This window comes from Lactuca serriola, chromosome 9 (genome assembly GCF_051521515.1).
Source record: "Lactuca serriola cultivar US96UC23 chromosome 9, Lser_US96UC23_V15, whole genome shotgun sequence".
Classification (NCBI taxonomy): Eukaryota; Viridiplantae; Streptophyta; class Magnoliopsida; order Asterales; family Asteraceae; genus Lactuca; species Lactuca serriola.
The window spans coordinates 8,175,848-8,243,696 of record NC_136416.1 but is presented as its reverse complement, the minus strand read 5'-3'; the positions used below and the strand labels follow the sequence as shown (position 1 = coordinate 8,243,696).

Sequence of the window (67,849 nt, the reverse complement as noted above, 5' to 3'; positions counted from 1 at the left end):
TAGGTAAGTATAATTGTCAGAAAGTTTGATTGAACGATTGTAAAATTCATAACGGCACGAGGCTGGTCGGTTGTTTATAACTGTAACGACCCAATTTTCACGTCCAAAAATTTCGTTTTTAAATCATTACTTAGAAAACATTAATAATTAAAACATTGTTTAATTAAACCATTTCACATCGAAAACCAAATTTGAAATCCACAACATTTGAACAACCAAAATATCAGAGTATCAATCCCAGAATAAACTCATAACTGCGGAAACAAGAGTGTGTGTGATAGGCTGCTACCGCCCCGGCTCCTTCCCCTTTGAAGCAGAGGTACCTGAAAACCAAAACTGAAAACCGTAAGCACGAAGCTTAGTGAGTTCCCCCACTGTACCACATACCATAAAATCACATAACATACATATATTGTCAGGCATATCTGGGTGCCCAACCTACCCCTTCGGTCCCCTCGACCGGACGTTGCCTACCATACCTGGGTGCTGGCCTCCCCTTCGGTCCTCTCGACCGGATACTGCCTAGCATATCTGGGTGCTGGCCTCCCCTTCGGTCCTCTCGACCGGATACTGCCTAACATATCTGGGTGCTGGCCTCCCCTTCGGTCCTCTCGACCGGATACTGCCTAACATATCTGGGTGCTGGCCTCCCCTTTGGTCCTCTCGACCGGATACTGGGGAACTATTTCTCCCCTCTACTACTACCACATAACATGTATCACAATATCAGAATCTATCTAACATGGCTGAGTATGACTACCCCTTCGGCCCTACCGACCGGGAACCTCGGGGACTATCTCCCCTACTGTCACTAGCACATAGCATCATATCATACTAGCACATAAACATAACACATGTAGTAGTAATCCATAGATGAATATCACAGAGACAATCATCTACATACAACTCCTACTGGTGGGCCGACATTGTGGCCGTAGACCCACCGCTACGGGAAGGTAACTCACCTCGAAGTAGCTGCTGATCTGATCGGGAACTGACTGTCTACTGCTGCTCCGGAAATCCTCCGGCTGTAATTCCCACAACATACTCAATCAAACACTGTTAATTGCCCTTTGGGTAAAATGACCATATTACCCCTAATCATGCCCTAAGTCAAAGTCAGAGTCAACTTTCAGTTGACCCGACTCGCCGAGTTGGCTCGCCAACTCGCCGAGTCCCTGTCCAATCGACTGACCTGGATCTCGTCTCTACTCGTCGAGTTAGGCGTTGACTCGACGAGTTCTCCTTCCAAACTGATGTTCAAGTCCTTCATCCTACTCGCCGAGTTGTATGAACAACTCGTCGAGTTCATCTTCATCCGATGAACACTTATGCTGAGACTCGCCAAGTTGTATGAACAACTCGCCGAGTCTGTTCTTGATCTAAGAAGATTGCCTTGAACTCGTCGAGTCAGGGCAATGACTCGCCGAGTTCCTTCATGGATGAGTCTGACTTCCAACTCACTGAGTCACACCCCGTGACTCACTACTCTACTCGACACAACGAAAAGGGGACAACTCGGAGACTCGCGAGCAGACTCGCCGAGTCAGATGAACGACTCGCCGAGTCGCTACCATGCAGTCTCTATATGGTCGATTTTGCTTGAATCCAGCTTATGCTATCCACAGATCTGCGTTCCTAGAGCATGAATAACACGTAAAGTTTCCAACTTTACGTGTAGATACTCACTAATGAGGGTTTTAGGGCTCAAAATGCACCAAAAAGGGTAGATCTAGGGTGTACATGCAACATGGGTCCATAAAGGCAGTAGATCCAAGCTCCTGGAGCTCGATCTCACCTAGATCTAGAAGTTACCCAGCTTATTACGAGTCCACAAGCATACATAAGCTTGGGAATGGATCAAAAAGGGCTTTAATGGAGCCATAAGTATGAAAACATGGGGGAAACGAGCCATACCTTAGTGAACACTCTGAGATTGCTCAAAGGTGCTTGACCTCCTCTTCTTCTTCTTGATCTCCTCTCCTTCTCACTCCAAAGCTTCAAAAGAACACACCAAAGGCTTCAATTCCACAAGAAACAAGGCTTGAACGAGGTATAGGGCTCTGAGGGTGAATGGGGGCTGGCTTGGGGCGAAAATAAGTGCTTAAATAGGGTGCAAACCCCTGAAACTTAGGGTTTCATCCAACAACAGTGACTTGCCGAGTCCAGGATATGGACTCGCCGAGTCACCTACTTAAACATGTCCCGGGTCCCGTCTCTACTCGGCGAGTCGGACCTATGAGTCGCCGAGTCCAAGGCTAAAAATGGAAAACACTCAAATAAGATTAACGTACCAGGAACCAGGTGCTACAAATCTCCCCCACTTATTTTAGACTTCGTCCCCGATGTCTACCGCTTGATCCTGAAACAGCTCGGGGTAATGCTCCATCATTTCTTCTTCCGGCTCCCAAGTCCATTCCGAACCCTTGCGGTGCTGCCATTGCACCTTTACTAGCTCCACTCTCTCGTTCCTCAAATCCTTCGACTTCCTGTCGAGGATTGCGACTGGGCGCTCAATGTAATTCAGGCTGTCATTAACCTGTATATCCTCTAATGGGGCTACTGCTGAATCGTCCACTAGGCACTTTCGCAGCTGAGAAACATGGAATGTGCTGTGGATCTGGCTGAGCTCGACTGGCAGATCCAGCCTATACGCCACCTTGCCCACCCGGGCTACAACTCTGAACGGTCCGATGAATCTCGGGCCCAACTTGCCCCGCTTCTTGAATCGAATGACGCATTTCCAAGGCGACACCTTCAGGAGAACCATATCCCCGACTTGGAACTCCAAGTTGGATCGACGCTTGTTAGCGTAACTTTTCTGCCGACTCTGCGCGGTCTGAAGCCTGCTCCGAACCTGCTGAATCCTCTCGGTAGTCTGGAGCACTACTTCGGTGTTCCCCATGACCCTCTGACCAACTTCACCCCAGCATATCGGGGTCCTACACCTCCGACCGTACAACAACTCGAATGGAGGACGGTCAATACTCGCGTGGTAGCTGTTGTTGTATGAGAACTCAGCCAAGGGAAGATAGGTATCCCAGCTACCACCGAAATCGAGCACGCATGCCCGCAACATATCCTCCAAAGTCTGGATGGTCCGCTCGCTCTGACCATCTGTCTGCGGGTGAAAAGTGGTGCTAAAATGCAGATGAGTGCCCAACTCCTCATGAAACCTCTTCCAAAACCTGGAAGTAAAACACACATCCCTGTCCGAGATAACCGATATTGGCACCCCGTGCCGCGCCACAATCTCCCTAATATAGATGTCGGCCAATTTCTCGGCCGATATGCTCTCCTGAATCGGAATAAAATGAGCACTCTTGGTCAACCGATCCATGATGACCCAAATCGAATCTACTCCACGCGCGGTCCTGGGAAGCTTCGTGATAAAATCCATCGTGATATCTTCCCATTTCCACAACGGGATGTCCAACGGCTGCATCTTGCCATGCGGTCTCTGATGTTCGGCCTTGACCTTCCTGCAGGTCAAGCACCGCTCGACGTACCAAGCCACATCCCGCTTCATGCAGGGCCACCAATAATCTAGACGAAGATCCCTATACATCTTCGTCGCCCCTGGATGAATAGAGAATCGGGATTTATGCGCCTCCTCCATCAAGATCTGACGCACACCTCCGTGATATGGCACCCACACCCTACGGTATAGTGTCAATAGTCCTCGGCTATCATAATCGAAGGAGGAAACCTGACCCACCACACGCTCGCTCTTCCGATGCTCCTCCTTGATAGCCTCCTGTTGAGCTTCTCGAATTTGCTCCAACAGGGGAGTCACTACGGTCATCCTCATGCAAATATCCCTGATCGGCGCCGCCTTGCGGCTAAGCGCATCGGCCACCACGTTGGCCTTCCCCGGGTGGTAGAGGATCTCGCAATCATAATCCTTTACCACGTCCAACCACCGACGCTGCCTCATGTTCAGATTTGGCTGATCCATGAGGTACCTCAAACTCTTGTGTTCTGTGTAAATGGTACATCGAACCCCGTAGAGGTAATGCCGCCAAATCTTGAGGGCAAAAACCACCGCCCCCAACTCCAAATCATGCGTCGGGTAGTTCCCTTCATGAGGCTTGAGCTACCTCGAAGCGTAGGCAATGACATGCCCCCTCTGCATCAGTACCGCGCCCAACCCTGAAATAGAAGCGTCACACTAAACCACAAAATCCTCTACGCCCTCTGGCAGGGCTAAGATTGACGCCTCGCACAATCTCTGTCTCAGCGTCTCAAACGCAGCCTGCTGCTCGGGTCCCCACCGAAAGACTAAGGCTTTCTTCGTCAGCCGCGTCAGGGGTACGACTATCTTGGAGAAATCCTGAATGAATCTACGATAGTAGCCTGCTAATCCCAGGAAGCTCTGAATCTCGGATGGAGACTTAGGAACCTCCCATCTCATCACGGCCTCCACCTTGGCCGGGTCTACTGAAATCCCGTTCTGGTTGACGAGATGTCCAAGGAACTGCACCTCGCGCAACCAAAATTCACATTTGGAGAACTTGGCGTACAAGCTCTCCCTCCTCAGGGTCTCCAAAACCTCTCTCAGATGCTCCTCGTGCTCTTCCTGTGTCTTGGAATAAACCAAGATGTCGTCAATGAAAACTATCACAGACCGATCCAGCATCGGCCTGCATACGCGGTTCATGAGGTCCATGAACGCGGCATGAGCATTGGTGAGCCCAAACGGCATCACCACAAACTCATAATGGCCATAACGCGTCTGAAACGCTGTCTTATGTATGTCCTCCTCTCTAACCCTCATCTGGTGATAGCCTGAAAGAAAATCGATCTTGGAGAACCAAGATGCTCCCTGCAACTGATCAAAGAGATCATCAATCCTCGGGAGTGGGTAACGGTTCTTCACCGTTACCTTGTTCAGCTCCCGATAATCTATACACATCCGATGCGACCCGTCCTTCTTCTTCACAAACAGAATCGGGGCTCCCCAGGGTGAACTGCTCGGTCTAATGAATCCCTTGTCTAGCAGCTCCTGCAGCTGCGTAGACAACTCCTGCATCTCAGTAGGAGCCAACCGATACGGTGCCTTGGCTATCGGAGCTGCACCAGGAACGAGGTCAATCTTGAACTCCACCTGTCGCTCCGGAGGTATCCCAGGAAGCTCCTCTGGGAAGACATCTGCGAAATCTCGCACCACCGGAACCTCGCTCACTGTCGCCTTACCCGCCTCCCGGGTATCCATCATGTACGCGATGTATCCTGCGCATCCCTGTTGAAGGTAGCGTCTAGCCCTCGCTGCTGAATATACTGCAGGTCCACACTGCAGCCTCTCGCCATGAATCACTAACTCTCCCCCACCTGGGGTCCTGACTCGCACTAGCTGTTGTGCGCAATCTATCATCGCCCCATTAGGGCTCAACCAATCCATGCCTATAATCACCTTGTTCCCACGCAACGGAATGGGAACCAGATCTACCAAATAGCGCTCCTCGAATAACCTCAGAACACAATCTCTGAATACTGATGACGCCCGCACCGATCGATCGTCGGCAATCTCCACCTCCAAAGGGCAATCCAGCATGCCCGAAGACTCAGGAAACTTCTTACTAAGCGCAAGGGAAACAAATGATCGGGTAGCACCCGAGTCGAACAACACCTTAACTGGGATACCGTTCACATGGAACGATCCTAACACATATATACATATATCGAGCACATATCAATATCATAACATCATATAAATAAATGAGAGGGAAAGAATCATACCCGTCACCACATCGGGTGCTGCGCGTGCATCCTCGGCGGTCAGCTGAAATGCCCGGCTCCTCACCACTGGAGCCTCTGCCTTGCCCTGCCGGCCATCTGTGATCCGCAGGGTCGCTGGAGCTGGCGCCTTCACCGGCGCTGTAACTGTCAACTGGGGGCAATTGGCCTTCTTGTGGCCCCTCTGGTTGCAATGGAAACACAGCAACTCAAACGTCTGAATAACTGCTGCCGGAGCAGTGCAATCCCTGCTATAGTGCCCAGACTTGCCGCACTTATAGCAACCTGATGATCCCAACCTGCACGCCCCCTCGTGCGACTTGCCGCATTTCCTGCAGCGACTCCGTCCCTGTTGGCCCTTTGGCCCCAAATCTGATCCCTTGGGCTTCTTCCCCGAAGCCCCTCCTGACTGTCCCTCCTCTGCCTTCCATTTTCGGATGTGCTCCAAATCTATCTCCCTCTCCCTCGCCCTGGAAATCATAGAGTCCAAGGTGGGGCAAGCTGAAAAACTAACGTGCTCCTGGATATCAGCCCGGAGCATGTCATGATAGCGGGTCCTCCTCATGTCCTCATCGAACGCATACTGGGGCACCAACAGTGCCCTCTCCCGGAACTTGGCGGTGATCTCCACCACAATCTTCGTCGTCTGTCTCATGTCCAAAAACTCCCTGGCCAGCTGCTGAAGCTCGACAGCCGGCGCAAACTCTGCCCTGAACCTGGTCACAAAGTCCGAACAGGTCATAGCCTCGATAGCTGAGGCTCCCAACGAGTCACCCACTGACTCCCACCAATCTCGAGCTCGGTCTCGTAAACACCCTGCTACATACCTCACCTTCGACCCCTCGGGGCAGAAGCTAGTCAACTGTGCAGACTCGATGTCCGCAATCCATCACCTGGCAGCAATGGGGTCTTTCACCCCGTGGAAATCCGACGCACCACTGCCCCTGAAGTCCTTAAAGGATAACGTGCGAGATCCCGACTGGCCAGATGCCATGTCACACCTGAACGCCCTAAGGCGATCCTCCATCAACTCGATGATCCCTTCCTTGATCGACCCGAAGATAATGGGGGTCGACTCAAGGATACCCCTGGTGATCTCTGACGTGATGAACTCGCGTAGTCCCTCATCTGTTGGATTAGTGTCTAAGTCCATAACTATTTTGGTATGTACTTGACCTGATGGTGCATGGTCCTTTTGGGTTGCCTTCACCAAAGCAACTTGATAGGATGAATTATGGAGAGAAAGGATTAAATATGATTTATTAATATATTATGAGAATAATATATTAAAGGAGAAATCATATTGTTTAATTAATATTAGTCAATAATTAATTGGTAATTAGTTTTGTGACTAAAAGAGATTAATTAAACTTAAGGGACTGGAATTGTAATTATAAGATAATTGCAATTTGGGCCATAGATTGCCTTGTATTAAGGGGTGGACGAATTCTATGGGGAAACCCATAAGGAAATCGTCCAATGCCCTAATTAAAGGAGTCCATGGGTTGCTTAGGGCTTAAGCATCCAAATTAGGGTTTCCTTGTTAGATAACCCTAATTGCCTAATTATATATAAGACCCTTATGACCCAAAAACGTGGTGAAGCTTTCTTCTAGGGTTAGAACACATTTTGGGCAGCCTCCATCCTCTCTCCTCTTCATCCTCTTGCTTATGGTGTTTGTGAACCATTAGAGGAGTGACATTTGTGACTCTAAGCTTTCTAAAGTCAATACAAGGAGATTTGGGATTGTTATTGCTACATAATAATCAAGGTAACATCTTAAACCTATTCTCATGTTAATATGATTACTTGATTGCTAGAATTAGGGTTTATAGTCTTGGATAACTTGCATGTACAATAGAGAAACCTAGATCCAAGCATTAGGGTTTGTATGAGCACATAGGATGTTCTTAGGACCAAAACCATCAGTGGTATCAGAGCCTAGATTGGTTTCTATTGTATTGATGCCTTGTATGTTGAAAAAATTTGATTTTTGTGGTTCTGCATGATGGACTCGGCGAGTCCCACTGTGGACTCGGCGAGTTGCCCCTACTCGGCGAGTCCATGGGGGTACTCGGCGAGTTCGAGCGTCAGATGGAGCTATTTTCGGGATTTCTTGTTGTTTGTCTTTGAGATACTTGCCTTTATCATATTAGATCAATATAAATCCGATTTTATGATATATATGAGTATTTTCTTAATCTAATTGAAGATATTTATCAATTAATAAAATATTTGTTTCCTTATGTGATAATTGATTAATTATTTTGATAAATTGGTAAATTATTTTGCAAGAAATCATTAAATAAATCAAATATGGATAATTATATGAGTAAATGTTAATTTAGATTATTTGTTATTTGATCCTTGTGTTATAGTTATTGAGAAGTACAAGTGAATGGTGTTGATCTCTTCAAAAAACCCGATGTTTTCCGATAATATAATATAATATAATTGTTTCGAATTGTTATGCCATCACAACGAATGATTATGATTTTCCTTGATTACTCGGATAGTATTGGATTTATTTATGTGAGTCGTTATAACCATGCATGATAATGACTAGTTCGTCTGTCTTGACATTCTAATGAACGCCAAAATTGATCTTAAGATTTTGTCACCCTAGACTGGCCGAGTCTAACTGTAGCGAGCAACTACGGTGTGGGGGAGTCACCCCCGTATAGATCTATACACAAATTCTCGCTCTCCCTCCAGGAGACTTTGATTATAACTACAGACTACAAACGACCCATAAAGGTGTCGCCCGTTATACTCGCTGAATCCAAAATGAATTTGATTACCATTGATTAATAACCTGTATTTGTTTACTTGAATTGAAGGTAAGCCTAACAAACGAGGAGAAGAGGATTACAAGGTCCTGCTAATTCCGTGTATTATTTAAGGCTGTTGGGTATACGAAGGACAAGTTGGCCCATTCCGCATTTGATTTATTTGGACCTTACTAGCAATGCTAATGGGCCACTGAGGCCCAATAGCACGTGAAGCCATTGATGGTCCCTTAAGCATGTAATTGGGTCACAGGAGGCCCAATAAACATTTATTATTATCGTTGGGCCCAAAAGTTATGTTAATGGGTCACGAAGGCCCAATAAGCATGATTAGAAACTTTCAAGCCCAAAGATTTGAATATTTACTTGTTTTAGGTAAGTACAATTGTCGGAAAGTTTGATTGAACGATTGTAAAATTCATAACGGCACGAGGCTGGTCGGTTGTTTATAACTGTAACGACCCAATTTTCACGTCCAAAAATTTCGTTTTTAAATCATTACTTAGAAAACATTAATAATTAAAACATTGTTTAATTAAACCATTTCACATCGAAAACCAAATATGAAATCCACAACATTTGAACAACCAAAATATCAGATTATCAATCCCAGAATAAACTCATAACTGCGGAAACAAGAGTGTGTGTGACAGGCCGCTACCGCGCCGACTCCTTCCCCTTTGAAGCAAAGGTACCTGAAAACCAAAACTGAAAACCGTAAGCACGAAGCTTAGTGAGTTCCCCCACTGTACCACATACCATAAAATCACATAACATACATATATTGTCAGGCATATCTGGGTGCCCGACCTACCCCTTCGGTCCTCTCGACCAGACGTTGCCTACCATACCTGGGTGCTGGCCTCCCCTTCGGTCCTCTCGACCGGATACTGCCTAGCATATCTGGGTGTTGGCCTCCCCTTCGGTCCTCTCGACCGGATACTGCCTAACATATCTGGGTGCTGGCCTCCCCTTTGGTCCTCTCGACCGGATACTGGGGAACTATTTCTCCCCTCTACTACTACCACATAACATGTATCACAATATCAGAATCTATCTAACATGGCTGAGTATGACTACCCCTTCGGCCCTACCGACCGGGAACCTCGGGGACTATCTCCCATACTGTCACTAGCACATAGCATCATATCATACTAGCACATAAACATAACACATGTAGTAGTAATCCATAGATGAATATCACAGAGACAATCATCTACATACAACTCCTACTGGTGGGCCGACATTGTGGCCGTAGACCCACCGCTACGGGAAGGTAACTCACCTCGAAGTAGCTGCTGATCTGATCGGGAACTGACTGTCTACTGCTGCTCCGGAAATCCTCCGGCTGTAATTCCCACAACATACTCAATCAAACACTGCTAACTGCCCTTTGGGTAAAATGACCATATTACCCCTAATCATGCCCTAAGTCAAAGTCAGAGTCAACTTTCAGTTGACCCGACTCGCCGAGTTGGCTCGCCAACTCGCCGAGTCCCTGTCCAATCGACTGACCTGGATCCCGTCTCTACTCGTCGAGTTAGGCGTTGACTCGACGAGTTCTCCTTCCAAACTGATGTTCAAGTCCTTCATCCTACTCGCCGAGTTGTATGAACAACTCGCCGAGTTCATCTTCATCCGATGAACACTTATGCTGAGACTCGCCGAGTTGTATGAACAACTCGCCGAGTCTGTTCTTGATCTAAGAAGATTGCCTTGAACTCGTCGAGTCAGGGCAATGACTCGCCGAGTTCCTTCATGGATGAGTCCGGCTTCCAACTCACTGAGTCACACCCCGTGACTCACTACTCTACTCGACACAACGAAAAGGGGACAACTCGGAGACTCGCGAGCAGACTCGCCGAGTCAGATGAACGACTCACCGAGTCGCTACCATGCAGTCTCTATATGGTCGATTTTGCTTGAATCCAGCTTATGCTATCCACAGATCTGCGTTCCTAGAGCATGAATAACACGTAAAGTTTCCAACTTTACGTGTAGATACTCACTAATGAGGGTTTTAGGGCTCAAAATGCACCAAAAAGGGTAGATCTAGGGTGTACATGCAACATGGGTCCATAAAGGCAGTAGATCCAAGCTCCTGGAGCTCGATCTCACCTAGATCTAGAAGTTACCCAGCTTATTATGAGTCCACAAAATGGATCAAAAAGGGCTTTAATGGAGCCATAAGTATGAAAACATGGGGGAAACGAGCCATACCTTAGTGAACACTCTGAGATTGCTCAAAGGTGCTTGACCTCCTCTTCTTCTTCTTGATCTCCTCTCCTTCTCACTCCAAAGCTTCAAAAGAACACACCAAAGGCTTCAATTCCACAAGAAGCAAGGCTTGAACGAGGTATAGGGCTCTGAGGGTGAATGGGGCTGGCTTGGGGCGGAAATGAGTGCTTAAATAGGGCGCAAACCCCTGAAACTTAGGGTTTCATCCAACAACGGTGACTCACTGAGTCGCCTACTTAAACGTGTCCCGAGTCCCGTCTCTACTCGGCGAGTCGGACCTATGACTCGCCGAGTCCAAGGCTAAAAAAGGAAAACACTCAAATAAGATTAACGTACCAGGAACCAGGTGATACAATAACGACATTTGAAAATATATGTATATTCATCTTTCTATTTTCATAAGTTGTAATTTGGTATTTTTGACCCAAATATCTTAATAATAAAATAATTGACTCAATATATTGGTTTGACCTTTTCAACCCTTCTTTAATAAAAATGACAATTTTAGTCCCTTATTTTAAAAACGACATTTTAGGCCCTTAAACCATTTTCTTGACATTTTTGACCCATAGACTTGGTTAAGTAATGTTTTATCTCAAAATTTACTCTTTGGCAATTTCATCCCCTTTAGTAATGTTTAAGTAATGTTTCAGTAATGTTTTTTTTGACACATTTTTGACCCATAGACTTGTTTAAGTAATGTTTTTTGACACATTTTTGACCCATAGACTTGTTTAAGTAATGTTTCAGTTAAAGTCCAAACTTTTTGCAACTTTTACAATTTTGACCCAAATTTCAAAAACTTTACATTTTTTTATCCTTTTTGGAAAAAAATCATTTTTAATCCCTGTAACAGTTTTGTTTACCCTTTTTACCCCCTGTTTTGAGAAATCTACCATTTCAATCCCTTGAAAACCATATTTTTGCACTTTTTGGGCCTATCGGCCGAAAAGCCTAAAAATTGGCCCATTAAACTACAAATTACATTTCTAGTCCTTTAAAGAGTATAATATTCATAAAAACATTTATTTTTATTGTTTTGACTCTTTTGGTCCTTAAGAAAACCATGAATGACAACTTTCAACCCAACTTTTGTTTATTTGACAAATATATCCCAAAAATGAGTTTTATGTTGTAATATGTTTATTATCACCTTAGAGGGTAATTTTTATTGACTTGTTTAGTGTAATATATCTTAGATCATGTTTATCTTCCTCCTTGAGCCATAGATCTTGAGATTTCTTTCAGTTTTGTTACATATTTACTACATAAACACATGAAATCACACATAACATACACATACACATAGATCTACACATTTTACTTGTATTCTCCCCCATAAAACTTGTGAAAACCAAAAAGAGAGGGGTATGAACTCACCTTTTCTTGTTGATCACGGTTTTGAAGAAGAAATGGAAGAAAGTGAGGTGATTTTCGGCCCTAGCAACACCTTGATGATGATCTCGAGTTTAAGGTGATTCTAAGAGTATGATTACCACAATTGTTTAAGAGAAGGGGTCTAGTCATGAGAAAAGAGTTATAAAATCCTTGGATATGTATAACTTACCAAGAAGTGATGATATTCTCTTGAAATCCTCTTGATGCACAAGCAAAATTTCGAGATTTTCGGAGTGGGAAGGAGGAGAATTTTAGAGAGTTTGGAAGAGTTTTGATGTTGTGTGTGTGTGTGTGTGGTTTGGCTCTCGGCCGTTCATAAGAAGAGAGGGGGGGGGGGGGGAAGACGAGAGAGAGGTGAAAGGATGGATTGCATGGAGATTTGTGATGGTGCATGGAAGTTCATAATGTAATAAGGAGGTGGCTAACCCTCCTTATTTCATTAATTTCTATTTTTTTTGTTTTCCTCTTCGGCCGAGAAAGAGAGAAGAGAGAAGAGGGTTTGGGCTTTTTGTGCTTAAGTCTCATAATGTGAAGCCCAAGCTAATGGTTTTCGGCCCAATGGGCCCTTAAGTGGTTTTACGGCCCAATTTGTATAAAAGAATGATTTTTATGGCCCCTTTAGGGCTAATTAGATTTGTTATGGCCTAATAAGGGTATTTTATTTCATTCTAGGCCCATTATGGCCCAAAATGTTAAAATAAATGAAAGTGGGTCCAATTAGAGCCTATTGAAGAGTTCTAAGCCCAAAATAGTCAAAATTGGAAGCATATTGGCCCATTAAGGAAATCCTAGTCCAAATGGACTTAAACCGAGATTTTTAGGGTTTCCAACTTTTGTTGACTATTTGAATGTTTGTATAGGTATTTGATGGAATTTTGTTGTCATTGAACAAACACCATACATGTTTTCAAGTTTTAGCTACAATGTCATTCTTTGTTAAGTGTTTACAACGTATCAGAATTCCTAGTTGTGACAGTAAAACCCTAAAATTAGGGTTTCTAAACAGCTCATGTACGCTAAGCGTACTCCACGTACGCCCAACATACGTGGATGAGCTCCGTGACCAACCTGCATGAGTACACCCAACGTACAAGGAGTACGCCTAACGTACTCCAACTTCCCTGAAGTTGACAATTCTGCCCCTAAGGGACCAAATCCACAAAACCCTACACTCCTAAATGTCTAAACTAAAAAGTCCAAAGAATCAAGTGTTACACAAGAATCACCAAATTTAGGACCAAAAATGCCCTAAATGAAGAAATAGCTAGATCTACAAGATAGGATGATCAAGCAAGGAGCTTTTTACCTTTTGGAGGTAGCTAACAAGTGAAGAATCCTAGATCCAAGCTTCTTCCCAAGCTCCAAGTCCTTGCACCAACTTCTTCTTCTTCAAGAACACCACCAAAGCACACAAATGGGCTCAAAATGCACTCTTCTCTCTTAGGGTTTGCTAGAGGTCGTATTTTCTATGACAGAGGCTGGTGAGGGTATGAGAAATGAGAGATAATGATGCTTATATATGGGTAAAACCCTAAAACTAAGGGTTTGAAGGTTAACCACGTACACACTGCGTATGCGGTGTACGCCCAACATACTAGGGTCCGCCCTAGTATGCCTAGCGTACACAATGTAAGCTTAGCGTACTAATCCTTTGCCAAAATTACCAAAATGCCAATATGGGCCATTTTGCACTCTTTCTTAAACTCAAGGACTAAACAACAATATTTATTCATACATAGGGTTAAAATTGAAAATACCTCAACACCGGAATGTTACATAAATTAACAACCAATTTAACACACAACATACACCCAACATATTTTTACTCATTTTCTTATAATTTAACAAAACATGAGCAACATGGGAAATCTCAACAAAATAGGAAAAACATGAACATAAATAGGAGAATACAAACCTAAATCGGATGAAGGGTGGTCGGAGGAAGACGTTGGAGGAAGGTGGTCGAAGGTTGTGTCGTCAGATCAATAACATGGACGAGCTGCCTTAAAGGCGTATCAGATTAGGGAAAAGGAAAAACCGGAATTGTGAGTTTTTGGTATGTGTTCCTATACGTAAATTTGGAGGGATAGTTTTTTAAAGCTGTGTAAAATTTGAGTAGTCTTTTTTGTGCAATGACATAGTCCGAGGGGTCAACATGTCATTTCAAATTACTCCCGAACGACGTCGTGCCTCTATTCTAGTTTGACACTTCGCAAATTTTGGGAGGCTAACAAGTTACACTTCACAGCACAGAAGCGCATCGAAACGAGAAGGCGATAATGATAACCATCTCTCTCTTCTCTCGTTGCTCTGCTCCTCCAACGGTAGTTGTTTCTCCGGGATCTCATCGCTCCGGCAGCGTGTTCCGGCCGGAATACGGTCTACGTCTTCGAAAATCTCAATTTGGCATTAAAACCCTACGCCTTCACAGCAGCAATTCCTCCAACGGACAATCAAAGGAGGAGGAGTACAAGTCGAGCTCGAGCAGGTTCCTGGATGAGGAAGGCGTGGTGGAAGACATGGACGGATACCTCAACTACCTTTCACTCGAGTACGATTCAGTTTGGGATACCAAACCTTCCTGGTAAATTTTAATCCAGTTTTCCCTTTTATCTTCTTGATTCCTGTATTTGTTGCGGTTGCTAAGCTAGAGCCTAAATCCATTCAGATAGATAATTGTTGCGCATTTAGAAGCTGATTGATAGAAACGAATGCGTTAGTCCGTATCTCTTTTTTTCCCCAATGCACTGTGGTTCTGAATTGAGCTTTAGCTGTTTTTATATGTTACACTTTTAAGAATTTCTTAGGATTTGACATGTACAATTTTGTGAGGAAGTGTATGATGTGAAAATTACTGGCGGATCATTCTGATTGCATTGGGAAGTTGATTTCAGAAATCAGAAAGGGATAAAAAAAACGATAGATCAATGCTCTTTTAGTATCTATGTTACACTCCCATGCAACAATTGTCTTCTGAATTGAAGTTTAGTTGTTTGTATAAATGACACTTGAAAATTTCTTAGCATTCCACATCTACAAGTGCATGATGATCCATAGGTAAAAATCAATAGGCCTTATGGTTGAGGTTGATTAATTTATTGTTTTAGGTGTCAACCATGGACAATTGCCCTCACTGGAACATCCATCATTGGTGGAAGCTGGCTAATATTGCACAACGTCTTAGCCACTTCAGTTGCTTCCGCTTTAATCTGCACCTGGTGGTACATCTTTCTCTATTCTTACCCAAAGGTATGAAGTATGGACAACTTAGAACCATTTCATCATTCATCTTTCACAGTGTGGCTGATACTATCAGGTCTTAAATGCTTTGTTCTTTCTTTCTTTTTGTTCATTCAGGCATATAAGGAAATGATCGCTGAGAGAAGGAAGAAGGTCACTAGTGGTGTTGAAGACACATTTGGTTTAAGAAACAGTCCTTAATTTTTTGCTGGAAAAACCATCATCAACTGATGCCAGGCATGAGTGAGTCGATTTTGGTATGTAAATTGCAAACTACTTTCAAGTAAAATTACTGAAAATCATTTTCCTAACCAGAGTGACCATAATTAATCTCATTTTATAAGTCTTGAATTAGGTATACAGAAGTAACAGTAGATACACAACAAAACAGCTTTAGATTTTCTCTCTTATTGACTTAACTTGGTTGAACCCATATCCTAATTGTTCGATCACCAAGAAGCCCTGCAGACGCAATCATGTTCTCTGTTGGGTGGCAATTTACAGAAATAACCGTATCAGTATGCCCTTCTAGTTTCTGAAGCAGATTCTTCCCCTGTAAATCCCAAATGTAGACGCAATGGTCCTCTGAACCACTGACGATGTATTTACCATTTGTCACAGAAAACGTAGGGGTTATGCAATACTTTTTGTTTACATGACCTGTATACATCTTCAAGAACTTTCCAGTTGAGTAGTTCCAGAGCTTCTACATTCACAGTAGTATAAATTACAGATTACAAATTATAAACTAACTGTTAGATCTACAAGAAGAATAAACAATACATATCCAAATAAATTCATAGGAAATTAACTAACCAGATTATCGTCGAGTGTGGCGACGAGTATAAACTTTCCATTAGGTGAGAATTTGGTGAAAGAAACCGCTGGAACCTTATCGTCGATGAGCGTCTTCAAACAGGTTCCGGTTGCGGTATCCCAAATCTTACAGCTACCGTCGTGGCTGCCGGAAACAATCAGCGATCCGTCGCGGTTGAAATGCACGGAGGTCACGGGTAACGAGTGAGCTCTGATTACGTGATTAGTCTTCCCTGTTTTTACGTCCCAAACCCTAATCGTCTCATCAAATGATCCGGAGACGATGAGGTTCGAATGAACGCTGAAATTTACACAGAAGACGAAATCGGTGTGGCCGCGTAAGGTTTTGACGCATTCGGCGGCGCGTGCGTCCCAGATGCGGAGGGTTTTGTCGTCGGAGGCGGAGCAGATGTAGTGTGAGTCGGAGGACCAGGCGAGGTCGGAGACGCCTTCGGTGTGGCCGTTGAGGCGGGAGATTAGGGTTAGGTTTTCGGCATTCCAGAGGATGAGGGATTTGTCTAAGGAGGCGGAGGCGAGGAGTTTGCCGCTGTTGGAGAATTTGACGCAGGAGACGGCAGATTGGTGGGCGGTTAAGGTTTTGACGAGGCGGTAGGGGGCGTATTGAGGTGGTGGTTGGACAGTGTTGGTGTTACTGTTGCTGCCCATTTTTTAGACCGAGGCAAGAAGTCTATAGGTGCAAATCTGGGTGGTATTTATAGGTGGTGGGTGCAGTATCTCTTCTTTTTTATTTCCTCAAAATAATTAGTCCTTATTCACACCTCCTTTTATTTTATTTTTATTTTAAAAAAAATTGCTCAGTCTCCATTTTCTTTCATGAAAGGAAAGGTTTTTGCATTAAGATTTTAATCATCAAATTTATGATTTAATAATTACTTCATACAATTAAGAATAATTAAGTAATTCTGTGCTCGTCCTTAACAATCAATTTACTTATAATAAGTAACCACACTCATTTTGACGACTTTTTCTAAACCGGTAGTACAACAATGGCCAAAAAATGGCCACATGCCTTGACCTGGATTGTTTTTGTTTGGTCATTGCACAGAACAAGAAGTAAAATTTATTTATTGAGGATTGCAGATGTTTGTTTTCCAGGATACAAGAGTAGAAAACAATTATTTTACCCGAATTCTCATTTAGCCCGGATTATACATTCGTTGCAACAAAAGATTGGAAGAAAAAACAGAAGCGTAAGAGAGAAAAAGGAGATTGTTTTTGATTCATTCGATGTAATCTAAGCAGTCAAGGAGATGCTTTATTTATACTGTAAATCGTAATTGATGTCATTAAACATCAAAACGTAACAGTCAATTAAATGACATAATTAATTGGTAGATCAAAACCGAAATCTATTATTAATAGCCTTAAATTTGTGTTTGTAACTGTTAAACGAAAAGAAAACAATTGCAAAAAAATCATTGGACTTTTTTGGTCGACCGGTGAAGCATTCGTACCTGCAGTACGCGTGCTTGCACACAAGTTCAGTGAACCGAAGCCAAACCGGTTAACATTTGTAATCGGGTTGGGTTGTGAATAATACTATCTAAGGCAAGTATAGTTTTTATGCCAAAGATCAAATGTTATTTAAAATAAAAATACTAGTCAATGTCTTATAATTAATTGTCCACGGCGGCGAGTATTCATATTTTGAAAATCATCTATAAATTATCGTTGTCAACTGACAATACTATCAAATATATCTTTCTCAATATACATAAGTACACAAATCGTTCACAAATTAATCATTTATCTTACTGCACCAATCGTTCTTTATCAACATCATTGTAAAGATGCATTAGTCCATCCACACCATGGAGCCCATCATTTAATACTTTGGCATTTCACCCTTAAATATGGTTTATTGGTTTAATCCCAACTGCGACAGTCCATGGATAGAAAAAACAAAGAAAAATGGGAGCAAATAAACACAACTTCAAATGGTCATATAGCTTTTGATTTCACCGGACAGAAAGCTCTCATCACAAGCCTTTGATTTATTTATTTATTTTTTTTCTGAAAGTAAGACGTGTACAAGAACTGAAGAGCACACCTCTTGTCCACGTACATCCTCCCTTGGAAATGGACCCAAAGCGAATAATCGGTTACACCATCACCAATTCACCATGCACCTCTTATTATTCAAACCCCAATTTGGTTGCACTCAAAAATAAAGATTAAGAATGAATAGTTGTACAAGTTATCACAGAAAATTTAAGTGAGTTAATTAAATAATGTATTATAAAATAATATTATCTTATCTATCAAAGAATTTTTACAAATATGATTTCAATGTATATTTTTATCGGTAATATATGAAGATAAAGATAACGAATTAAATCCTAAAGAAATGATCTTTATTAAGTAAGGCTTGAATGTATCTATGTAATAACATTTCATTACAACAAACTATTTTTGAACAAACTATGCCATATTTAATCTATGACAAAATATGCAATATTACAACCGAAAAACAACTGCATTATTACAATGCACCGATTAAATAATAATGTTTCATTTTTTACCAATAATATCATTGCACATTTCATATACAGACTATTTTGTTATATAAACTGAGGAAAAATAAAATAAAATATTATTGCATAAATTAAATACATATTTAACCGTATTGTAGAGAGTAGCTGACATTAGGAAAAGAACAATCTCTAGTAATTCCTACACGAGTTGTAGTCATCTCACTTAATTAGTTAATTTTATTTAACCCTATTATAGGAAAAAGAACAATCTCTAGGATTTCTACACGAGTTGTACAAAACCGAGTAATTAATTCATGGTAAAACAAATTTATTCCTTGAAGCTATTTTGTTTATGTATGGTATGGATACGGGAAACCTACATATAACATTTTTGTGTTGGATCAATACAAGATATAATTCTTTCTCATCTTATTAACAACTTGAATGGATGGCTTAAATCTTACTTAAAATTTTTATTGAATTATTAGACCCTACAATGGGTACCAATTACCAAATCAGACCATAGAAAAGAGTTGAACTTTGAGCTAGTGAAGTGACCATGCCTAAGCCTTAATTCTAAACCTATAACAAACAATTTATTAAAATTGTCAATTCCACTCTGTTTACTTATAAATAGGTTGCAGTTGATCTAAAATAAAATGGGTAAATTATAAAACTGGTCCTTCTGCTTTCTATTTTCAATGTTGGTCCCTAGGAATGAATTATTAATTTTGTTACTTATTTCAGGTTACACGGACCAAAATCGATAGCATCAATGAAAAAATATTCAAACATGGTAAAATCAGAAAGCGCAAATACCGTTTTTGCAATTTACTTTTAAGAATAAATTAGCTAAAAAGAAAACAGGCCGAAAGTATTTAGATGTTTACAATATCTCGAATTGCTTTATACAGTATAATATATTGAAACTATAGCATTTGTAATCACATATTTAATGTATTAATTATTTATAAAATCCATATAAAAGAAAAGGAAACAGGATAAATCAGTATAACATCTATCGGTTGGATATGTCCTGTTTTAAGGAATAAGGTAACCCAATTTAAACTTCAAAGATTGGAAAAAGGGACTGAAGTTGTAATTTGTAAGAGTTATATTATACTATATCACAAATTTATTAAATCATCAGAGGACGAGTATTTTTACTCACAAGATGTCTAAAGTGCTTGAATTCTCCCGCAAGAACAGCTCCCACAAAGCGCTCAACTTCAACCTGCCAACGACTTTTTTTATTTTTTAAATTTCAAGTACATGAACCATGGCGGGAGGGGTTAGGGACAATTTAGTCCTTTTACATCTTTGAGATGCATTGATACAGTCTCGTAAAATCATGACCTCCAAATGGTTTCCACCACCATTGGCAGTTTGGCACCAAGGTTCCTACGATCCAAATTTGTAGTTAGGATTACAGCCAATGATCAGAAAAGTAATATAGTTGAACTCTAAGTTTTATGACACTTCTTACCTTAAAAAATTAAGTACCTGTGCATGAGTAAGACGTTGACAAGTCCACATATTTCAATTTGTGAAGCCCCTGAAACATTGATTAACATATCACAATATAGTTTCAGATAAATATGTTATGGATCATAAATAATTCAAGAAATATACATTCACCAACATACGAGCCTTGTAGTCATGCAGCTTGAATCCCTTTAGTGACAAGGCAGTTATGCTAGGGCAGCTGCGCACGAATTCATTGCAGGTTGGGTATTTCAAACCATCATCTCTACATGTAAATAAATGGTAATCATAATTATCCTAAAATTTTGCAAGACTTATAGCAAGCATGAATGAAACAGAAGGATCCCTGTTTTCGAAGATTCAAAGACCAAACGCTCTATTAAGGGGCAATTCTTGCTCACTGATTCCAATGTATGCCTCAACTCAACATACCTATCTGAAAATATACTCTTAGCCCTTGGGAAATAGAACTATAATAGAGTATGCGTGCGTTACGAAAAGGGTTTTACAGGTCTACCATTTCCAGATCAAGGAGAGAAGGGCAAGCTGATAATGATGCCAAGAGAGCAGTATTATCAATCCTTTCCATATTGTAAAGGTGTAATCTTCTCAAACGAGCCCTACCAATTATTTTAAAAAAGAAAAATGAGAAAGTGTCAAAAACATAAAGGTCATATGATGAGTTATATATATATATATATATATATATATATATATATATATATATATATATATATATATATATATATATAATGACAACATACCCAAGTGCACCACCATTCGCACTCAGGGAACTCCAGCAGGACCTTGTTAGAATAGGTGACTCTTTTCCTTGTCTGGATCATTTTTCGTTCCTAATACTATAAGCTAATGGCTCAAATGTAACTCATTGTACGTAAGTATATGCATATTGCAATGCACACTTATGAAAAACTTAACGAACATTAGCATTTAGCAAGTGATGTGTGAACGAAGGTTCACATAATGCAAGCTTTGGATAATATACTTTAAACTAATTCAAACATGCTATCATCACTTTACCACATAAGGTACTAACACATTTAAGAGTATGTTACTGAAGTTATGCAGCCTATATATTCTGATTAATAACACATCTAAGCACAAAATATAATAACTGCATGAGGTGTTAGTGGGTATTACATGCTTACGATCTACTGTTTTCACTTTTCAAATGAAGTCATCATCCCCTTTGCTTTTCATTTGATTGGTCAAACTCATAAAGAGAAGCTCATTTGAATTGCAAATTAAATAAGCTCTAATTAAATCATTTGGATCAAATCTCTTTAAAACATGGAAAAAACATCCAGACTAATTAAGACACAGTAGGAGAAGGCTTGGAACAATCCCATGTTTTCACTCATGTTATGTCCTCGTTCCTTGCAACATGCACACAGTTTTGACAAATTGGGGCATTCTTTATCATAACTGGTGCAACCTTGTAGTTATATATTTTTCCTTCTTCTTAGCAAGAACCAAATGTTGTAACTTCACTAGCACAAGTTATTAACATTTTACAGAAACAGAATTATGCCTAAATTAATGTCCTAGAACATCCCAACTCATTAGGTATTTATAAGTAAGAATGATCATGCATGGCTTCTCACATACTAATAACAAGCAAAAACTGACATCGTAAAACAATATATACTCGTAGCCACACACAGAAAAGAGAGCTTACTGAAGTGCATTTCCAGCTCGAACCTACAACATTGTTGACCTTAGGAACTAACGTAATTAAGTCGATGTTTGAAAAACACAAAGGATCCACAACACACTTTTGAAAAAATGAACACGTCGCAGCAGCATAACAATCGCTTTGAGTATCAAGCATACCAAAAACCTACAAATCATCATTCATAGTCCATCATCTAGGATCGAATTCGACTAAAACGATATCAGCTATACTAAGTAAATGCACAAATAAAAAACAAACAAGCAATTCAAAACCAATATAGATTCCGAAGTACCTTGATCGTGAGATCGGGAGGCAGAGGCCATACTGCGACTTTGTGTGAGGATGACCGTTTACGATCGGACCGTTTTCCGGCTTCGAGGAGAAGAGAGTCGAGGTGAAGAGCGCGTTGGATCAAGTCATTTTCATCGGAATCAGATGATCTAGATTCGATGAGATTGTCGTAAGAGGTGTTGATTGTGTCATAATCGAAGACACCTAAGAAAGATTTCAACACCGCATCGTTGTCAGATTCCGACAACATAGTTGATTGAGTTTTAGCGACGGAAGGATCGGAACAACAAGGGCGTTTGGCCATGGAAGGTCCACCGTCCATGAAGAAGGGGAAGGGTATCCATTACGAGTGGTGAAGAAGAGGGAGTTAACAAAACCATGCTTTTTCACCGGTTACATGTTAACTCCATTTTAGTCTCGTAATCGTCGAGTCAAAAGGGTTATAAAGTAATGACAATTGATTGTAAGAAACAATAATATTATACAAGTTGATAATGATCAGATGAACTTTTTTTTTTTTTTTTTATTTAAGTTATTATTTTGATGACGTTAAAATGTTTGTCAAATAGTTATTTAAAAATAACATTTATTTAATGTTAGAGTTAATAATAGACTCATTATTTTACTATGGGTACAGTCCTTTTCCCGCGGGAGGCTCCTTTTCTCTCATGGTATAATTGTCTTTTACTTTTGGGATGCTTATTGGGCCTCCATTTTGGGTTAGTGGGTTTCACATGTAAACGGGAGTATGAGAATCAAGTTAGTGTTTGAAGATTATACATATGAACCCCTAAGAAAAAGATAGTATATGTCGTGTATTTTTGGTGTTTGCTTGCATGAATAAGTATCCATAGGTGTTTTGTATGATAATTGTAACATTTTAATTTTCGGTGTTTGCTCGAATGAATTGACTATCCATAGGTGTTTTGTATGATAATTGTAACAGCTTAATTTTTGAGGGTAAATTAATTTCTGTTTTAATCAATTATTTAAATAAACAACTAAAACGCTAAAAATAGATAAATAAAGTCACACTAATAAGAATTAAATAATCAAAACGAACTGAAAAATTAATGTGGACTTTAAACTAGAAATATAATACGAGGAAATTGTCATTTTAATAAAACCTAGCATTGACTATGTTATGATAGTAGTTGACGGTGTTGGTGATTTTATATTATTAATATTATTTAAGTGTAATGAGGTTAATTTGTTGATCAATGTCACTTTGACAATTATTGAACAAATCAGTATGGTGCGGAGTGCACATTTGTTTAATTTTGTCTTTGTCGAAAGTATATTGCTATTTAGGGGCGAAGCCCTTGAACTGACGGGGTCCAAGGAGCAGCGGGGATTTTTTTATATGTGTTATGTTGTTATATACAAATGCCTCAGAAATACGTATTTTGTGTAAATACACCCGATTTTGTGATCCATATTTCAGACCTGGTTTTTTATATTAGTTTATGACCGTTTTGAACAGTTTTAGGACATAAAACTGTTATTTGGCAGTTTTAAGACAAGGGGTTCTTTCTTGTTATGTGATCAGTTTTGAAATCATTTTGGGTACAAATTTTCATAACATCTTCTTCATTCTCCATTCTAGAAACAGTGAATTTTATTCGATTATATATTTTCGAGTGCACCCTCAAAATGTTTTAATCTGAAAGTGTTTCACAACTCTCGTTGATCCAAACAATTATATACCCCGATTATATAACAAATGGCATTTTTGAACTAATTAAATTGTTTTGTATTTTGGGACCATATTTTTGCATTTTGAAACTTAAAAAGCATTTCTATATTAAAATCTAATGATTTTATAAATCTATTTAAAACAACTCATGTGAAAGATGTTTCATTCACGACCTATTTCTCGCCTCCTGTAGTCCTCAACGTAGTCATCATTATCAATATGTGTAATTTCATAGAATTGGCTCTAAGTGTCACACACCCGAACCAGACGGCGGAAACGTCCGAGGGCTCGCGTGACTTAAATTGAATATCATCACAATGAATATACATGAATCATAACATAAACATCACCATGCATCAATATATTACAACTGACACTGGTCACATCAAGTACATTGTTTTAACATTACAAATCCACACATAAATTGTTTGGTAGTTTTCAAAAGCAAAACACACTGATGTACTTGGCACTTATTCCTCAGCTTACCTGTTACCTGAGAATACAAGTTATTTTGAAAACGGTCAACATATGGAATGTTGGTGAGTTCATAAGCATGTTTGGTATGAAAATGTTTTGTGTAGTTTGAACGAAAACGACCCAGAAAATCCGATATTTTCTGAAAAGACCATTGTTTATAAAAAAAGAGTGAAGATCCGTAAATATATGCATGATTATTTTAAAACATGTATAACTGAAAAACTTTGTATTAACATACAAGTGAAAATGTTGTACTTCCCCGGAAAACCTGATGTTTTCCAAAATAAACATATCTTATAATGGTTTGAATGGTTACTCATCATGTGAATGATTTTGAATTACCTTGTTTACTTGGTTTACATTAGATTTATTTATGTGAGTCGTTATAACCATGCATGATAATGACTAGTTCGTATGTCTTGGCACTCTGGTGAACGTCAGAATTGATCTTAAGATTTTGTCACCCTAGACTGGCTGAGTCTAACTGTAGCAAACAACTGAGGTGTGGGGGAGTCACACCCGTATAGATCTATACACAAACTCTCGCTCTCCCTCCAGGAGACTTTGATTATAACTACGGACTACGACCGACACACGTTGGTGCCACCCGTTATTACTCACTAAATCCCAATTGACTTTGATTACTATTGTTTATCGACTTGTATTTGTTTACTTTGATTACGCATAAGCCTAACAAACGAGAAGAATGGGAAATACAAAGCCCTACTACTTTCGTGAGTTATTTTAGGCTGTTGGGTATTTGAAGGACACGTTGGCCCAATTCGCATTTGATTACTTGGACCTTGCTAGCAATGCTAAAGGGGCCACTAAGGCCCAATAGCACTTAGAAGCCATTGAGGGTCCCTTAAATATGGAATTGGGTCATGGAAGGCCCAATAACATTTATAATTAGCCATTGGGCCTAAAAATCATGTTAATGGGTCACAAAGGCCCAATAAGCATGTATGAAACTTTCAAGCCCAAAGAATTTAATGTTTACTTGTTGTGGGTATAGTACAGTTGTCGGAATGTTTAATTGAACAATTGTTAAATTTGTATCGATACGAGTCCGATATTCGGAATTTATGTATATTCATCTTGCCATTTGTCATAGTTGTGGTTTGGTATTTTTGACCCAAATATCTTAATATAATTGACTCAAAATTTTGGTTTGACCATTTCAGCCCTTCTTGGATAAAAATGACAATTTTAGCCCCTTATATATATAAAAAAATACATTTTAGGCCCTAAAACCATTTTCTTGTCATTTTTGACCCATAGACTTTGTTTAAGTGGTGGTTTTAGCTCAAAATTTACTTTTATCAGTTTCAGCCCTTCTAGAAAAGTATTTTACGGCTAAAGTCCAAACTTTTTGCAACTTTTACAATTTTGGCCCAAAATCCAAAAACTTTACATTTTTTTTTATCCTTTTTGGTAAAGAAAAACATTTTAACCCCTGAAATGATTTTGTTTACCCTTTTTATCCCCTGTTTTGAGAAATTTTTCATTTTAGCCCTTTGAGAATCAGATTTTTCGTAACCTTGGGCTTAATGGGCCGAAAAGCCCAAAAATTGGCCCATTGAGCTATTATTTACATTACAAGTCCTTTGAAGAGCATAATTGTCACAAAAACATTTATTTTAACTGTTTTGACTCTTTTGTCCCTCAAGAAAACCAGAATAGCAACCTTTCCACCAACCTTTATTTATTTGACAATTTAAGCCCCAAAAATTTGTTTTATGTTACAATGTGTCTATTTTAAATCTTAGAGGGTATTTTTCTTGACTTGTTGTAACGTCCCAAAATTCAAGACTAAAAATTTCTTTTAATAAAACATCACGTTAAGCAAATTCATCGTTTTCAAACATAAACAAAGTATTAGTTTCCAAAATACATATTCGTTATCAGAGTAAACATTCCCAGGCTATCTAAACTATGGTGTGTGCCATGCGATCATCCCGAGCTCCATCATCCGCTACCGGAAGTACCTGAAACTTAAACTGAAAACCTTAAGCATGAAGCTTAGTGAGTTCCCCACCCTACCACATACCATGCATAACCACATACTGCACATACTGGGTCGCGCCCGTTATCCTGGGCCTCGCCCCCCCCCCCCCCCCTCACCTTGGGTCTCGCCCGCTACAACGGCCCCGCCTGGCTTCAAGCCCCGCTTGGATACAGATTTGTTTCACGTAGGCCTCGCCTGTCATAGGGCCTCGCCCACTAACGTATAATAGCACATAAACATCACACATAAGCTAAACACATACTAACAGGTCTTGTCCTAAGGCCTCGCCTATCTCTGGGCCCCGCCCCTGACCTGCTACTGATGAGTCACGGAACCCCGTCCATGCTCCTACTAGTAGTGAGATACGGGCCCAGCCCACACTTACTCCTTTCCTGGCTTGGGCCTCGCCCCTGCTCTGCTGCTACTGAGATGTGGAACACCATCCACACTCTGCTATTGGTGAGATACGGGACCTCGCCCACACTCACCTCCCTACCAGGCACATACAAGTATCACTCAGACAACAAGTATAAGCTATCACATAAACCATTCCTTGGGCACCCGCCCTCTATCATTGGACCTCGTCCCGAATATCATACTAGCATACTGTGCCTAGGGCTAACCCCCGGGTCTTCTACTCATAACTACATGGGCCGACATTGTGGCCGTAGACCCATTCATACAAAAGGGAAACTCACCTGATACTGCTGAACTGCTGCTGCTAATCCCTTTGACCGCTACCTGACCACTGACTCCGAACTGCTGCCCCACTAGCTCCCCGAGCTACCAATATCAATACAACACTGAGTCAAACTGACCCCTGACAGACAACCAAGTCAACTCTGGTCAAGTCAAAGTCCTGGTCAAAGTTAACCTTTCTAGGTCAACCCTACTCGCCGAGTCCACTTACTGACTCGCCGAGTTCACATACTTAGGGTCCTTCCATCCGCGACATGACTCGCCGAGTCCAACGATTTTCGAGTCCTGACCTGACCAACTCGCTGAGTCTCCACCCAACTCACTGATTCGAATCTCAACTCGAAGGGTTTGGGGCTACGCGACCTGACTCGTCGAGTCCAAGAGCAGACTCGCCGAGCACAAGGCAATCTTCATCCAACTCGCCGAGTTGTTCATCCAACTCGCCGAGTTCATGCCCATCTTCATCCGACTCGACGAGCTGTTCATCCCACTCGTCGAGTTCCACCTCATCTTCAAGCTACTCGACGAGTCCACTCGAAGGACTCGCCGAGTCCATTCAGATCTACATACATGCAGAGGATTTTCGAGTCATGCATGGACTCCAAACTGTAGATCTACCCTTCCCAAGCCTATCCCCCACGTAAAGTTGCAAACTTTACGTGTAGAGAGGGAGATCTAGGCAAAAAGCACCATAAACTAGGGTTTAAGGCCAAGGGGCTTCAAAATCGACTCAAGGGCTGATACTTTATGCTTCTCCAGTCCATAACACACTTGGATCTGAAGTAGCAACTCCATATCCGACTCCTAACTCAAAATAATATCATTATGGCTAAAGAGCCCCAACAACCACACATAAATCTAGATGCAAAAAAAGGTCCAGGGACTAGTTTATACCTCCAAAAGCTCAGAAATGTCTTCCCAATCCCGGATCTACAGCCCCCTTCTTCCACTCTCAAGATTCTTCTTCTTTCTCCAAGTTTAATGCACTCTTAAAGGCAATAAATGGCTAAAATAGAGGATATGGCGGCTAGGGTTTGATATCCAGGGCTTAAGAGGCAGTAAGGAACCCTAGGAAGAAGATTAAGACGTTTATATAGGCTCCAAGTCCCGAATTTAGGGTTTTCCACGCACAGACCAGACTCGCCGAGTCACCTTGGCCGACTCGCCGAGTCGGTCACTTACTCCTCGACCCGGATCCCGCTCGGACTCGCCGAGTCGCCCCTTAACATTAAGGTTTTCTTTCCTTTCTTGGCCTTCAAAACTTTGGGTGTTACACTTGTTTAGTGTGGTATAACTTAGATCATGTTTGTGTTACACTCGCCGAGTCGGTCACTTACTCCTCGACCCGGATCCCGCTCGGACTCGCCGAGTCCACTTACTGACTCGCCGAGTCGCCCCTTAACATTAAGGTTTTCTTTCCTTTCTTGGCCTTCAAAACTTTGGGTGTTACACTTGTTTAGTGTGGTATAACTTAGATCATGTTTGTTTTACTTCTTATGCCATAGATCTCGAGATTTTTACTCTTTTTGTTTCATATTTACCACATAAACACATACAATCACACATACATGTATAAAATCATACATAGCACACACATACACATAAATCTACACATTTTACTTGTATTCTCCCCCATAAAACTAGTAAAAACCGAAAAAAGAGGGGTATGAACTCACCTTGAGTTTGTGGTTTCGGTTTTGATGAAGAATAGAAGAAGTTTGATGCTATTCTCGGCCTAGCAAGCTTCTTGGAGGATTTTTGACTTAGATGTGTTCTAAGAGGAAAGATCATGAATTTTGTATGAGATAAGGGAGATTGTTGATGAAATGAAGAAGATATGTTATGAATCAAAGCAATAACTTACCAAGGATGTGAACTACTTGATGAAAATCCTTAGATTTCTAGCCAAATTTTCGAGATCTTCAAAGAAGAAGAGGATGATCTTCAGAGTGGTTTAGAGAGAATTTGTGAGGTGTGTGTGTGTGCTTGGTGTCTTCGGCCGAAGGAAAAGAGAGAGGGTGAGGTGACTAGTCTAGATACATGTTGGTCCATGCATGGGTGCATGGTGTGCAATAAGGAGGTGGCACCTCCTAAAGTCAACCCTTCTCTTATTTATTTTTTTTTCTTTTTTGGGCCGAGAAAAAGGGAAGAAAGAAGAGAGTTTTGGGCCTTTGGTGCTTAATTCCATCTTATGGGCCCATTTTTGATGATTTTTGTCCCATTGGGCTCCTATGATGAATTACGGCCCAATTTGGCAAAAATAATGGGTTTCATAGCCCATTAAAGCTAATTAGGTTAGTTGTGGCCCAATATGGTCCATTAGGGTATTTTATTTCATTCTAGGCCCAATATGACCCAAAATGTTAAAATAACTGGAAGTGGGTCCAATTAGAGCCCATTTAAGAGTTCTAAGCCTAAAATAGTCAAATTGGAAGCTTATTGGCCTATTAGGCCCAATAAGGAAATCCTAGTCCATAATGGACTTAAACCGGGATTTCTAGGGTTTCCAATTCTTTGTTAACTATTTGAAGTGCTTGTATAGAGTGTTTGATGGACAATTTGTTGTTATTGAATAAGCATCATACATGCTTTCACATTTTTGGTTCACAAAGTTTGTCATTGTTGTTGTTACAAGCATCAAAATTCCTAGTTGTGACACTAAGTATTGGTTGCCTGAATTAATATAATTGGTATTGTTGTATGAATGTTGGTCGGAATTTACGATTTAGAATTGGTCGCAATAGGGTAGTAGAACGATTGTTCTGACATACATGTAAAAATCATAGCATGTCTGATTTCCAATTGTCTTTTGATAAACTTCAACATGCAATTAGTAATCAAACCAACACCAAAAATGCATTTGCATGGCTTGACATTACTTTTATTGCGAAATGAGCAAGGTCATTTAACCTAGATCATATTTCAATGTTTTATCAGTTGATATTCCTTATGTAAGAATATCGATTGGTACATTGGATTTACCGATAATGACTGTCATTGAGGTTGTCCATACGATGACACAAAAAGTGTTCATGACACGATTTAACTTAGGTAAATAGATTTGTAGAAAGTATTTGTCTTTATTTAAGGATATATAACTATTTTTAAGCTATAAATGACAATAATGTTTTTTGATCATGGGAAAATGATGATACACCTGTTATTCGAGCGTCAATAAAGGCTATTGCTATGTGCTATCTGCAAATGTAAACACGAAATGTTAGGAGCTATATCGAGGTTACCCCCCCCCCCCCTAATATTGTTCTCTGATGCTTAAGTTAGATATGTATAACATATTCAACATTTATGAGTTTACGATTCTTTGGTAAAAGAGTGAGTTTACCTCTTTCCTTGGTGAAGTCTTGCTTTTATAGGCCCTTTGAGAAAAGTTGGAATTATCCTTTTATCTGGTCTTTTCCAAGATTCGGGTAAAAGGAGTTGTTCATTTGTGCTTCAAATGGTTTGATTAGTAACCGTATCTGCACATTGCACATTTTTCAGGATATGTTTATTTAGGGGTATTGCCTATTGTGTATTGTCATGTATTTGTTATTACACTTCTATTCGAGAATGTAAATCCTTAAATCCTTGTACGGGATAACCTAGTTCGGTATTTTTAATGTTGTTGGTCTGGGTAAGTGTCACACCCCAAAACCGGAACGGCGGAAATGTTCTGGGGTGGATGAAGTCATGTCAAGTATCACAACACATGTATTATAGTAATCAAAGTACAACAAAACATTGCATTAATAGTAATACTTTTACATGGTTTACATTACAGGGTATCAAAGTAATACAAGCAAATATAATAAATACAGCATGGTACTAAGCCATCTTCATCAACAGCTCCGGGGATGTACCTGTCTAATGCTGACCTGAGAATACAAGTTATTTGAAAAGCGAGTATCAACATTTTTACAAATGCTGGTGAGTTCATAAGTATTTAGTGACATTTTATCCGAATAACTTTATAATGTAGTAGTTTAAGAATTTACAGTGTATTAGAGTTCTTTCCATAAAATCCTATATTTTCTTTAATAAAAGCAGTCTTCTACCAAGACTGGACGGAGTTAGTGTGGTAAAAGCAGTTTTCCCTTAATCGCTATCATTGTCAAAATACTGAATTTGATTATTAAAGAAAGCAAGAAGAATCAGGGAAATAACATATGCCTCAGCAGTGAGGACTGCTGACTAAGGAAAAGGAATCCTAGACTCTAGGAGAGTATCGAATGAACGACACGCCTGGCTCAGTCTACCAAAAGGAGACACAAACCCCAGAAGGTACCAAATGAAAGGTACAGCTGGTAAGGTCTAAAACAGTGAATACAGACCACAGATAGTATCAAATGAAAGATACATCTTGCAAGGTCAAAAACAGAGAATATAGACCGCAGACAGTATCAAATGAAAGATACAACTTGCAAGGTCAAAAACAGTGTGACTCTGAGAATGAGTTACCAGCATACAATGTAAATTGCTGGTGAAATACCGTTACCTTAAGGCCATGAATTATAAGGTAACCCGGGATACTGATAACCATACTAACCGACACTAGAGCACCAGACGCCCTACAAGCGTCTATAAAATATGACATTTGTCACCCCTTGGCTTGGTGGGCCGTGGACTGTAGCTAGCAGTCAGGGTGCGGGGGTGTCAATCCCGTATAGATCTATACACACAATGTCCGCTCTCCCTACAAGAGACTCTGGTTACCAACTAGACGACGGAGAAGGCCGTGTCCCGAAGATGCATCCCAAATAGTGGGTAATGACTTTCAAACAGTGGGTAGTGGGTTTCTAATGTAAGTGCCGAACTAGAGGTAGAGACTCATAACTAAACTGACTAGAGCATACCTGTACGTCTATACTCGTATACATAATATATATCTAATGAACCAAACGACCTTCGGACGGCCATCCGATCCCACCAGACCACATCTCAACGAAGAAAAGGAAATAGGGCGGACGAACCTTCTTAAGTCCTTCAATCATTATTTATATGTACCTATACAAGCGCAGACATACATCTAATCTACGACGGAGAGTGTATCAAGTGGAAACGTATCATCGTGGTGTGTAATCGTACAGGGTGGAATAACCGAATCGTGGTGTGAAATCGTACAGTGTGGAATAACCGAATCGTGGTGTGAAATCGTATAGTGTGGAACAACCGATTTGTGAAGTATAAGTGTACCAAGTATAAGTGAATCACAAAGTGGAAACGACAACTGGTGAAGTAAAAACGTCTAACAAGTATAAGCGACTACAAGTATAAGCGAAATAGAGGCAATAACAGGTATAAGCGTATCACGAAGTGGATGCGTTATCAAGTAGGAGTTTAAAATAAATGAAAGCGAAGCAGCAGTAACTAACAAGTAAAAGTATACGTCGTGAAAAGGGAATTTTGATGAAAACCTTGGAAAAACCTTTATACTCAGGGAAAATCACAATTGGTACTCTTTGATAAAATAAGTTAGAAAACCTTTAGAAATCTTTGGACCTTTATAAACCAGTTGAAAATGAATTTAGATAAAACAGTATAAGTAAGAGTTTTGAAACAATTGAATACCTTTTTGAAAACCATTATAGTATCCTACTTGGTAAAACAGTGTACAGTGTGGTAAAATCTTGTGCATGCGGGTTATCAATCACATGTGATTGATATGATAACTGGCATGTTTAACTTGTATTCCCCCCCTATAAAGCATGTAAAAACATTGAAAGGTTCATTCAGGGGTATGAACTCACCTGGTGTAAGTGGATCCGACGAAGGCATTGGTTGGGTGCTCGGTGTTAAGTAGGGACTTGGACACACTTAGAGACCTATTTAACATAGGATAACATATGTTCACATACAATTAGTATATTATATACTAATTAAACAAGTATACACACTCTAAGGAGCGGAAAACACTTTGGCTAAGTGTTTGGGGTGTCCCGGGTAACATCTAAGGGTGTGAATGGCTTAGGAATGGAGTTTACTCTCCAAGAGTAAACTCACCTTATGGTGTTTACGGCCCAGGGACAACTCCCCATGAGTTTACGGCCGTAAACTCATGGTGAGGGTTTCTAGGGTGTTTTAAGCCTTTATCTTGCTCGTGGGATTTTTCTAGGCCCAAATCTAAATGGTATGAATGAGTTTAGGGTCTTTAAGGGCACCATTATGGAGTTTACGGCCCATGAACCATCCCTAAGGGAGTTCACGGCCGTAAACTCTTATATCTTGAGTTTATTGAAGTTTCAAGCCCTTAATACCCTCCTAGTAATTTATAATGAAGTGTGAGGCCATTTGGGGGAATTAAAACTATCATTTTAGCATGTTTGGGGGTGTTTACGGCCTTGACATATGTCTGGGCCATAAACTCCTTTTAATCCCTTAAATCCTTGTGTTTGAATGATCTAAACCTGAAATAGCAAGTCCCTAAATTATGTATTAAGCCTAAGGGTGGTTTGGGAGTGTTTTTGGGGCATTTTGACAAGTTTAAGAGGTGTTTACGGCCTTGGCATATGCCTGGGCCGTAAACTCCCATTTATTCCCTAAATCCTTGTGTTTTCATGTTTAAACACTCCTAGGCTAAACCCCCAATTAGTTTCCAAGCCTTTAGGGACATTTAAGGGTCATTTTGGCCTTGTTTAAGGGGTTTACGGCCTAAGGAGGAGCTTAGGCCGTAAACTCCATTCTAACAGCTTAAATGGTCGAATTTTGGGGTACAAACACAACCAATAATGTTTAGAACAAGCTAGGGTAAGTGGACTTACGATTTGGAAGCGTTTGGTTGCGGATTCGAGTCGAAAACGAGTCTAGAGAGAGAGTATAGAGAGAGAGAGGGTGAAAAAGGTCCAAATGGGGTTTACTCCCCCTTATATATGGGTGGAAGTTGGAGCTCAGTGATATTCTACCCGATACTGTCGTTAAACGGAGCTTTTGGTCGCACCCGATTTAGTGGTCGTGAAAATAAGAACTAACTTTTTCCAATTAAATGGAAATGTGTATTACGAGTTTTTATTTCTCTTATCACGACTTAACGACATAAAGATATAAATAATGAAATATTTATTTAATTGGAGGCCTCTAATTAACGGAACTTTTTACAAAAGGGGATATTCCGTTAACGGTAACGGGGAAATGTAACGGAACAAACTTGGGTTGTCACATCATCCCCCCGTTAGAGGGAATTTCGTCCCGAAATTCAGGTCTAGGCAAGGAAGTAGGTATGAATGGCCAAGTAGAGGTAAGAGAGCACTTCCTATACTGTTTGTCCTCGCATTCCCAAGTGAACTCTGATCTGTGTTTGTCATTCCAACAGACCTTTACATACGGAATGCGGATTTCATCTCGTGTAGCTAGTGGGTTCCGACCGGTGTATCTACGAGGTTAGGGTTCTCAATGGTATCTATCACAACGAGTGGGGTACGAAGAGTGACGTCGGGTAAACACATATCGAGTCTAAGAAGTGGATCGATCGGGTGTGAATCTTGTGGAGTATCCGAAGGGAGTAGTGGTCTGTCGAAGGTTGGAACAAATCTCCATGAGGATTCTCATATGGTCCTAAGCTCTCGGAAGGGTAAAGCTTTTCAGTACTTAGAACATAGTGTACTTCTATGGCAAGATCATCACTGGCGTGATCACCATCCCGAAGTTCCTAACGTTCTCACTCGTACTGGATGTATAGTCCTTCAGGTTGGTTCTTAGGAAGCTTGGGTGGTCTTTGGTTTCGTGTTTCCTGTCAACTGGCTGTTAGAGACTTTCTAGGTCATCGAGTAGGTTGCGTGACTATGGTTATCGGTTTGCTGAATAATGTCTATCTCAAGCTTGTGCAAAATGAACCTACACTAACGAAGCTTGAGATACGGAAGCCCTCCGGGTCGGGGAGATAGGGTTTCACCAGACGAGTGTTGGACTATCTCGGGAGGTGGTTCTACTATCTCTGCGTGAGATAGTATTCGTGGAGCACCTAATAGTCCAATGAATCTCTATGACTCTGGTTCATTCTCGTGCGGAAAGCGCATGCTCCTACATGACCCTTCGACTAACACCGAGACTGGTGTCAAGTCTATAATCTCTTCAGGATCTGGGTCATGAGGTTTAACGTCGCTACTTTCACACTTCGATCAAGGATTCTTGGCTGCGGAGGTTATCCTGTGGTTCTCGGTATCCTAGTGTTCACTTCAGAGAATGCATTTTATCGTCTACAGGGTGACGACGATTTCCTCCATGCAAGAGGGTGGAGGATGATAGGCACTGTTCCTCTATAACGGGGTGGACGAAGTGCCTGAGTAGTGCGAACATCTACTGCAACTACTCTTCCGAAGGTTCTGAGTTTTCTCGGTCTAGGTCAAATCTAGTGAGTATAGGGTTCCATTACTCGGAACTTAATCACTTTACTAACTGAGGGTGTTAGTTATCAGGTGAGCTTAACCGGTATGACAACAAATCTCGGATTTGTGATCATTATAGTAGCTCAACCCGCAGTGGTTCTCTTGATTCCAGCTCCTATTGTATGGAATAGGATGAAGGGCTTTACTAAGAGGTTCGTGGTAGAGCTCATACTTGGCTTGACCACCAATACTTGGTGTATGCAAGCCGTATATAATTGAGGTCGGCAAGATGTCAGCTGTGTGACTCCACCCCAAACCCACAACCCAACGAGGAACAGGGAGTAGGGAGGAAACACACACCTTAAATCTTTTTGATCTCAATTATATACCACCTTTACGCACATACCTGGTTATAGTGGTCATTCCTTATGAGTTCTAATCTCTAGGTTCACGAACCTGATGTGCGAGGTGCGAAGGGTCTTTATGGGGGATCTACGAAGTATGCGTCAGATGGTTATTGTCTTCTGGAGTATCTTGCAGTGCCTTTTGCTTCGGTTTCCATATGACTAAGAGAGGTCGGTCGACAGCGCCCGGTACCCTTCTCTTGGGTACTTCAGAAGGTTTGAGGTAAGAGGGACAACTGACGGATCGTGTTAGGTTTAATCATTTGTGTTATGTTTTAGGTTCGGAAGAACCTTTATTTTCCGACTTGGCTATGGAGAAAGTTCTTTTTACACAGCACTAAGAATGTACACATGGTTGCACGAAGTCAAACCACGATCAATAGAGTCGTCGAAGTTGGCACACTCCGACGTGATATATAATGAAGATCAATAGAGTCATGCGCCGAACAGGCACACAAGTTATAGGCGTCTCGGGTTTCGTCCTGTGTATCACTACCATGGGTGGACCGATAGAGTCGATGCGGAACTATAGAGAGTCCTAAGTGTTTCCGAATAGAGTACCTTTTCATGAATGGATTCTCACAAGGCATTTCTATAATAGCCTAACATATACTAGTCATGTATATTTAAGGTGGGGAGGACTGTTGACTGAGCGACTCCGCCCTAAATCCACAACCAAATGAGGAACAGGAAATGAGGCGGCATCCACTCACTCTAGGTCTATCCATCTTAACTATACATGGCCGTAACGTATATGTTTAGCCATTATAGTTTTACCTAATGAATTTTTTAAATGTTATAACAATGTTGTGACTTTCTCCTTACTGGGGAAATATTTACATTTGAATTAGCCTTTTAACGTTTTGCGTTAGTTATCCGAGATCGAGAGACGTACCAAAATCTACTAGGTTCCTTGATGCTTCTCCCTAAGCATTAGATTTAGACTCCTCCTGTGTCTTTGTCCCTCCCTTCAATTGGGCAGTCCTTCTTGAAGTGTCCCACTTCACAACATAGGTGGCAAACTGTACGGGTCGCCACATTGGTGGTTGATGTAATGAACTCAACCGGGGTTCTGCAGACGCGAGCAGTATGCCCCAACATGTGGCACCTAACACAATAGAGCTCCCGGCAGACACCATGATGATGGTAGATGCACTTGCTGCAATGGGGAAGGTTTCCTAAGTATGGTCTCCTATGCGTAGGGATGGAAGGGTTGGCAGGGAATTTGACCATCTCAGCTCGTTGCCCTTCGGAAGGTCCTTGAGCAGAGGTACTTCCCTCCTCGATCTTGATCTTTCTCTTCAGTGGATTTGAGTGAGGTTCTCGGGCGGCTGGGTATGCAGAGGTTGGTTGCTGCTGTCCACTACTAGGATCGAAAATCCCGATAGGCACCTTGCTAACATTGGCGTTGTTAGCGTTTAGGTGAGCCATGACAGCTGCTACGGCTGCTGAGACTGCAGCTTGGAACGTAGCTTCATCGAATAAGAGAGTAGGTTTCTTGCTCGCGGACTGATTACGCTTCTTCGGAGGCATGGTTTCCCTACACGGAAAGGAATACAAGATTATGAGAGACAATGGATGGCCCTGGACATATCTGTCCTGACTGCATTAGGCATAGATTTTTCCCGTGCCTCTGGTATTGGCTGTCTGAGTGTCGACCTACATCCCTATGATGTAGTCCTGGAAATCAAGGTAGGAGTATGAGTATCGGAAAAGGCCATAAGATGCGAGTCGTTCCCACTAAGTTACCTTTTATACTGGGAAAAGTTTCACTCTCCAGCCTGGAGAGATTTGAGAACAGTTCGGAACGAAACCGCGGAAAGAGAGGCTTATGAAGGCTTATGGCTAAATATTCTCAATAGAGGTGCAGGGTTCCACTCTAATCGTGTAACTGGCAACGGGAAACGACGATTTACCTAACACATAGCGTGAGTAGTGTAATCACTAACTCACTATATTGTATTATTTTAAGGGTGTATTAGTGTGACGAACACAAGGAAAAGACACTTCTCGGGTTCCATGTACTGGCTCCCTCTGTCTGCCTCGTATCTTTGACTGGTATCGGCGTTGGTTTCCTTCGGGTAGTTACCTAGGGTTCTCTCCTCGCATGGAAATATTGAATCTCTTCTCCGCCTTACTTCCGAATCCGACTCTGGGTGTCATCACTTCATGATGAATGACTGGAAATCTCGGAAGTTTAGGCGAATTTCTCACCGATGTCCCTAAGAAGATATAGGCACTTGGTGAATTCAATAGTCTCAACCCAGTTCATTTATTTCCAAACAGGAAATCTTCTCAATGAACCTTTTCTGGGTCTGAATCAACTCTTCTGCCGAGTACTGAAGTGGATAGGGTTGTCTACAGGGTTCGTGCGAGAATGGAAATGTCTAAAGAATCCTAAGAGATTATTAACATTTCACTGGATTATCCATATCGAGTCCTGCTACGATTACACAGGGTATACAAATCATATATAGCTTAGATCCGATAGGCCTTCGAATATGTGATACTACTCTATATCCACATCCCAACGAGGAAAAGGAAGTAGAGTGAAACCACACATTCTTAGCCTATGGGATCCTTATTATATATAACCTTGGGAGTACACCCTCTGTAGTCGTAGGTATATCAATAAGGATCTTTTTAGTTCTTCACACAAGGTTGGTTATGGATCCTAAAATACCCCTATGGTATTTTAATTCTTTTTTGATTTCTTATCTGCTGGATATGATTATGGGATTAGTGTGAATCTTTTAGTGTTCCAAAATACTCCTATAGTATTTTAACTTTATGTTTGGCTCTAGCATTCCTAGTTGGTAAGTTTCAGACCTGTTGCACACCACTATCACTCCCAAGCACATGTTCATCGCATCTCGAATAAATGTAGTTTATCAGGTTACATTTATTCCAGCTTACGATTACATAACTGTCCCAGTTTGACGGTAATGCTCAACATCCGAAGACTTTTATTCTTGTTGTTCGTGTGATACTTGTGTTCGAGTGTTTAGATTCTGGATGTCATTATACTTTGGTAAAATATGGTTATATTTTAAAGTATAATTCTTGGTCAGAGTGTTTTATCCCATTGTATTTATAGGCTGTATATCTTTTATGAATTGATATACTTAGCTCACTATAAACCTGGCTTTGATACATATCTGTCACACCCCAAAACCGGAACGGAGGAAACGTTCTGGGGTGGATGACGTCATGTCAAGTATCACAACACATGTATTATAGTAATCAAAGTACAACAAAACATTGCATTAATAGTAATAATTTTACATGGTTTACATTATAGGGTATCAAAGTAATACAAGCAAATATAATAAATACAGCATGGTACTAAGCCATCTTCATCAACAGCTCCGGGGATGTACCTGTCTAATGCTGACCTGAGAATACAAGTTATTTGAAAAGCGAGTATCAGCATTTTTACAAATGCTGGTGAGTTCATAAGTATTTAGTGACATTTTATCCGAATAACTTTATAATGTAGTAGTTTAAGAATTTACAGTGTATTAGAGTTCTTTCCAGAAAATCCTATATTTTATTTAATAAAAGCAGTCTTCTACCAAGACTGGACGGAGTTAGTGTGGTAAAAGTAGTTTTACCTTAATCGCTATCATTATCAAAATACTGAATTTGATTATTAAAGAAAGCAAGAAGAATCAGGGAAATAACATATGCCTCAGCAGTGAGGACTGCTGACTAAGGCAAAGGAATCCTAGACTCTAGGAGAGTATCGAATGAACGACACACCTGGATCAGTATACCAAAAGGAGACACAGACCCCAGAAGGTACCAAATGAAAGGTACAGCTGGTAAGGTCTAAAACAGTGAATACAAACCACAGATAGTATCAAATGAAAGATACATCTTGCAAGGTCAAAAACAGAGAATATAGACCGCAAACAGTATCAAATGAAAGATACAACTTGCAAGGTCAAAAACAGTGTGACTCTGAGAATGAGTTACCAGCATACAATGTAAATTGCTGGTGAAATACCGTTACCTTAAGGCCATGAATTATAAGGTAACCCGGGATACTCGTAACCATACTAACCGACACTAGAGTACCAGACGCCCTACAAGCGTCTATAAAATATGACATTTGTCACCCCTTGGCTTGGTGGGCCGTGGACTGTAGCTAGCAGTCAGGGTGCGGGGGTGTCAATCCCGTATAGATCTATACACACAATGTCCGCTCTCCCTACAAGAGACTCTGGTTACCAACTAGACGACGGAGAAGGCCGTGTCCCGAAGATGCATCCCAAATAGTGGGTAATGACTTCCAAACAGTGGGTAGTGGGTTTCTAGTGGGTAGTGGGTTTCTAATGTAAGTGTCGAACTAGAGGTAGAGACTCATAACTAAACTGACTAGAGCATACCTGTACGTCTATACTCGTATACATAATATATATCTAATGAACCAAACGACCTTCGGACGACCATCCGATCCCACCAGACCACATCTCAACGAAGAAAAGGAAATAGGGCGGATGAACCTTCCTAAGTCCTTTAATCACTATTTATATGTACCTATACAAGCGCAGACATACATCTAATCTATGACTGAGTGTGTATCAAGTGGAAACGTATCATCTTGGTGTGTAATCGTACAGTGTGGAATAACCGAATCGTGGTGTGAAATCGTATAGTGTGGAATAACCGAATCGTGGTGTGAAATCGTACAGTGTGGAACAACTGATTTGTGAAGTATAAGTGTACCAAGTATAAGTGAATCACAAAGTGGAAACGACAACTGGTGAAGTAAAAGCGTCTAACAAGTATAAGCGACTACAAGTATAAGCGAAATAGAGGCAATAACAGGTATAAGCGTATCACGAAGTGGATACGTTATCAAGTAGGAGTTTAAAATAAATGAAAGCGAAGCAGCAGTAACTAACAAGTAAAAGTATACGTCGTGAAAAGGGAATTTTGATGAAAACCTTGGAAAAACCTTTATACTCAGGGAAAATCACAATTGGTACTCTTTGATAAAATAAGTTAGAAAACCTTTAGAAATCTTTGGACCTTTATAAACCAGTTTAAAATGAATTTAGATAAAACAGTATAAGTAAGAGTTTTGAAACAATTGAATACCTTTTTGAAAACCATTATAGTATCCTACTTGGTAAAACAGTGTACAGTGTGGTAAAATCTTGTGCATGCGGGTTATCAATCACATGTGATTGATATGATAACTGGCATGTTTAACTTGTATTCCCCCCTATAAAACATGTAAAAACATTGAAAGGTTCATTCAGGGGTATGAACTCACCTGGTGTAAGTGGATCCGACGTGTCAAGTAAGGACTTGGACACACTTAGAGACCTATTTAACATATGATAACATATGTTCACATACAATTAGTATATTATATACTAATTAAACAAGTATACACACTCTAAGGAGCGGAAAACACTTTGGTTAAGTGTTTAGGGTGTCCTGGGTAACATCTAAGGGTGTGAATGGCTTAGGAATGGAGTTTACTCTCCAAGAGTAAACTCACCTTATGGTGTTTACGGCCCAGGGACAACTCCCCATGAGTTTACGGCCGTAAACTCATGGTGAGGGGTTTCTAGGGTGTTTTAAGGCTTTATCTTGCTCGTGGGATTTTTCTAGGCCCAAATCTAAATGGTATGAATGAGTTTAGGGTCTTTAAGGGCACCATTATGGAGTTTACGGCCCATGAACCATCCCTAAGGGAGTTCACGGCCGTAAACTCTTATATCTTGAGTTTATTGAAGTTTTAAGCCCTTAATACCCTCCTAGTAATTTATAATGAAGTGTGAGGCCATTTGGGGGAATTAAAACTATCATTTTAGCATGTTTGGGGGTGTTTACGGCCTTGACATATGTCTGGGCCGTAAACTCCTTTTAATCCCTTAAATCCTTGTGTTTGAATGATCTAAACCCGAAATAGCAAGTCCCTAAATTATGTATTAAGCCTAAGGGTGGTTTGGGAGTGTTTTTGGGGCATTTTGACAAGTTTAAGAGGTGTTTACGGCCTTGGCATATGCCTGGGCCGTAAACTCCCTTTTATGCCCTAAATCCTTGTGTTTTCATGTTTAAACACTCCTAGGCTAAACCCCCAATTAGTTTCCAAGCCTTTAGGGACATTTAAGGGTCATTTTGGCCTTGTTTAAGGGGTTTACGGCCTAAGGAAGAGCTTAGGCCGTAAACTCCATTCTAACAGCTTAAATGGTCGAATTTTGGGGTACAAACACAACCAATAATGTTTAGAACAAGCTAGGGTAAGTGGACTTACGATTTGGAAGCGTTTGGTTGCGGATTCGATTCGAAAACGAGTCTAGAGAGAGAGAGAGTATAGAGAGAGAGGGTGAAAAAGGTCCAAATGGGGTTTACTCCCCCTTATATATGGGTGGAAGTTGGAGCTTAGTGATATTCTACCCGATACTGTCGTTAAACGGAGCTTTTGGTCGCACCCGATTTAGTGGTCGTGAAAATAAGAACTAACTTTTTCCAATTAAATGGGAATGTGTATTACGAGTTTTTATTTCTCTTATCACGACTTAACGACATAAAGATATAAATAATGAAATATTTATTTAATTGGCGGCCTCTAATTAACGGAACTTTTTACAAAAGGGGATATCTAGGAGGCTCTGAGGTATCTAGGAGTCCTACGAAAAGGAGCTTTCGGGTCGAGATTCTACCTGAACAGATTTCGGCTTTCGCTAGGAGTTTTTGTAAGTTAAGCTGAACTTATTGCACTTTAATTGTAGCTTATATTTAGATTCATAGTCGTTATTATGAATTTTCTAAATAAGATTTATCAATGATTTTAGTCATAATACTTATTCATCTACTTAAAGCAATGATGTTCATGCTAAATTTAGCGAGGTTTCCAAAAAATATACCATGTATACTAAACAGACCCTACCTCCGATATGATCTTACCTGGTTGTTCCTATTTGATAGAACTCGAAGTATTAATTGGGATTAGTGAAAGATCTAGCTTTCATTACCAAAATTCCATAGAGATTAATAGGTGATAACATTATAGGTTAATACTTGTTAGGCGTGTTGCTCGCCAGTTGGATCGCTCAGATAACTGTTAATCGTCTGAGTAATTGACCAGGTGAGTTATCTCATTATACTATGTATTACAATATATATCCATGTATGTTAGAATATTAGGTTAAAACCCGTGGAAACCACAGGTTAAAAACCCAAACTGAAAACCAAACTCATGCGTTTTGCAACAAAAAAAACAACATATGTGGCTTTGGTTCTGTTTTAAACAAAAAAACCAACCCAAACCAAGTCATGTGCATCCGTATTTATATCATTCAAAACAACTGAGATTTATATAGTCAAAATGTTATCATCAAATTAATATGTAGTGTCTCTTAGTTACAGTAATATAATTGAAAATGATATTTTTGATAAATTAACATATTATGTTTGATTGATATAATCTAATTGGTATTTAGCATGCAACTATAATCTATTATTTAAAAGTAAACCAAATTTTCCTTGAATATACTATGTCATTGTAAATTTTTTTTATGTAGCGGTCATATTATAATATAATTTTTAAAATAAATAATAGTTTTTTTTTGCAACTTGGGAAACCATTTACAAGATGTCGGTAAATAACTGAAAAAAGCAAGTCAAACAACCATTTGCGTATATCTCCACTTGTGAATGGGTTGGAAGATGTCGGTAAATAACTGAAAAAAGCAAGTCAGACTTTTAATTCTTTGTGAATTAGTCTACCCCAAACCCCTCATAGACATACTGATCACAAACTACTCTTAAAGTGAAAGATCACATTTTTATTTCAGTCATACATTTTATCAAATGGAGAATATGCATACAAAACCTATATATATTGACGTAAATATATATCATAAGCCACATAACAACTACAACTCGTAATAGCAACATGGTTCACTGCAAAAATTCCAAACGACATCAAAAATACGAAAAGCCAAGACCAATAAAAAAATAATATAATATCGTGTCATGTTCTCCCCGACCAACAAACCAACCCACCAGATCTGTGAAATTGTTGACAGATGTTAAATCCCTATAAATTGTGGTCAGCAAAATGGAATTAGAGATTTCTAAATCCTCCCAACATATCCCAAAACAAAGTGCAAATGAAATCGTTGTTGATCCTACCTGAATCCTTGTTTATTGATTTATTTATCAATTGAATTTTTTATCTGCTATCCAAGCCAATTGAGCAATGACATTTGTAAGAGATAACACCAAAGTCCCTACAACAGAGTAAAATAAATCAATCGTTTTTAGAAAACACGAACATAAACTATTAGAAAAAAGAATACCAGCAACAAAATCGTTGAAAGATAGCCATCAACAACAATATATATAGAAAAATGTTAGTCATTGAGGCATTTTGTCAAACAGTTGGTGTTCATGAAAACTAAAAAACCCAAAAAACGAAATCCAAAAACTATGTTCAACAACCAAATTCGACAAAGCTGAGATGAATTTTGGAAATGAAGCTAACCTGATATCAATGCTTTCATTATTCATTATTCATGTTTTTTTGGCTTCGACTCTTCAAAATATCATCGATTCATGATTTTGGAGGCTAGATTTTTGCTAGCAAAGAACACAATAACAAACCGTATGAAAGGAAAAATTAGGAAACTTTTGAGCGATTCCTGAACGACATCTAGAATTTGAGAGGTAAAAGAAAAGAAATGGTAGCCTAAGAAGATGACCTTTCCATTCCATATGCTGAGGAATTTCTCTTGACTGGAGTGTGGAACCCCTGTGTCTCCTCTGTATGCGTTCCTAAAGTACTTCTCCGTTGAGGTATGTGGTGGTTTTTGATCGTAAACCAGCAAGAGAGAGATCTTTGCGACCTTTGGAAATCTGCACAAACATATTACGATTCAGAAAATAGTATGATATCCAACATATTGATAGATTGAAAAAAGGAGCGGGTGTTGGTAGTTTCTCATAATTTACATGTTACACTATGATTCTAATAAATATATGTTTATGTGGGTTTGTGGCTTACAAATTGGAAGGACTGTTCACTATTCGGATAAAACCGAATTATCCAATTGGACAATTTGGATTGGACCATTCGGTTCAGATATTCGGATTTTTGGATTGGTTTTCAACAAAACCGAATTATTATTTTAGATTTCAGATTGGTTTTGGTTTACAAAATAAGAACCGAATAGTCCAAAAAAACCGAATAAACATTTATTATTTATCTATTTATAATATATATCTATAATTATTTATTTATTTTGTAATTTATTTTTTCAAATAGGTTCAAAACGTTTCATCCGATTAAAAAAACATTAATATGCATTTTCTCTCGAAAGTTTTGTATCTATAAAATATTTAACTATAATATATCTTTTTGTTAGTTGTTTATAAATTTTAAATCACAACTAAATGATTTGTTTTTCTTCTTGTGTAAAGTTGGATAATATTATACTTATATGTCGTTTTCAAATGTTTCGGTTTTTGAAAACCGAATTATAAAAACCGATCCAACCGAATTGTAATTGGATCGGATCAGATCGGATTTAAATTTAGTTTGGACAATTCGGATCCATGTTTTGAAAACCGAAATCAATTTGGATTTACTTGATTGGATCGGATCAAACGGATCCATCCAAACGAACACCCTTACAAATTGGTCAAAAGGTCCAAATAAAGTCAAAAGATCTTTAGTGAATAAGGGTACTCTAAGAGGGTTTTAACCTCATGGATTTGATGCAAACGTTCCACTTCATAAAAGAAGTAGAAATATTCATGCCAGAGTTTACTCCAAACATAATGATTTTAATTTAAGTGACATGTATCACTTGAATTAAAAAGTTAATAGAACGTAGTGGTAATCACATAAAGTAGACAAAACCTTGATTTTTGAATGGATCTCCATTTCAGAGAAGAAACATCTTTGTATGAAAATATTTTTGTCTGTATCATTTCATTTCTTAATCCATCCGTGCTTATTGAAAACCACTGTTTCCATAAAAGATGAGAAAAATTGAAATTAAAAATGAGTCGAAGAACATTAATTAATTAATCAAAATATCTAGAAAGCTATCAAACATTATTTTACGAAAATTTTAATAGATCATTTAATTAATCAAACAAAACAACATATGACTTATCAAAAATAGAATATGTAGAATATCAAGTTATCAAACACAAATGTACTTAATGTTTACTACATCATGTAATTAACCAAACAAAATAATATATAGAAATGAAATTATACTAATTAGAATACTTAGAATACACATATATGATAACTCATTTCACAACATTTGTATTAGTTAATAATTAATCGATTTGTGGAACTGGGGTTTACACGATTGTTATTGTTTACGTGTTCTTACCGATATTAATATCAACTCCATAAATTGATTATGTTACAAACTATCGTAAACAAGTTAGAACAACAAACATCAATCACTCGTAACATTATCAACTAATTTATTCTACTATAGAGTAATATATTCTATTTTTAAACTAAGTGCTCGCTAAAATGCTTCAACCGAATGACATTTCTTCGTTTATAGCATTCTATCAGAAACAAATGTTTTTTATGGTAATCATGAACATATTCTGTTAGAATCCCCCGAATTAATATAATTATTGGTAAATGAATTCAATTCTATCAGAATGAAATCACGAATTCCAATTATGTTGGAATGGCGTATGAATATTTTATCACTAATTTATTCATTGTATTTTCTACAGAACCTGATGCTTGAAGAACGGACCACGAAATTTGAACGACGCCTCTTAGCAACATTATTATTTTAGAATGTATTAGTGTTTTTGTTAGATTTTGATGTTTTTTTTTCCAGATTTCAATTTTTTTTTTAGTTTTATTCTTTAAAAATAAATGTAATTCTTAACAATTGTTACATATATTCTATAAGAATTAATGAAAATTTTGTTTTAATTATTCAATTGATGGTTCAAGAATTTTGTTATTCTACAAGAAATTTTGTTATTTTTGAACATATTCAAACATATTCTGTCAGAATGTTCGAACCAAAAACCTTATAATTTGTAAGATCAGATTTTTAAAATTAATAGAATCTTTGATTCCCTTAAAATATGCAAATTTCCTTTATTAAATATATGTTAACTGACTAAAATACCTTTCTAGTTAAATTAGATGATATTTTTCAATTATATTTAATTAAATAATATGTATTAATCACTTTTTTAAAATAAATAAAATGTATGGTTCACATTTATGTATGTAATAACACAATAATTATTTTCAATAGAATAACCTAATCTTTTATATATATATATATATATATATATATATATATATATATATATATATATATATATATTTTTTAAAAAATACCACCAATGTTTTCAGCCTAATATGCACCACCAAACACCCTTTATTTTTATTTGATTTGATATTGAGTTTTAAATTTGCTTTCGATCTAAACTTCGGATCGGTACATTTTAGCACTCGTCAATACCATATAGTGTTTGATTTAACTTGATGTGATCGTCTGCCACTTTGAGTAAAAGAAGCTTTTGATGCATGTGTTCTAAAAAGACACATGCCCCCCAATCCATCGACCATAATGCCACCCATGCATACACCCACTAACTTTGATGATAGATAGAGAGATAGATGTTTAGTACTGCTCATCAACTTATATGGCTTTCTTCTTTCTTCAACTAAAAGTTACTTCTATTTTTGACTACAAGACATTCTAAAATAGTTAAACATTATCCTTTTTTTATACGATTTTCACGCCTCTCGTTTTCGTGATAACATCTTAAAATTAAGTCAGAAAAATTCAGATACCATTTTCATTGACTATTCTTTCTGAACTTGGCAACATGCTATGCTATGTAAGAATAATGGGGTATATATATATATATATATATATATATATATATATATATATATATATATATATATATATATATATATATATATATATATATATATATATATATCAGTCTTTTCAAATTATCGTTTCGAACATTACTTTGGAAATATGAACATTAATTGTCTCAGGATCGCAGTACGCCTTGTAGTAGAAGGTTTTTGCAACGGTGAGGAACGTCTGCTTTAAATCCTGATCAAGATCATCCGGTGAGTCGCTGAGCACGAGTTGCACGAGTTCTTGCATTTTGGAATCTATCGACGTGCTGATAGTTGTACTGTTGACTTCCATGCAGGTTCGATTCTGAAAATGATTGAGAAAAAATTATTATGTTATGTCAAGAAATTTCAACACGATCGAATTAGAAACAGGCTTGAAATGTGGCAACATGCATTTACGTGGTATATTTCGTGACAGATGTTATTAATGACGGATGAGAGGAGTCTGTATTGCGGATGGGCTAAGAGTTCGTTGGACACCCATCGGCCGGCCGTCATGTTTATCGTTTGTACTATCAGTTCCGCTTGTCCTTCCGTTACGTCTACGCCTTGTTGCCACCTCATCAACCACATCTCCCACTATAAAAGTACAAAGGTTAGCGACAGCCTATATATATGACTGGTCTCATATATACTCTATGGAAAGCTTACGGCATGGTGAAGCTGTGGATGGATGTCTCTACGATGAGTCATAAGAACATCCAAAGCGATCTCGTGTAGGGTTCCTTTCAGTGCAACCATCAACCCATGCCATGGCTTCCCGTATCTTATATATATCATGTAACAACCACCATATAATTAATAGTAATAGAAACTATAAGTGAACAAATAATTACTTATCGGTTGTCGCTATATCAAGAAGAAACTCACTTGGCATGATGAATTGAATTGGATATGTTTCTGAACTCCTCTACAAACTCTCTCCTATGCTCATTGGAGATTTTGAGTGAGTAGAAAAACGAGGAGATGGTGTCGACTAATGTAGTAGTTTTAGCCCATGCTATCCGTTCCTTGGATCTTTCTGGCTCGAATACACTAGCCGCTGCAAGGTAGTATGACACCAAAAGGCTCGTGATGTCACTCGTCCCAAACCGTTCCATACCAAAATCCACATACCATCTGCTTAAAAATGTAATTTTTAGAATATTCGACAATTCATTCAGATCATTCCTTAAGACCAAGATAAGTTTTCTAGGACTATTTAATTTCCATGACGAAAAGGGCATTAATTTCCGTCGTCATTCAGAAACTAGAGATCGAGAATTAATTAATGACTTACTTTGGGTTGGGACAAAAAATTCGAACCGGTCACAAACTTACTGTTGCATAGTGTTCCATTCGAGGTGATGTATTGCTAGACTGTTATTGTAATCCAATTTAGCCATCTCAAGATACGTATTATTGCTCACATTACCCATCCTGCATTTCATTAAACCGTTAAATGGATCCAATATATACCAGTCGTCGGATGTGACCTTATATATATATATATATATATATATATATATATATATATATATATATATATATATATATATATATATATATATATATATATACTAATTAAATTGGATCGGATATATATTAGTTTTTTTTTTTTTGGGGCCCAGCTGATGCATACGATAAATACAGATCACTTAATCCAGACATAAATTCGAATGGATATAATTAAATTTGTCGGATACCCAAAATAGTTACGTACGATCATAGAAAGCTACATACAAGTCCCAATGTTTGTTTGATTGCATCTTAAGTAATAATCAGAAATGCACGTGTAGTAGCATGCACAAACCAATATTGTGCAGAGAATTTATGTGCGTATGTATATCCAGATCGATCGAAGGCAAACAAACCATCGCATTCACGGGTTTTAAAAAAGCTGAGCGTACTATTGTCTCCTGCTGTCGTTTTTGAAAGTCATCTTCAAATGGCAGATATATGGCCATGGCAAAAAGCAAAAGTTGTTGTCTTGTAAATTAAAGTGGTTCGATTTCTAGATTTATATGTAGTTGTAATAATTAATACCTGTATAGGGTTTTCCCAATCCAAACGTCGTCTTCACCTCCGTATTGCTCCAAGTAAAATCTTGTTTCGAGTCGAGGTAAGCTCGCATACCATGGGACATCTAATGCGTATTCAACCTGTAGATCATATATATGTCATTATGAGCACCTGTCGCAAAATTAATGTTATATATAAAATGAATATCTTCATATATACCTCGCCTGGCAAGTCTTTGGCGATGATCCATTTATCAAGAAGCTCGTTTGTCGATTGTTTCTCCTTCAAATAGTTATACGAAAATTTCTTGGCATCTTCGAGAATTTTCTCATCGGGGAAGAGCACCTGCGAAGCCCTAAATAAATTGAACATTCCGGTAACCGCTTGTGTTGTTTGCCCAGGGAAGCACACAAATTTACCATCTTTCTCGAATTGTCGAAATACATCTGCCACAAACATGCTCGTTAATCTTTAATCCAGTCACCTGATCGATCGAGGTGATCATCTAAAAACTGACCTGTAGTAACTTTATAGCCGTGCATTCTTAAAACCCTAAATCCCATCGCGGTGTCATCAATATCTTGTACGTTAGAGTTCTTCGCCCAACAGATTCCGTCCTTCGTCCAATACCTGAAACCATATTCCTTCATTTTAGTTACCAACGTTAACGCCGAAGAATTTATAACAAGTTCTACTATTGATCGAATTCGCAATATACCGGTATATATAGTCAACGCAATCCTTGATCTCGGAATCGAAATAACGCGAAATCCCAAGTCGTTGAAGGCGATCAACGACCCAAATATGCTCAAAAAGATCCACTGGGTACACGTTCGGAACTACAACAAAATAAAAAAACAAGAATATGATAATATTCCCTAAGTAGAAAGATTTCTTTTTATAGAACAAAAAAAGGGTTCTATATATAACACCAAACATACCTCCACCATTGAATTTGGTGACAGCATCTGTAAGATACTGCAGACACTTTTGATCTTTTGTTTGCATGAGTGCAAAAGCAGTAGATGATGGAGAAAACAGAAATGACCCATCTTTGCACTGCAATTTTAGAAGCTTTTCCCACTCCAAATCTGGCATTCCTTCCAAGCTATGAAGTAAAGTTGTTGGCACTTTGTGCATTAAGCTCTTCGGTATCCTTTTCGACACAAAAAAACAAAACATCATAAGTACATTCGTGTTTTTGGTATTAATGTCCTAGTAAAAGTAACGACCATAATTTCTTTCAATAATTTTTTTAGTTTCGGGAAAAGAACGGTGTGTAAAGTACCGACTTTGTGAGCTTCAGGTTTCGTCTTGCATAGATTTCTTTCAAGGCGGGAGAATCCTCGGGGACTTGAATGTCTAGTTTCCTTGCAATGTCAATGAGCGAAGGGAAAGCTACTTCAAAACCGATCGGCATGTGTTCTGGATTTTCCTCTTCAAGTTTGCTTATATTGTCATTCAGAAATTTCAGTCCTGTATATAGTATATACATGTTTGATAGTTTGATTAGTGAAATTATTTATATCGCAAAAGGTTCCATTAGGCATCGCTAATTAAAACCCACGTAAATGTTTATCAACAACCACCAAATTCACCATAAAGTTTTGTTGATGTAAATAGATTCTACTCATCATCATATTTTCAGTCTAAATAAATAAATAAATAAATAAAGGAGTCATCATCGTGCATGGCATCTAAGATTGTACTCTGTTATCTTTTTCCCACAATCTACTTTGAGAGCACAACGAATAATGTTTAAGATTGTACGAATCTTAAAATAAAATAAAATCATGTTTATTGTTTTTATGTATATAAGTTAATGAATTGTGACCAACGGTTACCTTTTTGGCATTTACCGGGATGAACGTTCCAAGAAGTTAGGGCGATAACACATGCCAACGTATTTATGATCCGGTCATGAGCCGAAAAGATCAAATGGTCGCCCCATGATCCGTCAGGTAGTTGATTTTTCACGATCCATTCTAAACTTGACGGAAACTCGGGGCGACCATTTCCGTCAATATCTTGAACGAGTGCAACCCAGGCTGTGTCATAAGCTGATACAGTTATCTCTCCCTCATCCATCGATCCCAACATCACTTTGATCCTCTCGACAAACCCTTTGATCTCATCATTAGGATACAAAATCTTCTGTTAGGGTTTGAGGACGATCTTAAATGTTAGTACCAAACAAAAGGTCTTTTACTTCAAAATATAAGTATAGAAGTTAAAATGAAATTATAAGGACAAAATAGCACCTTTTCTTTATCCAACTCATCCTCCACGACGTCATTCTGCCAGTTTATAAATGGTAAACCATTTTTTTGAAGTACATCAAAGTATTCTGCATAATCACATATAAAGAAATATTATATTAAAAAAATAATAATAAACAAACAAAAAAGTTACATATTATCTTTAAAAATTATTTTTTGAATAAAAGGAAATAAAATAAAGCTCTATTTGTAGTAATCTGACCGTTTTATTAAATTACTTTTTTTTTTATCTCAAATTATTAATAATGAGTAATCTTGACACCCATAAAACAATGAATAAAATAAATGATTAAAAATATTTTATACTAATTAATAAGGATCAGAAAAAGGAAGTTTTTTTATGGGATGTATGCATCAAAAGATTAATAAAAGAAATGTTAACATTTTGGGATACTTACCTTGTGTAGGAGACTTTGATACGGCTTTGCATTGGGTTTTCGATCCAGTAAGGACTACACTGCCTGTAGACCAATTGCAATAATTAAAATTTAATTTATGAAAAATAAAGAAAAAAAAACGGGATTTTCCTATAAAGAATTGAGTGCTTGAGATCGAAGCAGAAAGGAATAAAGTTACAATGATGATGATCGTATTCTACTGCTCCAAATTGAGTGATGAAAACAGTGGAATCCAACTCACGCGCATAGAGAGATAAAGCTCTAATCTTCGCAACCGCAAGAACAAAAGGTTTAACCAAAATTAAAGAAATTTCGTAATTCCCCATATACGTTAATTAAAAAAATCCGACAAGAGTAGAACTGTTTTATCGACTTTAATTTGTATTCATTAATTCACAAAACCATATGTATACATACATATATGTGTAAGTATATATATACAGGCATAAATATAGATACTAGGGGAGAGAGAGAGAGAGAGAGAGAGAGAGAGAGAGAGAGAGAGAGAGAGAGAGAGAGAGAGAGAGAGAGAGAGAGAGAGAGAGAGAGAGAGAGAGAGAGAGAGAGAGAGAGAGAGAGAGAGAGAGAGAGAGAGCAATACCACTGGATGGAAGGATGGGAGAAAGACGACGAGAACCTGCCGCCGGAGAGAACCGGGGATGGAAGGCTGGAATCGGAGAGGAGATCATTGTCTTCATGGCGATTGGATTATAGGATTTTGTACTTTTAAACACAGCTTTTGCACCGAAGAGGTAACGATTTATAGCCTTTAAGAATAATATATAAATTTTTAAAGGTTCTTCACTTATTGGATGGACATCACTCTCTATATATACGAAGACCTGTATCTAAAATAACAAGGGGGTGTGGGTGGACGGTAGGAGAAGAAGACAGAAAGGAGTTCCCAAGAGATACTCAGAAATGTGTGCATGGTATCATTGTTGCTACCTTATAATCTAGTAAGAATCTTGTTGCCAACAAGCCTTGTTTTGTTTTAGTCTCTCTCTCTCTCTCTCTCTCTCTCTCTCTCTCTCTCTCTCTCTCTCTCTCTCTCTCTCTCTCTCTCTCTCTCTCTCTCTCTCTCTCTCTCTCTCTCTCTCTATATATATATATATATATATATATATATATATATATATATATATATATATATATATATGTTCAGGTTCATTCGAGATCATTCTACTTTTGTGAGAACCGTGAAACCAAATCTAAAAATAATTTTAAAATACAAAATAAATGAAAAATTCAAAAATTCTTTTTTTAAATATTATTTTCGGAACTTGAATTAACTAAAAAAAATAAAAAATAAATAAAAAAAATCCCGTTTTTTTTGAAAAATACGTGAAATATTCTAATAAAATATTACACTGTATATATTTTAAAAAATAATTTTAAAATGAAAAATAAATGGAAAAATCTAAAAATTCTTTTTTTAAATATTATTTTCGGAACTTGAATTAACTAAATAAAATAAAATAAAATAAATCCCGTTTTTTTTGAAAAATACATGAAATATTCTAATATAATATTACACTGTACATATTCTAAAAAATAATTTTAAAATGCAAAATAAATGGAAAAATCCAAAAATTCTTTTTTTAAATATTATTTTCGGAACTTGAATTAATTAAAAAAATAAAAATAAATAAAAAAGTGCGTCTCATGGTCTCACAAAATTAGGTCGTCTCACATTAACCTAACCCTATATATATATATATATATATATATATATATATATATATATATATATATATATATATATAGGGTTAACCTAATCATTAAAAAAATAAATAAATAAATGCGTCTCACGGTCTCACAAAATTAGGTCGTCTCACATTAACCTAACCCTATATATATATATATATATATATATATATATATATATATATATATATATATATATATATATATATATATATAGGATTAGAGAATATGTAACCATCATTTATCTAAGTTTATATATAGAAATCCTCCAAACAATGTAATTTTAATCCATTTATATTCAAACTAATCATTATTTCTCTTTTATTATTTTTTATTAAACATATGACTTACTAAATCGATCAAATTTATGTTCTTTTTCTTTGTTGTGTCTAAAAACTTAAAGTATTAAAAGTCGTAATCATTTAATCAACCATATTAAATTCTAAATGAAAACTAAAAGAATAAAGATAAAAGAAAAACATGTCATAATTCAATCAAGTTTTTCACAAAATCATTGGATATAATTTTTCAAATGAAAGACAAAACGTTTGAGTTATATTCGTTAAAAAATATTGATTTTTTTTTATAAACTTCAATAATTATTTGCAATATATATATATATATATATATATATATATATATATATATATATATATATATATATATATATATATATAATTGATCATTTTCATTTTATAATTGAACTTAATTCAATGGTATTATATTAAAACAAAACTAGGAGAAAATGAAATTGGATTTGTTTTGTTTAAAACTACGTCATTTAAAAAGTTTATACATAACAACCACATATTCAAATTTTCATATATATATATATATATATATATATATATATATATATATATATATATATATATATATATATGATTGTAAAAAATGGTTCTTAATCTTTTTTGGTTATCATTTGAACCTTTATATATATATATATATATATATATATATATATATATATATATATATATATATATATATATATATATATATATATAAAAGTTCAAATGATAACCAAAAAAGATTAAGAACCATTTTTTACAATCATATTATCATATTTGATGTTTAGATATAAAAATTTCAAACTTTATAATTTCTCATTTCTCTTACATTAAGAACTAGCTCATACTCTATCCTTTCCAAAGTAAAAAAAATAAAATAAAAATATACAAAAATAAAAAAACTCAGCACCTCTGATACCTTCTCTTCTCCAGTGATGATACGTCCTTTTTCCGGCGACTTCACCTCCGTCGTCATCGACGACGCAACCACCGAGGTTGTCTTGCCATCCTTCTTCCATTGCGGATTTGCTTCATTATCGTTTCTTCTTCTTCTCCTGTAAAAAACCGCCATCAGACACCACCAACCAGATCACCATCTTTGTTTCAGTTCTGCTCCGACAAGCACATAAAAACTTGTTAGAATCACTCATATCTAGTTCGCAACCACTCTCCACCATTAGTTTTAAAGCCTAAACCATCTCCGCCGCTTACCTCCACTAATTATCGCCACGACTATCTCTCATACCAAATTTGTTTAGATATGATATAGATCTAAGTGAAACGCCACCAGATCTGTTCAAACATTGTTTGGATCTGGTCTAGATCTAGTCTACCACCAACCTCCGACGACTTTCCACCACCACCACCATCAATCTCCGGCGTATCATATCTTTTACATGATCGTGAACGGTAACCCACCGCTTAAGCTTCAGTTTTTCTCACTAAATGACCGGAGAATGTTAGATTTTGATACAAATCATCAGAATGTCTTAAATCTGAAGAGAAACAGACAAAAAATGACCACCACATGCAGAATTTGCTCATATTCGAAACCTTAGTGTAGGTACTGGAATGAACAGACAAATCTATTAGCTCATTTGTCGTATAATTTTGTTAATCTTAGTTTTAACTGCTATTAAGTTGTGAATGTATAATTTTTTTTAATTAAACTTTGAATTTATTATACTAGTTTGTGAATTTTTTTTAGATTAAGTTGTGTATTAATTATAATAAGTGTTTTAAGTTGATAATATGGATGTGAATACTACTTTTTGTGTATTAAAATGTGAATTTAATATACTAATTAAGCTGTGATTTTTGTATTTTAAACTGTAAATTGATTGCATTAAGCTTTGAATTTTCTTTTTAAACTACGAACTGATTGTATTAAGTTGTGAATTTTCTATATGAACTGTAAACTGACTAGATTAAGCTGTGAATTATGTTTATACAACTATGAAGTTACTTGTATTAAGCTATGCATTTTATGTATAAACTTTGAATTGACTATATAAAGAATGTTTAAAAATATGGTTGTGGATGCATACTTTTTGTGTATTAAACTTAAAGTTTTGTGTACTAAATTGTGATTTTTGTGTTTTATACAATGAATTGACTGCATTAAACTATGTATTTTTTTCGTAAACTATGAATTGACTATATTAAGCTGTCAATTTTGTGTATTAAATTATGAGTTGATTGCATCAATCTATGAATTAATTGACATTAAACTGTGATTATTTTATATTTTTTTGGTTTGCTTTTGAAATAATTGTAATGCCCCGTTTATTTAAACAAATTAATAAATATAATTCCCGGATTAATTTGTGAAGAATTTTAATAATGGAAGGTTGTTAGTAAATTGCGGAGTTGATTTGAGAAGAATTTTAGAAGCAAGGGTATGTTCGGTAAATATTAGGACTTCAATTGAAGAGATTTTAAATGGTTGGGGTTAAAAGGGTAACTTATGGACTTATTTTGAAAGAAAAGAAGGAAGGAGGGATCGGTCATGTCAATATGGGGATATGTTTCATGGCACCGGGTATATAAGTTATATGAGAACCCTAACCCTAGCTTGTTGTAGCAGTCGCCGGGTAGCACCCCCTTCAGCCGCCACCACCCGTTTCCTCCACCCTCCGGTCACTCATGGCTGCCAATCGACCGCCGACTTCATGCCAACGTTGCTACCGTCATTGGAAGCTGCCGACAGTCCCGTTTCACCATGAATTACGTCGCCGGCATGGGCCGCGAGCAACCAACTGCCACCGTTTTTCTTCTTCTATTTTCCGTTGATGCCGATGTCGATTTCTATGGTGGTTCTTTGCTACATCTTGGGTGCCGCCGCCACTGTGAGGGGTTCACGGATCAACCATCAAGATGGTTGTAGCGGTTCTAGAGCGCTACCCTCCGTATCTCTCTCTTCTTTTCTTTCAGCCGCCTGCCACCGCAAGGGTGGAGGTGGTTAGATGCATTTGGGTAGGGCACTCGTGTATGTTGTCCTGTTCCGGACTGGTGCTCATGGGAAACCGTCGCCACCACCGTGAGGTGGTGGCTGTTATCGCGAAAGTCGCTGTTGCCTCCATCTCTCCGGGGTTCTGCTGCCGTCAAGCGCCACCAGGTGGTAGTTGTGTTACTACTCCGAGCTTAGTAGTGAGTGTGTGTTATTTCAGTGATCTACAATTGATTTTGTTGGCCGGAAAGATCAAGAAAGCCACTGCCACCATCGTGAGGTGGTGGCTGCCGCCAAGCACCACCGCCGGCCACCATGGTGTGGTTGTGTGTATGTTAGTTAATGGGTGTTAGTGTGTGTGTGTGTGGTTATGTTTGGATTAAACATTGTAATTGTAATTAGCTTTGGTAAATAAAAAAATAATAATAACGACCACCGTAAGGTGGTGGCCGCCGCTGTGAGCCGCCATCAACCACCACTACCCGAGGTGGTAGTGGGTGGTGCCCCGCTAGCAAACCCTAATGGGCTTAGAGATTGGTTTTGGGCCTATTGGGCCATGTTTGGGTGGAAAATCCTAATTATGAGTATTTGGGCCTTGAACTTATTTGGACCCATTTTTGGGCCATTGGGATTGGATTGTGAATTAAGCCCAAACTATTCCAGGCCATTTATCTAGTAGAGTAAAGGACTTAATGGACTAAGTCCTTAATGGGCTAATTGAGAAAATCCTAATATTTGAGAAATTATCAAGACACACACGAAAATTATTTAATAAGTGAATATTAAATAATAATCATTGGCAGAAATTAACCTAAGCAATAATGGACTTAATGAATTAAGTCCTTAATGGATTAAGTCCCTAGTGTGTTAAGTCCTTAGTGGGTTAAGTAAGAAACACTTAACCCTAGTTATCATTTGATGTGAAACCCTAATTTCACTTGGGCTTTGTGTTGGGCCATCCAAGAATAATCAAATGGACTAGAGTAATTAGTTGGGCTCTAGGGTAAGGCCCATATGAAGGATTGGGCCCAATTTGGAAAATTGGGCCATAGATGGGCCATAGTTGGGCCTAGTTGGTTGTATGATATTGGGCCCTTAGAATGAGACATGTTGGATTGGACTGAACAATTGGGCCTTAAGGGAAGTCCATGTAGAGGTTTGGGCCCGATTTTGAAAGTTGGGCCATATGTTGGGCTTTGATCCCTAGCTGACTTTGGGCCTATGGATTTGGGCCTTGGGCTTGGGTAAGCCAAGCTAGGGGTAATGTAGTAATTATCCAAGTATGTATTTATAGTATGTGTTAGAACCCAATTATTAATTGGGTGTCATTTTGGTGTTGACAGTTCGGGAATCTGTCATCCAGCAGCTAGGGTTGAGTCTGCGGGACTTTAGCAGTATGACAATTCTGTCTATGGGACTTCAGCAGTGTGAGGTGAGTTTCCTTCCAGTAGGAACGGGTCTACGGCCACAATGCCGGTCCGTTTAGTTAGCAGTAGTTCCAGACTTCCGTCTGATGCAGTAGTTCAGTATGCTTGGTGTCTTTGTGATACAGACATGGTATTTAGTTATGTGTACCAGACTATGGTCTGATGCAGTATGCAGTATATGTGTTCATGTTATGTGCTATGATTATGTTATGCTATGTTCAGTTAGTTCCGGACCTCGGTCCGATGCAGTAGTTAGGGTGCTTGATGTCTTTGTGATTCAAGCATGTTTTGTGTTATGTGTTCCGGACTCTATCCTGATGCAGTATGCAGTATATGTGTTCATGCTAGTTGACATGTTTTGCTATGTTATGATTCAGTGAGTTCCGGACTTCGGTCGGATGCAGTAGTTCTGGACTTCGGTCCGATGCAGGGGACAAGGTCCCAGTTAGTTCCGGACTTTGGTCCAATGCAGAGGGCAAGGACCTGGTCAGTTTCCGGACTGCGGTCCGATGCAGTGGGCAAGGCCCAATATTTGTTTATATGTTATTGTATGGTATGTGGTAGTTTGGGGGAGCTCACTAAGCTTCGTGCTTACAGTTTCAGTTACTCAGTTTTCAAAAGAGGAGCTCGGGAAGATTGCAGTGCACACACCATTTGTTCAACCTGGGATGTTTATACTCTGATATACTTGACAGTTGTTATGATATTTTGAGATACATTGCTTATCATTTTTATATGAGGTTTATCGACTATGGTTTTTATTATTAAATTAAACGAAATTTTCAGACTGTGTTTTTGGGATGTTAAAAGTTGGTATCAGAGCCTTGGTTTGAGGGATTCGGGCGCACTCCCGAGTGTGTCTGAACTCAAACTAAGGAAGTGGTATAAAGTTTTCAAGAGAAAAAAAACCATGGTTACAAAAGAATTTTGAGAAACGAAAACAATTTTAGAAAAAGTATAAAGAAAAGAGTTTTAGAAAAAGCGAAAAGAGTTTTGAAAAGAGAAAAGGGTGTGGTGCATGCAATCAGCCAAGCTCAAGTAAGTACTCCCAAATTACACATACAAGTTTATGTTATGATTGTCAGTTTCAGTGTCAGTAGAACATCATGCTTGAATAGGACTAAGGATCTAGGAGGATGCCTTATGTGCCTGCTATATGTGTTTCAGCTTTATGAGAATTGCATGCTGGTATTGAGTAGACAGTAGTAGGATAGCCTGTTTAGGTTATGCCTGATAGTATGAGCTTAGCATTGTATGCTAGTACAGTTTCTCGTTATGAGAATATATTTGCTTGAGTAGTTTCCTGTGTCTGAATGTTGCTTGCTTTGTGCTTTGTAGGACTTTGAGTGATGGGAGTTAGCCATTAGGTGAATACGTCACGTCACATGTGATCAGGGTTGAATAATTTCAGAGTGTTGGATTTGGCCCTATTGCACAACGCTTGTTTGAGTTTAACCGTTGTAGGGACGAGTCTTTTACTCGAAGGATTATCTGAGCCTCGTCACATGTGATGGTATTTAGGTGATGGATAGTAGCATTACAGGGAGGCCTGCATCAGCTGAGGACTGGATTAGGTGGAGTCAGAGATTTCCCCAGGGCAAGCCTAGGATGAGAGTAGCAGAGATCAGTAGTAGTAGAAGTGACTTGGTGGAGTCGAGGCAGTACTTGAGGAAAGTACGGATAGATGTGGAAGGTAGTATGGGCCCGTACTACTGAAAGCAGAGGATCCGTACTCGAATCAAGGAAGGCTGAGATGAATCCAGGAAACTTGTAGTGTGTGAGATCCCTCGAGTTTTGATGAGCATTGTGATGTTACTGGTGGTATATTACCGAGTATAGTGACGCTACGTGGTAGAACAGATGGTAGTTCTGGCGTCGACGAGGGATCAAGCTCGGACTCTGGAGCCGGACAGATTGATGATCAAATGAGGGAGTTCATTCCATCCGAGAATTTCGCGCAATATCATTGACCAGACTCCTGTGATCCTCAGTGATCAAGGAGAGCATTATAGAGATTTGTGATGAGAGGGGGAGTGCATTCTGCACTGAGATAACAGTCATGATAGAGACCCGTACGTTGATGTTTCGGGAATTCAGAGTTTGTGAGGCTTCAGATTGACATGGGGTTAGGGACCCCATTGTTAGCAGCAGATGGTTGGCAGATGTTGCCAACACTTTTCGTACCAGACGTTGTCTCGAAAGGAGACAAGATCTGACTTACTTCCTGTCTCCTGAGGAATAGAGCACGAGATTGATAGGAAGAGGTCGGTAGTGAGTTGAGTGATGATGTGGTTGATGCTATGTCATGGAATAACTTTTAGACCAAATTCTGGGCAGAGTGTGCCCAGGAGATTGAGGCACAAGAGTTGTTAGATCTCCACCAGACAACTTAGACTGTGGTAGAGATCACTGCCAAGTCTCGGGAAAGAGATTATATGGTATCACAGTATGCAGCAGATGAGGAAATGAAGACAGTAAGTTATCAGAACATACTGTAGAATGATAGCAGGGAGATTGTGAGTATCTCGGGGTGCAAGACCCTGAATGATATGACTTCTAGATCTCGAGAGCGGGATTGGAAAGTACAACGTCACCTTGTTTTATTCCAAGGCTGAGGAGCAGCACGAGAAGCACCTGAGGGAGGTCCTAGAGACTTTGAGGAGGGAGAGAATTTTCGCAAGGTTCCCTAATTATGAGTTCTAGTTGCACGGGGTGCAATTTCTTCGACACCTTGTCAATCGGAAAGATATTTTAGTTGATCCGGCCAAGATAGAGGCTGTGATACAGTGGGAGATTCCGAGGTCTCCAATTGATATTCGGAGCTTCCTAAGTCTAGCGGGTTATTGCCGGAGATTTATTCGGATTTTTTTGAAGTTGGGTGATCTTTTGGATTAGTTGGTGTTGAAAACACTAGAAAGGGTAAGCGTGGTTCTAGAAGATTAGTCATGGGTGGTAAGAAGGATCGGGAATCCTTTCTAGACAGTGAACTGTAAGGAGCTAGTTGAATCGAAGTGGGGGAAGAACCCTCGTATAGTCAGGAACGGAAGAAAGTACGAAGCTGGGATGAGTTTGCAACTTTGTTGAGCAGGATAGTAGTCCGAGTGGCTGATCGGATTGAGAAACGTGTGAGTTGGGAGTTGGGAAACTCCCCAGTATTAAGTGCGTGTAATAGCGATCAGTAGATGATTGGTTTAGGAAACCAGGTTGAAGATTTTCTCGGCAGGACGTTATATTAGTTAGGATGTAAGACTATGGGACAGCCGTAGCAATCACCAGCAGGTAGATAGTATGGGAAGTGTAGCGAGGCTACAAGATGACCATAGTAATCACGTTAGACGATAGCTGGTTCGGAAAAACCAGGTTGGAGGATCGCCGACAGGATTCGAGTAAGTCAAGATGCAAATTTAGTGAAGGTCCGGCATGGGATGCTTTCAGATTAGTAGGCGGTGTAGAGTCAGAATGGAGAGTGTAGCAAGACTGCGGAATAGCCGCAGCATTCCCCACCAGCGAGTTAGTGAGGGAAGTGATGTAAGTCTGCGGGTGTAGTCGTAGCATTCACTAGCAGTCAGATAGTATCAGAGTGTTGTAAGTCTGCGGGTGTAGCCGTAGCGTTCACTAGCAGCCAGACAGTGATAGAGTGTTGTAAGCCTGTGGGTGTAGCCGTAGCATTCACTAGGTTATTAGATAGCGTGAGTGCGTCGTTAGGACGCAGGAAGGATAGTAGTACCCACTCATTCAGGTATAGCAGTGAGGATATGGAAATCTACGGATTGGATTTCGGAGTTTCCCAGACGGATTATGTGACAACTCGAAATTTTCATTCGGTCAAACCCTAAAAGTCAATCACTTCGAGTTATAGGTCAATTTCATTATTACTTACTTTTAGCAAATTTAAAGTTCGTTTGATTATTTTAATATTATTCTTTAAGCGAACGGGTGAAAGAAAGTGTCGTCTCGGGTTTTGAAATTTAAAAACCGCAAACACCTCGTGTCTTAGAAGTTCACGACCAAACTTTTATGTTTGGGTCGAAAAATCATCCAAAAACCGTGAACTCATGCATAAGCATGAGTTTACTCCCCAAACTAGTCATTTCATGTTTACTCCCCATTTACCAAAAGAGTAAACTCCAAAAATCCTCTCAAGTATCATCCTAGAATTTATTCAAGATCTTCAATCTAGTAAGTGTTTTAGCCCTTTTAAGTTAGTATATCACTTAATCTAGTGATTGTACATCCTTTAAGCCATCCATTTTTGTGTTTTGATTAGTTTTCCAAAAACACCAAGAACACACACTAGTGTTCTTGGACTTTAAGTTCATTTCAAGCTTCCACAATGTAAGTACTTCTATCCTAGAGTCATTTAAAGCTTGCTATACATGTTTATACCAAGGAAAAGTCCCAAGAACACCAAGAACAAGGTGTTCACGGTTTTGGGAGGCTCCCAAAACCGTAAACACCAAATTTAGTGCCTTAGGGTGCTTTAGGGTGTCTAGATGCTTCATTATGCCTTAGGGACTTGTATAGATCCATCCTTGATGTGTATATCACCTAAAAGAACAAGAAAACAACCATTTATATGTGTTTACAGTTTGGGGATCTCCCAAAACCGTAAACACCCCAAAAGGTGTTTAAATGTCCCATAAAAGTCCCATGATTATTCCTTATGTCTAAATCTAACCTAGACTATTGCCATGATTGAGCTAAGGACTTGAAAACCCCCCAAATACCAAACTTATGAGTTTAAGGTAGTAAAATCATGAGTTTAAGGTAGTAAACCCATGGAGAAATGGTCCTTAGACCATAAACTCCATTTAGGAGTGTTTTGATGCCACACAACACTTCCTAAGGCTTAATCATGAAGTAGGAATGCTTGGAATAGCTTAGTAGTCTTCAAAACAACAAATGGTCATAAAGTGTAGAGTTTATGACTGTAAACCCTTGAGTTTACTGCCGTAAACTCCTTGGGTAATGGTCATGAAAACCGTAAACTCCAAGGGAGTTTACCCTTGAACCCCAAACACACTAGCCTTTCCCTACAACACTTAGATGCAACCCTTGAGACTTATAACACTTGTATAAGGTGTTTAGCATGCCCTAGAGTGTCTTAAACTTGTTTATTAGTTGTTTAAAGACTAATTGTTTATATACATATGTCCTCATATGTAATTAGGATCTTTGTGCGTGTCTAAGTCTTCACTTGACACCAAGCACTTATCCGATACTTCCTTCCGATCCACTTGCTACAGGTGAGTTCATACCCCTTAATCAATGATTTAAATGTTTTTTTAAATTTTTTTATGGGGGGGATACAAGTAGAATCATGCTAGTTATTATATCAATCACATGTGATTAATAAACAACATTTAAATGATTTGCTACTCATTAGCCGTCTTACCAAACAATTTTCTTCACATGCTATTCATAAACGTTTTATATGTTTAAAACTCCTTATTTTACACTGTATGTTTCATTTCAAACTCATTTACAATTGTGTTTCCTCCAACCATTTCTTTATACTTAAACTGTGACATCCCCATTTTCACAGCCAGAAAAGACTGATTTTTGTTTATGCTTTATAAAAATCAGAGTACTTCTTTTAATAAAAATGTTGCGGAATTTGTTCCCAGAAAAACATGATAAATACGTTATTAAAACATTTTCGAAGAAACGTATTTTATTCATTTTAAAACGTTTGGGATGTCATCGTTAATACAGAAACATAAGCATAAACAGAACTTACATTTATTTACACTAGTGATCTACATCTCTTTAAATCTCTCAGTGTAATGTGACTTCATATCAACACCTGTGATATAAATAAACTGAGTGGTCAGGTTGGGAAACCTGGTGAGTACACAGGGTTTTCAACCCACAATAATATAATTATTATGTTTAAACAATCAAGCAAATAAACCCCATTACCCATCCCCATTATATTCTCTATTCTTAAGGATCTACCCTAAGAATCAGCTTATTCCTCGTTCATTCGTTCCTAAGGATCATCCAAAGGAATCGGCACGAAGTCCATCGTTGCCATGGTTTATACAACGGGCACTAAGTCTGCATAGTCGCCAGGGTTTAGGCACTAAGTCTGCATAGTCGCCAGGGTTTAGGCATCAAGTCTGCATGATCACCAAGGTTTAGGCACCAAGTCTGCATGGTCACCAAGGTTTAGAGTACACCGGGTGAACACATCATTCACAACACCTACAGGTTGCGAGCCTGCTAGTGTTCCACTGGACTGTCTAGAATAGTCTGTGGTTGTCATCCATACTCTGCTGAATGACGGGGACATCGTTTAGGAAAAAGGCTTCTCACATCGTACACCTCTCACCCATACCTCATGGTCTATATCACCTCTCAACTCATCGTCCAACTCATATTTCATCTATTATATCTACCCATGTTTTCCCCCAACATTTTCGTAGATATAAAATACATATATAGTTTAAATCATTTAAAACATGTATAAAATCTTTCACCGAGCATAGACAGCAAGTAAACAGACAATATGCACACATAGCACATAGTAAATACTTCATATCTATGTGTAAGTTGAAGGGGACCATGCACTCACCTGAAAGGTGGTGACGCAGTACTCGGACAGCGCTTCGATACTCTCAAAACAATTTTCCTTCGATAAAACCTAATACCAATACCACTAGGGTTTAGTCTAACGATAACCGCGACAAATTAATAGTCTAGCTATTATTATTATTATATAAGCGTTAAATAACACGCAATATAACTTATAATAATAGCCCAAATACTCATTATAAGTTCCTAATAACGTTACTATATTAAAACATAAGCTATACTAAAGATAGGGTAGGCATAGCTCACTTACAGCGGGTTTTCTCGAAAACTGGGCTTCGCTGGAGCAGCATTCCCGAGCCGAAAGGCTCTTTTCTCGGGGCTCCGGGAGCCTCGGGGCTTCCTTCGGGTGCTAGGGGGTTTACCTAGGCTTTTAGGGGCTTATGGGGGGCTAGAGTGAGTATAGATAGAGAAAGAATGTTGGAGAGGTGTGAAGTGAAGTGAATGCCCGACACCTCTATTTATAGGGGTGCTGACTGACCTACTCGCTGAGTAAGAGGACCTACTCGCCGAGTTGGTTCATGTGGCAACCTTCTGGTGGTGCCACGTGTCCAATTCTGGTGGTGCCACGTCACCCCCTATCGCGTATCAGCCTTCAAACTTAGAAAAATCATAACTCTCGCATACGAGCTCCGTTTTCGACGTTCTTTATATCCACGCGTAGGTAAAATCAAGATCTACAACTTTTTTTTAGACTCTGTTGGCTAATTCTCGACCGATCTTAAATTTAACAGTAGGAGGCGTTTAGACTGTTAAATGACCGCGAAGAATTCGTAACTCCTTCATACGAACTCTGTTTCCGTCCATCTTTTTACCGTTGAGTTCCTATTAATGAGATCTTCAACTCTCATTTAGGTCGCGTAAGCCAAAAACCGCTCGCTCGAACTAAAATTCGAGTTTTGGACTGTACACTGCTAATCCGAAACTTCGAAAAATCATAACTTCTTCATACGAAGTCAGATTTGGGCGTTCTTATTATCGATGTTCTTAGTTTAACATATTCCATGACTTTTGTTTATATTACTAAGGCTAAAACTCCCTCTGTCGTAAATTCACTATTTACGTTTCCCGGTGCCGTGTCGGTTTTGCCGTAAAACTTCGACGGGCCATAACTTCTTCGTTATAACTCGGATTTTGGCGTTCTTTATATGTACGGAAACCTTGAGAAATATTCTAAAACTTGGTTAAGACTATTTATTATAAATAATCTTTTTCCGAAATGTCGTTTTCGACACTTATTGCCTCTAAATTGACTAGTCCGGATCTACAGGCGTTACATAAACTGATTTATCAAACCCATGCTTTCATCCCGTTTTATAGATTGACATCAAGTAGATCTTTTCTTAGATAATAATTATTTTCAAAGGTTTTACAAAACTTATTTTATGCTTTTATATTATCAATTGCATGCCTATATATGTATAGTTATATAAGAAATGTTTAAAAGACTTAGGAAGGCTATCCACCCTATTTCCTTTTCGCACTTGAGATATGGTCTGGTGGGATATCGGGTACCCGTCCGAAGGTCGTTTAAATATTAGTTATATATCCTGTGTACATATATAGTCATAAGGGTTCTTCCAGTTCATTCAATACCCTTGGGTAGCAAGGGTATACATCCATGTTAATACGTACCAATTACATTACTAGTAAGCTACCATATGGGTAGTTTAGGAAGATACTAGAACTATTACTAGAACGCGATATCATACAATGAGTCAGTTCATTCATGATTCAATACTTGCTAGCTAGAGAGAACATACATTACAGCTAGTACACACAGTACATTACTATACATGCTAGATAGAGAGAGAACACACGTTACAGCTAGCACACACAGAACATTACAGTACATTACTATATTATTACATAGATATGTTTACATGATTATGCTTACATGAGTACGTTTACATATATACGGTTACATGAGTGCAGTTACATATACGTTGATAGGACAAACATCACTAGGTGCTATAGCATAGAACAAGTTCAGGATCTAACTATACCGATGAATCACAACGCTTGTGATAGTTATATCGGGTATACATGATCATAGTAATGTGGATGTTCACGGCTTGCACATAGGCAGGGGACGTGTAAAGGTCCCAAAATCCCTTTGACAGGGGAGCGTCCAGCCTGGGATCTAGCCATCACATTATGCCTTATCCCTCAAATAAGGCAATAGGAGTACAGAAGTAGTCATTTATCACAAATACTACAGTACTTATAAGAATTACCCTAGACTTAAGGTAATTAGTACGGTTGTAGTTCGACACTACACCATAGTACTATTTCATTTTTCCCATTACATTCACACGACGCACGGTAATGTAGAAACTATATTTTTGGATAATGATAGTCAAATTTGGGAAAATACACACTCTTACAAGAGCCACATACACAGACACTAGATGCCTTGGTAGAAGGATACGATTAGTAGGAAGCATAGGGCTTCCCAGGATCATACAAAACATTTTCATACTTACAGTTCATATACATTTTTAATACT

General features: G+C 38.7%; 4 protein-coding genes across 19 annotated transcripts; 1 reads left to right on the top strand and 3 right to left on the bottom strand.

The window, feature by feature from the left end:
- Nucleotides 1-14,379: 14,379 nt before the first annotated feature.
- On the top strand, nt 14,380-17,580 carry LOC145073562 (spindle pole body-associated protein). Of its 3 annotated transcripts, none has more exons than XR_013691427.1 (4): nt 14,380-14,745; nt 15,269-15,410; nt 15,519-15,658; nt 17,334-17,580. XR_013691427.1 is itself a non-coding variant. In XM_079020111.1 (3 exons), the coding sequence occupies exons 1-3, from the start codon at nt 14,441-14,443 to the stop codon at nt 15,600-15,602; spliced, it is 531 nt and encodes a 176-aa protein (XP_078876237.1). In that variant the 5' UTR covers nt 14,380-14,440; the 3' UTR covers nt 15,603-15,752. The 3 variants fall into 3 exon arrangements, 1 of the variants encoding a protein (XP_078876237.1); XR_013691428.1 differs by having other exon boundaries at nt 17,319-17,580; XM_079020111.1 differs by lacking the exon at nt 17,334-17,580 and having other exon boundaries at nt 15,519-15,752.
- Nucleotides 15,719-16,926, bottom strand: WDR5B (Transducin/WD40 repeat-like superfamily protein). The gene is made up of 2 exons (XM_079020098.1): nt 16,218-16,926; nt 15,719-16,107 (listed from the first exon to the last, which is right to left on the bottom strand). Exons 1-2 carry the CDS (start codon nt 16,881-16,883, stop codon nt 15,817-15,819), a joined length of 957 nt encoding a protein of 318 aa, XP_078876224.1. The 5' UTR covers nt 16,884-16,926; the 3' UTR covers nt 15,719-15,816.
- A 646-nt stretch (nt 17,581-18,226) lies between the features above and the next one.
- Nucleotides 18,227-22,617, bottom strand: LOC145073559 (F-box protein At4g02760-like). Of its 12 annotated transcripts, none has more exons than XM_079020101.1 (8): nt 22,186-22,617; nt 21,897-22,058; nt 20,962-21,051; nt 20,715-20,817; nt 20,345-20,633; nt 20,199-20,267; nt 19,884-20,113; nt 18,227-19,088 (listed from the first exon to the last, which is right to left on the bottom strand). In XM_079020101.1, the coding sequence occupies exons 1-4, from the start codon at nt 22,504-22,506 to the stop codon at nt 20,773-20,775; spliced, it is 618 nt and encodes a 205-aa protein (XP_078876227.1). In that variant the 5' UTR covers nt 22,507-22,617; the 3' UTR covers nt 18,227-19,088; nt 19,884-20,113; nt 20,199-20,267; nt 20,345-20,633; nt 20,715-20,772. The 12 variants fall into 12 exon arrangements, with proteins under 12 accessions (XP_078876227.1, XP_078876226.1, XP_078876225.1 ...); XM_079020100.1 differs by lacking the exon at nt 18,227-19,088 and adding an exon at nt 19,634-19,748; XM_079020099.1 differs by lacking the exon at nt 18,227-19,088 and having other exon boundaries at nt 19,634-20,113.
- Nucleotides 22,618-47,768: 25,151 nt separating this feature from the next.
- Nucleotides 47,769-53,398, bottom strand: GA1 (Terpenoid cyclases/Protein prenyltransferases superfamily protein). 3 transcript variants are annotated; one of them, XM_079019474.1, is made up of 15 exons: nt 52,974-53,398; nt 52,373-52,435; nt 51,957-52,042; nt 51,540-51,849; nt 50,988-51,171; nt 50,637-50,851; nt 50,414-50,534; nt 50,213-50,325; nt 49,915-50,141; nt 49,720-49,835; nt 49,015-49,113; nt 48,565-48,813; nt 48,346-48,460; nt 48,088-48,273; nt 47,769-47,998 (listed from the first exon to the last, which is right to left on the bottom strand). In XM_079019474.1, exons 1-15 carry the CDS (start codon nt 53,068-53,070, stop codon nt 47,774-47,776), a joined length of 2,406 nt encoding a protein of 801 aa, XP_078875600.1. In that variant the 5' UTR covers nt 53,071-53,398; the 3' UTR covers nt 47,769-47,773. The 3 variants fall into 3 exon arrangements, with proteins under 3 accessions (XP_078875600.1, XP_078875601.1, XP_078875602.1); XM_079019475.1 differs by having other exon boundaries at nt 48,094-48,273; nt 52,974-53,396; XM_079019476.1 differs by lacking the exons at nt 52,373-52,435; nt 52,974-53,398 and having other exon boundaries at nt 51,540-51,818; nt 51,957-52,021.
- Between the last annotated feature and the right edge of the window lie 14,451 nt (nt 53,399-67,849).

Excerpts from the sequence above, each read along its gene's own strand:
- WDR5B (XM_079020098.1), bottom strand. The coding sequence starts at position 16,883 with ATGGGCAGCAACAGTAACACCAACACTGTCCAACCACCACCTCAATAC. Across the intron at positions 16,108-16,217 it reads CCACACTCGACGATAATCTG|AAGCTCTGGAACTACTCAAC; the intron begins GTTAGTTAATTT and ends CTGTGAATGTAG.
- LOC145073559 (XM_079020101.1), bottom strand. The coding sequence starts at position 22,506 with ATGGACGGTGGACCTTCCATGGCCAAACGCCCTTGTTGTTCCGATCCT. Across the intron at positions 22,059-22,185 it reads CTCCCGATCTCACGATCAAG|GTTTTTGGTATGCTTGATAC; the intron begins GTACTTCGGAAT and ends GATGATTTGTAG. Across the intron at positions 20,818-20,961 it reads GCGAATGGTGGTGCACTTGG|GGCTCGTTTGAGAAGATTAC; the intron begins GTATGTTGTCAT and ends AATAATTGGTAG.
- LOC145073562 (XM_079020111.1), top strand. The coding sequence starts at position 14,441 with ATGATAACCATCTCTCTCTTCTCTCGTTGCTCTGCTCCTCCAACGGTA. Across the intron at positions 14,746-15,268 it reads TGGGATACCAAACCTTCCTG|GTGTCAACCATGGACAATTG; the intron begins GTAAATTTTAAT and ends TTATTGTTTTAG. Across the intron at positions 15,411-15,518 it reads TTCTCTATTCTTACCCAAAG|GCATATAAGGAAATGATCGC; the intron begins GTATGAAGTATG and ends TTGTTCATTCAG.
- GA1 (XM_079019474.1), bottom strand. The coding sequence starts at position 53,070 with ATGAAGACAATGATCTCCTCTCCGATTCCAGCCTTCCATCCCCGGTTC. Across the intron at positions 51,850-51,956 it reads ATGAGTTGGATAAAGAAAAG|AAGATTTTGTATCCTAATGA; the intron begins GTGCTATTTTGT and ends AAACCCTAACAG. Across the intron at positions 47,999-48,087 it reads ACGAAATATACCACGTAAAT|AATCGAACCTGCATGGAAGT; the intron begins GCATGTTGCCAC and ends AATCATTTTCAG.